General features: G+C 35.7%; 1 pseudogene; it reads left to right on the forward strand.

Moving 5' to 3' along the window:
* The first annotated feature begins 13,767 nt into the window (after positions 1–13,767).
* On the forward strand, positions 13,768–53,850 carry LOC113934109 (annotated as a pseudogene).
* The last annotated feature ends 18,239 nt before the right edge of the window (positions 53,851–72,089 follow it).

A 72,089-nucleotide genomic window follows, 5' to 3' on the forward strand; every position in this document is an offset into this window, starting at 1 on the left:
CTCTTTCTCTCTCTCATAAAAAATAATTTTAAAAGGAGAAAAAGAGATAAATAATATGAATGAATGAAAGAAGGAATGAAGCTTTGAGGAAATGTAAGCCCATGCTTACATTTCATTGACATTCAGTCATATGGCCTCATCTAACTTCAGACACTGAGAAATGAAGTCCAGCTGTACGCCCAGAAGGAAATGGAAGCCTGGGCTCTTGAATGTGCAGTGTTATCTCTGTCACAGTGGCTTTTAGAGCTTTGTGCATATCTTCTGTGTAACAGAGAAGAAAAGTACTGAAGAATGATAGACACAACCTTTAAAAAATATCTAAGGGTCTTCTAGATTAAAAAGTTCAATAGTCCAAACAACAGCAACATTTATCTAATAACTGGGATGACATGCTCTTCAGATCCTTGGTGGAGATATGAATGTGTGTTGTGTACACATATACTGAGTGCTCAGCAATGCACAAAAATAAGATGGGGCTTTATCTTTGGAGAAACCAAAATGCATTTAGTGACATGCCGGGAAGCTGCAAAAGAGCCCTTCCCCCACCCCAAAATCTATTATTACACAGTGACTCAACTGCTATTGAGACGTTTTAAATCTCCTAATAGTAACTGCATTATAGAAACATTAGACTGTTCTTCAGTATTACTAACTGATCATTGAATTTGGTTTTACAACTGTAATAAATTTGTTTTAACAAAATAATCTACTCTCCTCATCCAGAATCACAGGAGATATGCATATAATATACTAGATATCCCTACCATGTCTTTATCAAATAAAAAATCATAAAGCAATGAAGGTATTAGTACCCTATAAATTTATCTTTGTCATCCTTTTATATCCTTTTTTAGTCCATTTACATGAGTTAGTCTGAATTATCAAATATGCATCTCCCAAAGTTTAGAATAGTTTACCAAACTGTCTGCCAGTATAATGTGCTAAAAATGGTGTAGCACCAAATTTGATTTGAAATCCATAGGTGTCTGTCTTGGCTCTCCCATTTACTGGCTCTATGTTAAGGAAGTAACTTGGTAAAGACAGCAACTTAATGAAGATAAGTATTATTATTGTTACAGTTATGCTCTTCTTAATGCCTAGTTTAGTTTTAATAATCAGATATGACATTGAAAATATAAGTAACTTCAGCCTAGAATGGTAGCATTATATTAAACACAAAAGGGCCTAATTTCTTAATTTTTTCAACAATTATTTATTAATCCCTACTAAAATATGGAACTTTATATACAGAAGTTCTATGTTAAAATATTAGTTCTATGTTAAAATGTGTAACATAAACTCAATTGTTTCTCATGATGCTTAGCTGGAAAAAAAGCAAGTTAAGAAATATACTTTTAAAACTTTGGATCCTGTCTTTTTCTCCCACATAAACACAATGAATGTACAATAATTTTTAAAAGTTAAGGCATTTATCAAAAGTAAAAGATATGAAAAACTGTCATGAGTTGCTTTTAAAACAACTACAAAGGAATACGTTGTGATATTTATAAATTTCTGGTACAGCCATCCTAAAAACAAGAACTGCTTCTGAATCAAGATATGTTTGAGCTTTATGTACAAATAGTACTAAAGGATGATGGTGGTGGTGGTGGTGGTGGTGGTGGTGGTGGTGGTGGTGGTGGTGGTGGTGATGATGATGATGATAATAATAATTTAACAACCAGGGTGCCTGGGTGGCTCAGTTGGTTAAGCCGACTGCTTTTGGCTCAGGTCATGATCCCGGAATCCTGGGATCGAGTCCCGCATCGGGCTCCCAGCTCAGCGGGGAGCCTGCTTCTCCCTCTGATCCTCTCCCTTCTCATGCTGTTTCTCTCTCTCTCAAATAAATAAAAATCTTTAAAAAAAAAACAAAAAAACAAAACTAAAATGTAATTTAACAACCATTGAGAATGTCTCTATGGCAAGTGCATAAGTGATCTGAGGTCACATAATTGCACTCAATTAACTCTCACCACATCTTGATGTGAGGTCCCCATTTGGGAGATAATAAAGTTGAGGTTCAACATGGGTAATTTCATTGTGCTTGCTTATTTATCTTTAGAGTTCTTAGATAAAATAGCCACATTTGGGGAGACTTTTAGGTATACAATGTTTCCAAGAAAAAAATGCATTTGATTCAAAAGTGTTATTTTATTCATCTGTGTTGAAAAATCAAAGCCTATCATATTAGAAGGTTCTTGATCTTTAGCATCAGAGAGATCTAAAAAATAACCCAGTTCCACTCCTTACTAGCTGTGTCATTTATGGCAAGTGAAAAAATATTTCTGAACCTGTTTTCTCAACTGCAGAATAAGATAATAAAATAATGAATTCTTTTCTGGGGGAATCAAGATATTACATACAAAGAGTAATACTCAAGAAACGGAGGATGGTATTATTTACAACAGCATTGAGGCCAGGTATAATGGAGATAAAGAAGAACTCCTTAATTCCTTGCTCTTCATAATTTTTCCAATCATATGAGATAGACTGATGTACCAAGAATACAGTTAAAATCCACAACTGAAGAAGAAACACTTTTACAGAAGCAGAGTGTACAATGAGAGCACAATACAGGAAAAATTAATTCTGACTTGCTAAGGTTTTTGTTTAATAATTTTGTTGTAGTAAATCAACTAAACTAGTTGGTAAATGATCCAAGTACTTAGTCATAACATTTTATGATGAAAGTCATCTACAGATTTCAATATATACCCATGGTTATTCGACAGAGTTAAAAATAATTTCATATATTCAGAGACATTAGGGCTAAGAGGGAATTACATTTCAATGTGTCCAGTATCCCAATGTTCAGACAGTAAATATGAAGACAGGATAAATAAAGTTTTTTGCAAAAGTTTGCCAAGTGAGTTATAACTCTTTTTATAACTTCTCAAGCCCAGATTGGACAGCATTGAGTCAAATAAGGTTTTCAAAAGAGAGCAAGAGATGAGAAGTTCAGGCACAACTGTCCCACCTGGTTTAAACCAATATAGGCCAAGGAAGGTAACACAAGACTGAAGGCTTAAATATAAATTATTTCTGTAATAGAAATAAAATTCCATGTATCAAAACTGAAATGCACCTATTGTAACAGGCGAATCAATAATTCCTCTTCAATAGCAATTTGCCTTACTTACTTGACTCTACATTCCATAAACCATGGAAACATTTTTCTGTGATTCCATTAGCAATAAATTACATTTGAGCAGGTGAAATCATGTAATTGGGTTTTTGAGATTGTTGAAAAAGCTGATGTTTTATACTTAAAGACTAAACAATAAACAAGAAGAAAATAACACCTTCCTTTCTGTGCACTGCCATTAGGGATCTAGTTTATCCCTAAGGGAGTCAGAGAAAGAAAAAGTCCCCTATCAAGTGACAAACCATGGGCATTTCATAAATTGGAAATAATTCCCATACTGATATGCTGTTTATTTTACTTCCAAATTATTCCACAGTTCCATGCTCTTTTTACATTTATATTAAATTCATTATATAGACAAAGACCATAGGCTAAATTTTTGGCCATTTTTTTCCCAAGGAACTTATCTTCAAGAGCAAATGCATATAATACCCTACTGACTCTTCTTTGAAATTCATAGTTACATGGAAGCATTGTTAAATGGTTTACTGGAACTACAAAATTTTAGCACTTATTTATTTTACCAAAGGAGGATTATTTTATGGAAAGTTTATCATTATTGATTCCATATATTATTATTAGACATGCTAGTGTTTCTCTTTCTAATCTTCCCTTCCTCAAACCCAAATGGTGGTCATATTTGGGGTGTTCTATTAACTGAGTTTTTGTCACCCTATCCACATGTATGCAAGAGTTCAGATGAAGATTTTTAAGTGTTTGTATTTCATTCTGCAAGAATCTATAACTTTATTAACTTTTATAAGTAAATAATCAAGAGGAAAATGTAATAGAATGCTACCATGTTATAGTAAAGTAGTTAAACCACTTTAATCTAAAAGCTGCTATGACTAAAAGTAGATATTAGAGACTTAAAAATGAAGGTAGAACTAAAATACTTGAGATCCTAGTGCTTGCCATTTGTTTCTCCTTTAAATGAACATAAACTCCTTGCCACAGTGAATTACTCTCTTTTCAACATTCGATGAGGTTATGAAAGTTAAAAATTCACCTTCAGATATCACAACTCTACCTTACAAAATGAATAAAGATATTTCATTAACAAAAGAAATAACTTGTTCTCTCAAATTACCATTTGTGTGTATGTGTGTGTATGTGTGTGCACAAACGTGCACGTGCATAAAGGCAATATACAAGAGAGTTTCATATTAAAAATTGAATTTCATAGTTTTCTCCTTTGTGTTTAAAACTCTGTCATAGACTAATGAACTTACTTACTCTAAAATATCTACTCAGCCACTGGAGAATAAGGGGGAAGACAGGGAAATTTTCTTTTCAATATAAATATTTCTAGTTATGGCCAGGAACAGCTAATATTCTTTCTTTAAACTGTTAAAAAATTATTTAATAAAATAATCCCTTATAATATAACTTGTCATCAATAACCAAATTTTAAATGTATAAGATACAATCACAATATTTTGACCCAAATAATTCTGCATAAAATGACTTCCTTGTTAGATTAATGTCAGCATTTCTCAGTAATTGGATTCAAATCCAATTGTTCCCCTCTTTAGTGTCCTTTATTATGCTTAGCATCCTTCTGGGCATGTAGTGGAGAAATAATGCATTGGAAGCCTTTTTCTTTCTGTCTAACACTGCCTCTTGCAATAAGAATTAGTTGACAGCAATGTGAAGATCTCATGGTGTCGGCCATAGCGGGGAAAATGATCCAGGCATCTTGAATGTCTTTAGAAACCGTGTACACTCACATGGATTTGGGCTGTTTTATTCAAACAATTCACTCCAGAACTAAGGAAGTCATATGTTTCTCTGAACCAAAGGATTACATAGGAAGCAATAAGTCAAGAAATAGTTAATGTATTTTTCTACTCTGTGCAAAGGATTGTGGCAGTGTTGGAGGGATAATATGAAGTGTAAAATCTTCTGAGTCAGAAGTATAAGAGCAGAGGGGACAGACACAAGTCCCCTCCACAGCTCTCCTGAGCATTTAGACAAAACACTACATTTCTTTAAGTTTAGGTAAAATTAAAATTCCAGACCTGACTCCCTCTGCCCTCAAGGAATTTACAATCTGGTTAACACAGATGTGATTTCAAATTAATATAATTCAAGGTAAAGCATAATAAGGCTAATATGAGTGCCGTTACTATGTCATTGCACAGGAAGGGCCTAAAATTGTTGGTCATCCTGTGGACACATCCTTTACCTCTATTTTCTGAGGTAGTAACATTCTGTGGTGTAACTACAGATTTTTATTTAACATTATAAAATTATTTATTGAACACCAGCAGGGTGCTAGACAGGTTTCTTGGGGACAGGGTAAAGAATACACACACACACACACACACACACGAGTGTCTGTATACAAAAATCTCTGATTTCATGGAGCATGTAGTCTGTTGAGAGGAATCAATAATCAATAAAGCAATCAAATAATACAGAAATAACTAAGTGAAACAGATAACAAGTTAGATGATGTGATGAAAAGTGCTATGGATAAAAACAATGTATGCAGAGGGAGACGGGGAGTACTGTGGGAAAGCGGAGGTGGCTTTGCTGTGGCCATTTCAAATACCAACACTTTTACTCTCAAGGAAACCGCTGTATTTATATGGAAAGGGTACATGATACAATTCAAAAGCATGATTTTGGCTTGGTCAGCATCAGAGGGACCTGTTTGATGGCTGTTGCAATATTCCAAGTTTATGACAGTAGAGATGTGAGACGTAGTGGGGATATTTTGAAAGTAAAGTCACCAGAATTACTGATAGATTAAATGAGGGGAATAGGGAGAGGGAGGAGTCAAAAATTACTATATGGTCTATTGGAAGCTGCAGTTGCCATTATGACTATAGAGTAGCAGGATTTGAGCATTGAGATCAGAAGCAAGGCTTTGGAAATCTTGAGTGTCAGGTTAGAACATGAAAATCTTCCTGCTCAAGCTATACGTAGCCTCATCCAGTTCTCTTTTCAGCAGTGTTGTTTGAATGAACTGGGAATGTGTCAATGCCCTCAAGAGGGAAGAAGGCCATTCCTCATTCTGCATGTGCATGAGTAGCTTAGGCCTTGTCTCTTTACACCTTGCACTGTGTTTCAATGATAATAAACAACTAGAAAGTCTGTGTGCTCTATGTTACAAGTTCAGTGATCATATAGGACACAATTGTTCAACAATGATTCACTGAGATACCTAATGTGTCCAACAGTGATTTTGACACAGTACTTACATGTCAAATTCCTGCATATCCAAATCTTCAGAATTAGTTTTCTTATAACTCTCTTGACTTAAAAAGCTTCCCTCACACACATAACTACTTATTTATTGTTCTTTATGAAATCTTTTATGAAAATTATATTTTTTAGTGTATACACTCTAATTCTTAATTCCTTAGAATGAATTTGTCATTCTATATTAAATGGATACTAAATCAATGTTATTCATTTGGAGATAATGTTGATTAATACTTAGGGAGCTTTGGGCGCCTGGGTGGCTCAGATGGTTAAGCGTCTGCCTTTGGCTCAGGTCATGATCCCAGGGTCCTGGAATCGAGTCCCGCATCGGGCTCCCTGCTCCTTGGGAGCCTGCTTCTCCCTCTGCCTCTCTCTCTCTCTCTGTCTCTCATGAATAAATAAATAAAATCTTTAAAAAAAAATACTTAGGGAGCTTCATATTATGCAAAATAAATGTCCCTGAGGAGCAGGTTGTTAATGAAATAAATTTGAGGAAACTTGCCAAGTCTGGAACATCATCAGAGTAACCCTAAGATTCCCACATACCTGCCAGCCAGTGCCCAGCTATACCTCCATGAAATTCTGTCACAGTGATTCTAGGATGGTTCCTATGATCTACTCTTCATATACACTTTCCCATATATTCTGATCAGCCAAATACAGGAAATTCTAAGCAAAGAACCGCTTTAATGCCCCTAAAAATAGCCATGGTTGCATGATATGAAATGGACAAGTAAGAAAATTAAATAAAATGTATTCTGTTGAAATCACTATGCTTTGAGAGGCTTAAAAAAACTAGTGTCTTTTGTTCCATATATCAGACTTTATTTGATATGAAAAATCAATATAACTCAATTTATAATCTATATGTAATTAGGTCTCACCATGGATGTTTTTTTAGTCTTTTGTAGGCTATTTTTTAAACCACATATCACTTTTTGGTGGAAAAAGATGATTATTTAGCCTTACATATTTGCACACAAACGTTAATGTTCATAGTGCATCCATTCCCCGAAGCGTGGGAAGGAAAGGATTTGGAATCTGCAACATTGCCTACAGTTCATTTAATTATGATTGCATATTTGGTTAGGGACAAAGTAAATTCTGTGAAGCATTAAAATCAAACATCCCTTTAATTAAACTGGAAAAGAGACTGACTTCGTCTTAAATATTGTTTATTTTTATTAATAGAATGAGAATACTATGTCTCCAAAGAAGGTATCATAATTTCTGTGAACTAAAGATACTTCTATCCAGCTGCATTGTCTGTAAGCTTGAGTTTGACCCAAGTCTCATTCAGTTTAATATTTTCTGAACAATGGCTTTTATAGCAGGAAATGCTTTATTATTTTATTATTATTTATTATTGTTACTGATATTTTATGCAGTAATTTGCACACTTGCAGATGGTACAAATGGACTTTACCCAAATCATGAAGGATTTAGGACAATTCACAACCTTCAAAATGATTGGCCCATTCTTAAGCTCAATAGACTAAACAAGTTCTGCTCATATGAGAGAAACTGTACAGCTGCCTCTCAAATTAATTAAAGCAAAACTCACAAAGCGTTATCTCACTGATAACTTCACTGTGTTTTTAAATTTTTTGGTAATTTATAGTAAGAAATCCATTTCACTCTGAATCACTACTTACATACCTCCCCAATCCTAGCTAACTCTCATAGTGAAAGCACTCATCTGTCCCAGTAAATATTTGAATTGGCTATCCATATGTGATATTTACATTATAAAGAAGCTTTTTACAAAGAAACTTTTTGGGCATAAAGAAATACTTCAATTAGTGTCAAATATACTACATACTTAAGAAAAGTCTAAGTAACTATTAGCAAAAGCATCTCTCTGTAAAATGGCAATTTCCCCCACAAAGCCTATTACAGAGTATGTTATGTATGTAGCATGGTGGGTCATTTTCACTGTGGTAATGAATTACCCCTACAATGTGTTCCATGTGATTGAACTGTTTGAACTCATGTATTTACAGACAAAATTAGACATATCTTTTTGCTGATTCATTGGTACAGATTTGTATGGACTGTAAAGAGGTAATTGTTTCTAGTTAGAGGGTATCTGTGACTACTGGTCATCCTTTATTTTGAAGTTTCTTTTGTTCTTTCACAAAAATAAAAATCTGAAAGAAAAAAGACTAATTAAAACAAAATTTAAATTGTACCCAAATATAAACAGCATAGGCAAATGCAAAGGTAAAGAAGAAAGCATTAAAAAGACTAGTATATGTAGGGTTTGTCCCCAGGTGTCAGTTTTTATTCCCTCAGTTTATTTTATTCCTTACCTCAAGCTTTCTATTCCCCTTCTCCCTTCCCACTTTTCTCCAGATTTCTCTAACATCCTAGAAAAACTACTAGATTCATTTTTTTAAATAAAAGGTTTATCTTGTATCTAAAAAAAAAAAGTTACAGAATTCAAATTTGCAAAGATAAATGAAGATAGAATGAAGTATTCATCATGAGGTCCATTAAAAACAAACTACTTTTAAATGGAGATTTGATTTATATGCAATTTCAAAGCCTACTCCTGATGCATAAAGTGGAATATAACTCTATCTTCATCAAACTGGCACCTGCTGAGGCTAGCTCAGTAAAATAACTAACTAGAAATATCTTGGCAACCCAAAAATACACTCAACTAATTATTTGCTTTCACCTGTTTTCAATACAAGACTCTCAGGTAATCACAATACAGTGCTATCAGTAAGAAAGCCTTGTGGAAGCCAATAATACTCTCTCCCCGTGTGTGTGTGTGTGTGTGTGTGTGTGTGTGTGTGTGTGTGTGTGTGTGTGTGGTGTGTGTTTATATATACAATATATACATATATATTTATACACATATACATGTAAATTAAAATGGTCTCTTTCACTTTAGGCTAAGTCTGAATAAGAGAACAATAAATATATGAATGAGTCATGAGGATTTACTATGCAGTATTCCTACTTTGGTTCCCAGATATTGATTTTTCTGGAATTTACTAGAAGGCTTTGTCCCCATAAAGAATACCTGACCAATGTATTGCTTGAATTGTAAACCATCAAGTTAGCAAAACATAAAACAGAAAGATGGAACTTCTGAAGATTTGAAATGATTCTGTTCACATGATTTCTTGGAACTCCAGTCATTTGGAATCCAGAAAGTCATCTGGTGAAAGTCTTTAATTTTTATTGAAAATTTTGATGTTTCATTGTAAAGTAAGAAGTGTTCAGGTTTTTATTTTAATATATAGTCATTACGCTTTAGTATTTGTCATTAAACCAGTTTTCTATATTTAGAGTAAAATTCCAAGATCTGGACTTACTCCTATCAAAGCATACATTCTTCTAAAATTATCTATATCATTCATGCTTTTCCCCAGCCAGCCTGCAAATATCTTCAGTGCCAGATTATTATTTTCTAGCAGTGTATGTGGAGCACTTAAGATACACAAGCACATAATAATAATTAAAATGGTAGTATATAACATTAAGAGCCTACTATGTGCCACACACCCTTTTAAGTACTTAATGTACCTTAAATCCTACTTATGCTCAGATGTTATTATTATTATTCAATATCAGAAATGAATAAACTAAAACAGAGAGAAATTATGTAACTTGTCCAGAGTTAAACAACTGGAAAAGCTGATATTCTAAACTAGAGAGTCTGCACTCCTCTAAACACTGTTATAGTGCTTTGAATACAAATAAATCCAAAAAAATATTTGCTGATTGCACAAATAAATGCAGCTTTGATATGAATGCAGAATTCAGTCACACAGTAGATCTTGGTTATATAGTAGAAGGGAAAAGAATATGGCTATCTTCTTCTTTTTCTTTTTTCGTAAAATATGTTGCGTTATTTGTTTCAGAAGTACAGATCTGTGATTCAACAGTCTTGCACAATTCACAGCGCTCACCGTAGCACATACCCTCCCCAATGTCTATCACCCAGCCATGATAACAGGAGAGGAAGAAAAGGGGAGTATGTCAGAGGGGCAGACGAACCATGAGAGATGATGGACTCTGAAAAACAAACTGAGGGTTCTAGAGGGGAGGAGGGTGGGGGGATGGGTTAGCCTGGTGATGGGTATTGAGGAGGGCACGTTCTGCATGGAGCACTGGGTGTTATGAACAAACAATGAATCATGGAACACTGCACCAAAAACTAATGATGTAATATATGGTGATTAACATAACAATAAAAAAGAATAAGTTAAAAAAAAAAGAATATGGCTAATAACTAATCCAAAAAATTGATCTTGAGATAGGTGTTTATTATGTATATAATATCTCCTACTTTTTTGGGAGTGTTACATCCACCTTTTGGGGAGTGGAATATTATCCATAGTGATGTATAAAATTTTAAAATCCTATCAGTAATTGAAAGACATACTAGCTCTCAGGAGCTGAAAGCAGTAGGACTTCCTATGATTCTATTGGAGGAATGAGGGTGAGGAATGATAAACAAGGAATTAATTAAATATGTAAATATGGGAAATCAATTAATTAAGTTCCAAGATTGAATATATAAGTCCAGTTAAATAAAGTTTTGTGTTAGAACTATTTGTAAGAGCAATAGCCTCACTAACTTTGGTTGATGTGGACATGTGTCAAAGCATTAAATAAAGCTGTTATAGAAATTTCTCAAGGAGACTCTTACTGTCTACCTGCTAAATATTCATTTAGTGTGACTTCCTTAATACCTTCCAGCATTAGAGAAATGCTGTTATGTTTAATATTTTTTAAAACTGAAGATTCATAATTTTTTAAATGATGCTCAGACCACAATGAAATAATGCTGTTTTCCTTAAGGTGTGGATCTTGCTAACTTCTCTGTCCTGATATGTGTAATGAGTGACCCACAGAACATAACTGCTGCTATAATTTAATTAGTCTTTTCTTTACGTGAACCCTAAGGTCCTTTTCATCTACTTATACCAAGTTCTTCAAATCCTTTGGTAGGCATAATCTCATCCCGTGCATTATATACATTAACAGCCAAAAAATCATATAATATTCAGAAATTTTATGTATGTTTTTAAAAAGCAAGTGCCTGTAGAGGTTATACTCAGAAACCTGAGATCTGTTTGTGCTAACTAGATGCCTGAATATGTTAGAATTTCCAAATAATTGCACCATTTGACATCAAAATAAATAAGATAATGGGCCATGAGGCCATTGCACATGCATATGTAACCAAATGCACGTTTTAAAGAACATGCATTCGAATGTGGATACTTAACAAGTAATTCTGAATTAGAACCCCCAAATCATCCATTTACTAATAATTAGACAGTGTGTGCATGTTTGTTTATGTATGGATAGGGAAGGCCAACAGGCCAGTGAGCTGAAATATGTTGAATTATAAATACATTTCATATTCAGAAAAGCCTCTTAATGATGGTCTTCATTTGTGAGTTTCATATAAAATTGAAATAGTCAAAGCATCCTGGTCAAGTACATGCTTTAAGCTGATGATGCAGCATCTATTATGTCCATGAAGTAAAAGCATCTAGGGTTAAATAAACACATACAAAATATTTTCATGCCCACATATTTCAAATATTGATGAGTTGTGTATTCATTTTATATCTGGTTTAAAATAGGCAGCCAATTTAGAATGTGTCAAGGTGAATGGAGAGCTTGAGACACATTGTTGACCAGATATTCTGGCAGGACCAAATTCTGGCAAACTTAGGAGGCAGATGAAATTTAACCAACATGCTTTCTCTTGCTAACTTTCCATCCTCAAGGCATCCCCTCTAGTTGTCTTCATTGGTTTATTTCCTCCAAGCTTATTTTCTTTACTCTCTCTTGAGGTGATCTTATCCAAAAGCTTGAGTAAATACTGATAATTGTTAAATGTACATCTCCAGCCTTAACCACACCTCTTAGGTCAAATGTGGAAGCCCATTCATTTATCCAACTTATTCAGTCAAATGGCATAAAGAGAGCTAAATTTGTCAGGTCTGAAACACAAGTTTTAATTGCTCTTCATTAAAATGGAATAGACACCCATACCATTGATTGCTCAATCCAAACTTTCCAGTTAGATTTACCAAAGATACGTCTCTTATCCAAAGACCTATTACATTCAATCTACCTGCAAATCCTTTCAGTTATACCGTCCAAATATATTTTTCATGAATTCACTTCTCTTCATCCTTTGACTACCCACCTATTTAATTCCACCATTATCTCTCACTGCATGCTACCAGGTTAACCAACTATTCAGCTCTATTCATATATTATGACCCATTGACCAGTGTCCATTCTGATTGATTGATGACTTTTCTGATTGACAGGTGTAAGAGGCTATAGAAGCTAATTAGTGTTTTGAATCTCATTCCTGTCTAATTGTTTTCCCTGATTCCTCTCTTGTTACTGCAAACTATTTTTCTACATCACTGATGAAAGCATCATCTATTTAAATCAAATAATGGCTCATATCACTCTTCTGCTTAAAACCCCACAAAGGCTTCCCCTTGCTTATAGAATAAAACCCCAGCTCCTAGCTTTGGTTTAAGAGCTCTTTGTAATTTTGTACTGCTTATATTGCAGATCTCATCTCTTACTATTCCCTCATTTGCAGTGCTCCAGACACAATAGCCTTCTTTCTATGCCTGGAACACTTCAAAGTCTTATCTTACACCAACTTTCCCTTCTGCCATGGCCATTCTCTCCTTTCTGGTCACTTTACTAACTCCCTCATTCTTCAGGTCTCAGCTTAAATGTCACCTCCTCAGAGAAGCTTCTACAACAGCCTTCCCCAGTCAACCTTTATTTGATTATTTTCTTTATGTTTTATTGCTGTTAAAACAGTTTATTTGTTCTTCACTATTTGTATCATCCCTTGAGGATGCATGTTCTACAAAGACATGCCACTTTGTTTCTGCAGTATACCTGTGTCTACTGCTTAGAATGTACTACAGGCTCAGTAAATATTTGTTGACTATTTGTCAGGAATTCTCAACTGGGGAGTATGTTTTCTAATGAATTTATTTACCAAGTATTTCCTGAGCACTCACTGTGTGCACAGTATTTTGCTAGGTGTTGGGAAACTGAAATGAAAGAAAAATTCCTGCCCTAAGGGCTCTCAAAGACTAATGGGGAGATAGCTTGTTCACCAAACAATGACAGCACTGTGATGGAAATCCTAGTTAGACATAAGCGCAGGTGTTGTGGGAAGAAAGTTCAACTACACCTGAATACTACAGTGGGATAGCAGGTATGAGAAAGGAATGCATGAGGCAATTCCTGCTGTGAGCCTTGATGGCCAAATAGGAATGGCCCTAATGGTATGATTCCTCCCCTGGCAGCAAGGTGCTCTCACAATAGGCAGTTTGATTGGAGAATCTAAAGTCAGGCAGGGATTTGTGACACCCTCTGACCGTGCGATCATGCTGCTTAGAAGCAGCCCACTTTGTCAAAGTAAGAAGCCAGTTCTGCTAATGATAGCTGCCACACTGTGGAGAAATCCAGATTTGGGTACGTCATTGGCCAGTATTGGTTTATGTGTCTCTTTTCCTGTTAGACTGTGGGAGGCTTAAGGGAGCCTGGCACACAGAAGGAAGTAGAGGAAGTGCTGAATGGGTAGACAGGAGGGAAGGAAGAAGGAAGGGAGGAAGAGAGGGCTGAAGCCAGGAAGCAGGGAAACAAGGAAAGAGGAGAAACCAGTACAACAATTTGTTGTTGTAAGGAGTTAACAAAATAGTGACAGAGATTTTTCAGGGTTTGGATTATTTTCTGCTATCAAGTATGTCCAGTGCTTGGCAACTTTACAACATTTTTAAAATCTGTGTAAAACAGGGAAAATTGCCCAGATTTCTGACTTCTTTTGGTTTTTCTCCTATAACATTTTTGATGCAAACATAAAGCCTTATAAACTGGCAGATAATGCAACAAGGCTGAATGGAAACTGGCTGGCTTCAACTTTATTATTTGAGGTCAGAAAGAAATGAGGCTTGAAATAGCAGCCAGCAGGTCTGAACTCACCAGGAATCAAATGAATCAGATTTGGTATGAGCTGAATTGTTTGGTTTTGTTAGTTCTTTTTACTAAATACAACAACAACAAAAAAACAGTTTTAGAGCAGAGATTCTATAATTGCTTTTTTTTTCAGTCTTATAATTGTCTTGAAAACAGTTATGGCCATTTTGTCATTCTGCTCTGGGCTAAATTTCAGTCTGCATTTGACCAACCATATTAGAAATGCATCAATAAATATATTGATTATATGTGGTATTTCCTGCATCAGTCTTAGGAGTGTCATTTAGAGAAAGCCAGAGATTCTTATTTTAGCACATGTGTATATACATACAATCTTTTTTTAAAGATTTTATTTTTTATTTGAGAGCGAGAGAACCCAAGTTGGGGGGAGGGGCAGAGGAAGAGGGAGAAACAGACTCCTTGCTAAGCAGGGAACCCCACATGGGGTTCAATCCCAGGACCCTGGGATCATGACCTCAGCCAAAGGCAGACACTTAACCAACTGAGCCATCCAAGCACCCCAACATACGATCTTATTACCATGTGTATATAACATTTAATGAGGATTAATTAAAAAGCCTACCTCTTTTTTCCAGAAATTCTCAAAGTATCTGTTGCTATCTAATGCCTCTCCCAAGAAAATGTCTACTGTTGAATCAAAGGCATCTATGCCATAGTGCATCATGTAGGATGCACACTGAAGTTGATATGGCCCAATGGCTTTGCTTCCTAAGTATAGATATGCAGGTAGGATCTTATTTTCTCCCTGTTTGCCACATGCTTTGTTTACTAGCCATAGTTCCCTAGGCAATTTTGGTAGTTCCCTCCCCCAACCCCGCCTTTTAGACAAAATGCCTACATAAGCCAATAGCTGTCTATTGGTCAATTTACTTTTTCCAAGGTGTGCTTTAGCTTAGATATATTCCATTTCTTCTACTTGACTCATTTTACATCACTATGCCCCACATCACCACCACCCATTCAGTGTGGTTGACTATGATTCATGATTCATTGTCCTGATTCATTGATTACTGTTGAACCCTTGTCAGAATGATGTTTGTTTTGTCCTAAATTTGCATTTGATAACTTTTAGAGTATACACTTCAAAAATATTATATTCCTTTTATTCTGGAAATATTCCATAGGATAATTTGAGATAAAGCAAGCTGTAGCCTTTTGTTGTGAAGCAACCTAGGTTTTACTCTAGAAACCGTAATTGCTTTCGAAACTCATTTTGTTAAGAAACGATGTGTTCCATTTTTATCAGTCTATAGAGTGGTTACTTAACTAACAACATGTGGCTCTCCTGACGTCTCTGGAAAAAAATTTGTCCTTCAGGACTTCTTTGATTCTATGTAACTGAGGCAGCAGAGTTCCATGTTGGCTTTCTAATCTGGACTACAATAAGGCTCATGACTTTATACAGCATGTAGCCAGCAGTCTCCTTCAAATTGGTAGTCAATAAATGACTTTACTGAGTAGTTAAATGAATGATACTATTTATGCCATGCTACATAGTACAGACAGCGTGAAACCATGTCTGCATAATTGCCCCTAAATCTTACTATAAATGAAAATATTAGTGTCTCAGTTTTTTTTAAATGTCAGAATCTTTTTCACTAAAAATGGAGGATTCTCCTGCATGAACAGAGCAGTCTTGCTTTGACTCTCATCTCTCCTTCTTTCCATGGATCTCAGCCTTGCTAAACAAAAAAACAGTGAATTGAAGTGTCTTAGAGAGCAGACACTATATAATGCCACTGTCCACATGTTGCCTCCTCTGAAGGTCTGTTTCTTTTAAAATAAATGGCAGTAACTATATTAATAGTGTTATGCTATCCTTTCTATACAAAGATTATTTTTATCACCATCAAGAATGAGGTTGAGTTTGTGTTGTTTATCCAGGTAAGGGAGATGAGTTTTTTCCAGAGTTGTTAATAATCTTGTACATTATCCTCTGCACTGGCAGAAACATTGTTTGGGAGTATGGGAGCAGCCTATGTCTGTGAAACAGAATGTAGCTAAACAGGAAACACAGAATTTTAATCCCCAGTTCTCTGGACAGCTGAGCCAAATAACCATATGTTCTCTTGACGTACACTCTAGCAAGTATCATAGTATTTCAAGATGGGAAAGAACTTAGAATCCATCAAGCTTAAAATCCTTTTAAACATGTAGTTAAAACTAGGTTTGCTGTGCAGAAGAGTCCCAAATAAAACCCAGCATAGAGATATGACTAAAAGGGAAATAACAGGATAGTGCCTCTTGATGGTTTAAGCTTTCAACTAACTCAGTTCATAAATTTACTATATTTACTTAATAATTTTTGTTAAGTATGAAGAGTCTTCAATAAAACACTTATCATTGATTTTTGTAATTATGTAGATAAAAGTGAAAAAATAAAAAAGTCTTATAATTGTAAAAGGCTAATGTAACCTCATAAAGACTTATCTTTCCAAAGGAGTAGACTCTGTATAGTGTTGCCTTTCTTTATCAACAAAGCTAGAAATAATATCTGACAGGTAATGATACTCCTCTGTAACATATCATTTCTTTGTAAGAGCTCAGAAAACCAAATGTCACTGAGTGACATATGAAATCTGTAAGTGTTAATAGTGAAGGCACTTTTCAAGCATCTATTTTTTTTTTCTGAAAGACATGATTAGTATAAGTTCTGTGGTAGACTGGAAATAGGTGTCTCCCTTAACAAACTTCTGGGAACATTAAATAAGTGCCAATAGTGACTATTTTGTTATTCATCAAACATCTCTTGAGTTTATAGACTTCAAGAATCTTTAGCATAATTTATGGGTTGGATAATAAATATTGTTCTGTATGTGAATCAAAAAATATCTGGCTAAATTCTTTATTTGGATAGAAATTTTCAAATAAGTAAAAATATCGATCACATTTTCATACATCTTTGCTGTACAGGGTCTGTGCCATTTTATTTGTATTTGATTTACCACAAGAAAAATAATCCTGACTTCTTAATAAATGTTTGAACTTAAAATTTGATTCCTAAAGGTGTTATATAACTTCCATAAGGTTTGTTTTCCTCATCGATAGAAGCAAATAATAATAGCATCTACCTCACAGCATTATTATGACAACTAAATGAAATAATTCATAGAGGTGCTTAATATAGTGTGTGACACTTAATAAACAACCAGCAAGTACTAGCTTTTAGTTATATTTTAGATTCAAGCAAGAGAGAATTTTTAACAATGACACAAACCATCTTGGAAGTATTTAGGCTTAGAAGTCACTATTTATTGAAACATTGTAGATGGGATCCTTGGAAAGTTTGGCCTAGATCAGTATGTCCCAAATCTGTTTCAGAAGAGAATTGTTGAAGGCAATTTTAAGCTACAAATATGAGTGCTATTCTAAGCCTAGTCTATCAGACGCTCCAGAACTGAGGCCTGAGAATCTGGATTTTTACCACCCTCTCCAAATGGTTTGCTTTCATGATTGAGAACTACTTGTCTAGATAACTTCTAAAATACTACACTATTTAGATATTCTGCAAATCAATGTCTAAATCTAAAGAGACAGTTTTTATAATAAATGGAACATGCACAGCTTTCATATTTGACAGCTTTTTATACTGCCCCAAATCTCAGACATGTATATATAAATGAATAATAATTTATGCTAATGAGACACATTGCCTGAGTGCTGCTGAGTTCATTGGAGGATGGTTGTTAGAGCTTTCTAAAGTACCACAGGTACCTGATGTATATCATCGTGGTCTCCTTGCAATTACTGATTCAGCACTTCCTAAGCTGATGGTCCCTGGAACACTGTTCTGCAAAACGTTTTTAAGAAGCCACATAAATGACATTTTTCTTCAAATAAATTTGGAGAACAGTTTTCTTCAGTCTAGTACTTCTCTATCCCATGACTTCTCAAAGCCTTCAATATGTCATTGTGGATTGTAACTCTCTAGAAGAGGGGTATAATCCGGCACATCACAAGCTATTTAGATCATGGGTTCTTTATGGGCTGTCTACGTATTGGCATTCTTAAAAACTGTTTTACAGAACAATTTGGAAAATGCTATGACTTCAACCAATATGTGCCAAACACAAATTTAAAATGTTGAATAGTTTGAGGTAGAAAACATGACAGAGACTGATTCAGTAGTCATTTAATCTTGAAAAGGAAATATGTTACAGGGAATATTTTTTGAGATTCTGAACCTATATTGGATTTTAGTATGAAGATCTTCAACTTTGTTCTGAAATAGAGCTTCTTATAAATAAATTATAATCCAAAGAGTTATCACTTCACTATATTTACTCAAATTTCTGAGACATTGGTGGAGAAACTAGTCTTTGGTATTGTTAAAAGGCAGCACGTGGAGACTATACCAGTTAGTTTTAGAAAGACAATTAATTAATTGGTTTACGCAGTAATTTATAGTCCAACAACAAGCTCAGTAAACCCATAAAGTAATAAACAGGCATAATAAGATAAACTAAAAAATGTTGAACCAATCCATTTCACTTCTACAGAGAATCCAGGATGCCATACTAAAGAGCAATACTGGTTTGGCGGGGTATTTTTTTGTGTTAATAAAGAAAAGATTACAGATCTATCCATTAACTTGAGTGTCTTGGTCTTTCCATGTGACATAGAAATATGTGAACCTTAGGGTGCCTGGGTGGCTCAGTTGGTTAAGCGACTGCCTTCGGCTCAGGTCATGATCCTGGAGTCCCGGGATCGAGTCCCGCATCGGGCTCCCTGCTCAGCGGGGAGTCTGCTTCTCCCTCTGACCCTCTTCCCTCTCGTGCTCTCTATCTCTCATTCTCTCTCTCTCAAATAAATAAATAAAATCTTTAAAAAAAAAAAGAAATATGTGAACCTTAATATCTTTTTAGATGAATCCATGACCACAGTTTTAGGCCCACTAACTTTCTTTTGTAGTCATGGGATTAAAAAAAAAAGTGTCATTTCATGTGCATAACGTTTGTCACAAGTAATGGGAGTGTTGGGTTTGTATTTTATAAAAAAATAAAGTGCTCTCATAATTTACTTTATGGTAGAATGAGCCTGTCATCCTTCACTGATCATATGGAATTATGAAAAAAAAAGTATAAAGGGCACAGTATATTGAGCTCACACTTTACTAATCACCTTACTTGTTCAATCATCAGCTGCTCATGCTTGCAGATAACTTCTAGGCCATGAGCACAACCCTGTCATTTCAACAGAGGGAGGCTGTGTCTATATGCATTTATGAACTTTTTTCTCAATCTTTTTCAAAAGGTGGGACAGGATGGGCAGAGCTTGAAGATTCTAGTCCCTTTGCATCGCACAGGCTAGTAGAGATAGTTGTTTAGATTCTTGACATAAAGAATAAAAACGGACATTTCTAGAAGATAGATAGGAAGCCATGGCATAACTAAAAAGTTGCTGGGTACTAAATCACTGTGTGGACAGTGTGAAATTGGGCAGGATTTTTCTATTCCAACTTTAACTTCTGCAGAAAATGGTCAGTCAAGTGGGGCTAAATGGATTATAGCTGTTCACTCAACCTGTGAATCCTTGTAGTTTGGGGATCAAGCTCATCATGTATTCTCAGGAAGTCACTCGGTCATGCTAATAAATGAGGAAGTATTTTTATTATCATATAATTTCTGCTAAAAACCTACTTAAATACTTTCATGATGCCATTCAGCTTTCAAATCCTGCAAAGTCGCTGTTGAAGGCTGTAACAATTATTGTTTGGGTTCTGCAATGACCAGCAGACCCAAGTGTGGATGATTCTATAGTCTAAGCACCAGAAGCAGATTTGGCCTGAGGCTCATAAGCTTTGTACTTCAGCCCTTGTCTTGTGTGGTCCTATCTAAGGGCTTGCACCTAAAGTTGTGATTTTAAAAAATTATTTTTCTGACAAAAGGGATCCCCGACATTGTATAAAGTTCAGATGTTACAAAACCTGGATCCACCCTTTCTTGTTCCTTTCTTTTCTTTATCTCTACCATTACATATATTCAAGGTAATCCATCAGTCTAGATGTTCAGGGGACAAATGGACAATGGGACAAATGACAGCCTTATAATTTCTGAAAATACTATAACCCATGACATTACAATTAGTATCAAGCTGTAAAAGTTTTTTTTCTGACATATTAATTAAGAAAAAGCTTCTCAAGTTCACTTTATTCTAGGAAAGTGTAGGGATCCATTCTTTTATTTATTTATCTATTTATTCAGGACACTTTTATTCAGTAACTGTGTTGTAACATGATTTTAGGTAGATACAGAGATAAAGTGTAATTGAATAAGAAGATACTTGCTCCTCAATTTGTTCACCAGCTCTGCCCTGGGGATGAGCAAGGAAAGTACTTAGTGAAATTCTCAAGTATAACGTATTTAAAAATAGCTTATGTGCAAGTATTTTGTGGGGTGTTGCCAATTTATGTTCATATCTCATTTGGATCACTTTATTATGCTTAAGTACAATACATATTATAAGTTATTAAAAATGGCAAATTATTAAGTATAACAAGATGTTAATGAAAGGAGTAAGGCACAATGGAGCTACGTTTTACAAATCTGACACTCCTTTTATACTCAAGAATTAAATACTTGAATATAAGTTGTGTGCACCCTGAAAAAAATTTCCTGAACTCTCATTTGAAAATACATACTCAATTTAGATCAGATTCCACTTGCTTAAAACATACTAAAACTTCACAAAGAACAAAAAGTGCTTCCAAGTTTCTATTCGGTGCCCAGGCATTGTCTTTCTCCAAGAGTCACCTTCCTTTAATATATCTGGGAAGGAGAAATTTAAGCCCATGTCCATCCACTTGCTCCCATGTCGGGCTCTTCTCCACCACTCTGATCACCCCTCAGGGACGCTACTTTATCTGACATACATGTAATGAATTCTTGCCATGGATCAGGCATTGCACGAAGTGCTGGAGAACCAATAGTGAGCAAACTATGCTTCTGGGTTAATTATATAATCACCAACACAGATTACAAACTAGCAAGTGCAAGGTATTAAGATATGATTGAAGAATCTCATCCTCTGGGTATAGGGGAGCATTTTCTGTGCAAATAACATTTAAAGTGAAATCAGAAAGGTGACTTGAATATAATCACCCGTTAAAATAAATAAGAAAAAGCGTTTTAGTTGCATCAGACCTTGCTAAAATGTGTTCAAATATGCAAATAGTTATTCTCAAAATATAGGATTGTTTCCTAGACCAAAGAGGAAAATCTCCCAAATGAAACCCTCTACACATACCCCAATTTCTTACTTGCTTCCCTCCCTGAGGACATTCTTTTTCAATCCTCACTACCAGCATATCTTCTCCCTTCAGGGAGTCAGCAAAACAGAATAACGACCAGCAATGCATTTACCAAAGTCTAAAAGTTATTTAGCCTGAAGTAGTATTACAGACTACAAGTAAGGGAGGTGATGTTTCTATACCCCAGCCTAAGACATCAACTTGAGCTCGGTTTGGTCACTCTAAATCTGGCAGTCTGTAAAGTTTACCCACTGGCATGAGACAGAGATATACCATTTCATAAATACATAGTCTCCTAAGAATAACGCTGACCCTTGAGCTCAGTAGAGTTTCAATTCAAATTCAGGGAGAATATGTTTCCCTAAAAGTCCCATAATAGGCATAGGGGCCTCCACTCAGAGTAGAGGCAGTGTTTTATGTAGTCATTCACCTTTTAGATTGTGCCCAAGGCATAAAAACTGGGACTCATGTTAAAGCCATCCCCCACACACCAATGCCAACCATCTACCTAGCCATAGAAAAATGAAGCAAAAACTTTACATTGATTTTCCTTTATAGTTTGGAGCAGGTAAAATTCTTAATCAGGGGATGCCTTGCTATCTTTGTAGTTGGAAAGAAGGCAGGTGAAGCCTCTTTTACCCCCAGCAATGAATGATTAGGAGTTGCTCTTACACCCTACACTTATATTGTGGATTGGGGTTTGCCAATTATATCAATATTCCCACTGATGATGTGGTTAAGAAAAATATTTAGCCAAGATGAAATTGACTTATTCTTCTCCCTTTAGTCAAATATTTTGGGATGGTGCCTACCTATAGGACCAAATGTTCCCATTGAGGTTTTCTATCTCCCACAAGCCCTGAATAGGATTCTCCCTGTGTAAAAGGCCTTTCCCAGGCTGAGTGTTATAGATGATCCTTATCATTTTACAACTCAGCACATTCATTGTTTCATTATGGAGCCATCAAGTAACAGGGCCCACAAGCAAACACAAATGCACTCATCTCAACTGTTTGACCATCAATACCCATCCCTGTGGGCACCCAAAGCACTCTGTAGAAACTGAGTGAACGGCATGAAACCTTACAGGCAACACGATTGGCCTATGGTCTGCTTGTTTGGTTTGCACTGACTAAGCTTAGAATGATAGTTTTTGTGTTTGACAATAGAGTATGGTTTACAGCTCTCCTGTTTGCTTTTTTACAACAATCCTCACCATTTTACTCTACTTGCCTGAAACAGCCCATTCATGAAATACATTGTGAACCTGGGAAAGAAATCTGCTAGCTCCTACCCTGAATGGTCCTTTCTTCTCACATCCTCTTGCTCTAAATATCAGACCCTCTTTTGGTGAATGCTAAGTCAGTTGATACCTAATCATAGCATATGGCCATCTGTAAAGAAAACAGGCTTTTTAAAAATTTTCCTCTCTTGGATAGAATTCTTCAAAGTGAAAGATTTGCTACATTGCTTTTTAATATGTTTGGAAAATACTGGCTATTTCCTGGTGGTATCCTGGCAGCGACAATAAGAATTTTGTAGTATCATTTTACATGTCATCCCTAACACTGTTAGAGATCATGAGTCATAATTTACAACACTTTAAAATCACATATCTTATAGGTAGTCTCAGAAATCTATTCAACTATTAATTCCATAAATTTGGGACTGGAGTTCTAGATGTCACTGCTTCAAAAACATCCTTCCCCCCCCCCCACTACATTTTCTTTCTTTTAGTGCTATAGGAAGCTTCTCAGCTTCCCCTGGTTTTCTGGCCTTAGAACAACTCCATCAAGCCTTACTGTAATACTGGAAGTTCCCTCAGGACAAGATTTCCCTCTTTTACTGTAGTTATTGTATATTTGTTAGTACCTTGTGTGTGGTCACTGCGCATTAAATATCCAATGACTATGATTTAGGCATCAAATGGAGAGACAGTGCAATGAGAATTCCACATACATAAAGGGAAGTAACAGGAGTCCAGACAGGGGGAGTTTGTCTTCCGGTAGGTAATCTTATCAGAGAGAAAAAATACATTTATTTTTTCCTCATCGAAAGTTTGTGATCCAAACACTGCTGAAGCAATTCAAGAGGTACAAAACATATTTGCTATGGTCTCATGGATTTTATCGGATTTTAAGTTTTCTCATTGGGAAGAAGATTCAGAATGCTGATTTCCTCATAATTTCTTTCACAATTTTATTAAGACTAAAATTCTATGTGATTTTAAGCCTGTGCATTTATTCTCTTTCTTAAAAGCTTTTCATTTTGCCATCTGATGAATATTGGAAGCGAGTGGATTATCTGGATAAAGAGAATTAGTTGAGGTTTGCATCAGTCAAGAGAGTAAAGCCACGAGAGGCTTTGAAGGGAGTGCCTTACAATATAAATGGTCTTAATCTCCCGCAAGCATTGACTTTCCAGAAAGAGAATTTTCTCAAGACTAGTGTTTTTAATCAGCTAGATCTGCAACAAGATTGAAAGTAATGCTGGTGATAATGGGAGCAGCTTGTGCAGGAGAAAAAGCAGCAAGCAGTCAATGATCTGATTCATGAGGAATGTTACAAGTTGGAGAGGAGGGGGAAATTAAGAAGTCTCTCAGATCCCCTAACTACTTCTACCTCTAAAACAGCCATCTGAAGACATCCCCACCTGAAGTGAAAATGTACCATTTGGAGAGGAACGAGTTATTAGCTGGAGGAGGGTGCCCAGAGAGATGTTGGAAATGTAGACAGAGCTTTAACAGTCCCAGTGTTTCCATTTTTCATGCCAAAAAGGATCAGTGCCAGATACAAAACAGGTGGAATTATTCTAGCATGGCTTTGAAGGCAGAAGGGAAAATGGCATATGTGTTTTACCTGAGATAGTAGGATAGCAGTCAAAGCAGATAAGGTTACAGCAATATGAGAAGAGAAATGGCTCTGGCCACAAATTGTTGGAGTCTCAGCAACGGTGGTCTGGGCCCCTGTCCTTATACTTTTTTTTTTTTTTTTTTCCCCCAGAAGAGAGAGGAAAGTGCTTCTGAAGTGCTTGTCTCCAGGGAGGGGAGGGAGGTGGGTTTTTTGGTTTGTTTTCATCTTTAGTAGCATGCAATTAAAGAAGGAGAAAAAGTAAAGGAAACAAATGCCTCTAAAATTATTTCAGTTATATTTTCTTGAGTTTCTGTGATTTTTCAAATGTTTTCCTCAAGTGTTTCTACAAAGAGGAAAATAATTTTCAGTGGGAAAGAGGAACACATAACCAAAATCATTTCACCTCCTACATGCAATTTGCCTTGAAAAATTTGTGGTGCATACATACACATTTTGCCACACACCCTGGGGCAAAATTGTTACACCAATACTATTCTACCCAGGGCACTTGTTAACAGATGTAAAGTGTGATCTGATAGTCACTACTTTTGGCAACATGCAAAGCATAAGTTGAGCTTTCAGGAAGAAATTGGTTTAGCATCTCAATATGGAGTGCCTTACGTGCTCAAAGGATGTGTTCCCACCACTGCCTTGTGTCACATCTATAATCACTTCTAGAACTAGGACTTTACTGTACAACCTGGACTCCCACCGGGAAGGGAGTGACTGGAAGGTCCCTGCTTTAAAAATAGGCTCAAAGGATTTCATGAAATGATTATTAGCCAGCTACACTGAAAACCAGAATGTACTGAGGACTTTACCAAATACTGAGAGAAATTATATTAAATAAAATAAATAAGTTATTTCCTCTGAGTGTAGTACTTTTCTCCTTTTCTCTTTGTCTGATGAATTTCTACATTGCCTTTGAAACTCTTGACCTGGATAACTGGGTAACACACTTTATCTTCTGATTTTCCCTGCTGGACTGTAAGTTCCATGAGGATATGACATCTCTGTCTCCATGTATGCCCAGTACCTAGCATGGGGTTGGGTGGAGCTTTTCAATATAGGGCCACCTAGTAAATATTTTGGACTTTGTGAATCATACAGTCTCTGTTACAACTACTAACTTGGTCATAGCAAACGAGAAGTCAAAGACAATATTTTTAAAAATGAGTGTAGCTATATTTTAATAAAAACTTGCTTACAAAAGCAAGCCATGACCTGGATATACTCTGCAGTCTCTAGTTTGCTGACTGGCCTAATACAAAATCTGGCACAAAATAGTGGCTCAGCAAGAAGGTCTTTCAATAGTGCAGACTGAGTTGATGGTGGTCTGTGAGGGTGGAGAGGAGGATGGATTGGAGCTACTTGGTGATTGGATGAGTGGTGATTTGATATGAGGGGTGGGCAAGGAGAAGATGATAAATTTAAGTTTCTGTCTTATAAAGTTGGCATTAAAGAGAAGACATTTAAGTTATAAATAGTGGAACTGGGTATGTTAGCTGAAGTGGGGAGGGAGGGATGAGTTATATTTGGAGATACTGAATAGGAAAAATAATGTAATATATTCTATAACAATGGCTCTTAGACTTTAGTGTGCATCAGAATCAGCCAGAATGCTTATAGAAAACAAATTCCTGGGTTTACCTCCAGAGTTTCTGATTTGGTGGGGGGACAATAATTTGCATTTCTATAATGTTTCCAGATGATGTTGTAGATGCTATAGAGGCCACCTTTTGAGAACAACTGTACTAAAGAGATGTGCCAGGGTATGTTTTGCATGTCATCACTATTGAGAGTGAATGAAATAGAGAAAGGGTCAGGGACAGGATTTAAGGATATCATAGATGTAAAAATTTAGAGCCCTTTGAGACTAGAGAAAAATTTGTTTCATCTTCCCATGCCAGACACCTTTCTGTAATGAGGAGTCATGATGTCATCCCTGCCCTCATCCCAACCTTCAATCCCATAGTGTCTCCTTGGATCTCCTGATATGGTACCAAGCTCATTTGGTCCAGTCCTATCAGACCCAGATCATATTGCTTTTCCTCTGTTTCTATGGCCTCCATAAAAATGGCCCTCTCATCTTCAATCTACTTAGCAATTTTCAACATTTGAGCCTTCTTTCCCTCTTGCTTAATGTTCCTGGCACATTCCTAGACTTTCCTACTAGATTGGGAAGGCCACCATCTCTAGTCAGAATCAAAAAAAAGAGACATTGCTATTAAACAATCCAATTCCCACTGATTAGCAAAAAAGATAAAGAAAAATATTGGAAAGATGGCAAGCAAGAGGAATATCAGAGGAGGCCTCAAATCTCTGGAACTTCAATCTTTGGTTAATATTAATTAATATTAATAAAATATTAATATTGTTGAGAAACCTCTTGTAAACCTTTCAACTACTAAAATTAGAGAGATTTCTGGGGTGTAGACTTTCTCTGTTTTCTTTTTTTGTAGCTCTTCCTCTTTTCTCTGTATTGTTACTATTTTGGTTATAAGTTAACAATTAAAACAATAGCCAGTATCCATTGAATGCTTACTTCTAAGTGCAAGTACTATTAATGTACATTTTCTTATTTTATTTTCACAACCACCACTGAGGTAAGTGTTTGTATCTCCATTTCAGAGAGATTTAGAGAGGCTAATTAACTCACTTATGATCAAATGGTTAATAGGCAACTATAAGAGAATTTAAGCCAGGACCTGAATGACACCAAGCCTAGTCTCTTGACCAATCTTCAGCTTCCCAGATTTCCTTTCTCCATCCTGCATGCATCAAAAAAAAAAAAAAGTACAGTTGCTGCATTTTTAAGGACTTCACTGCTAATCTGTACATGGATGTAGATAAGGTATAAAAAGCTTAGCAAAGGGGTGCCTGGGTGGCTCAGTCAGTTGAGCCACTGCCTTCCGCTCAGGTCATGATCTTGGGGTCCTGGGATCAGGCCCCACATCGGGCTCCCTGCTCCACGGGAAGACTGCTTCTCCCTCTTCCACTCCCCCTGCTTGTGTTCCCTCTCTCACTCTCTCCCTCTTTGTCAAATAAATAAATAGAATCTTAAAAAATAGAAGCTTAGCAAGGTTTCAAAGTTGAAAAGCTATTTTAACATTTTCAAGATATTGATCCACAACTGGATACAATCTTATAGATATAGACATCCAGTTGAAAGACTTCCCTCATCATTTATTGCCAAGGAAGGAGTCACCAAACCTTCCCCATCTTACTCCAACATCATTATTGTTCTTGCCTTCAAGAGAGGAACAGGCTGACTACTGCATAAAAGAAGAGTCCCTTTTTTAATACTTTGCAAGGACAAGCAGGTGGTAAAGGAGAAACTTACTTTGGTTTGATGAGATGCCAGTCACACATATCTCTAAGTGGAGATGCCAGTTACAAGGATAACTTTGAACACTTAGATGCATGCTCACCCTTAAATATTTATTAGCATTCCAGTGGTGTGAGTAATATTCATACCAGAGGGCCTCAGCAATCATATAACTCTTCCTCTATGAGAACACTAAGCAGAGACCGTCACAGCTCCCCTGGTTTTTGTAGTCCCCTTACAGTTAAGCAATGTGATATAAGGAGAAATAGTATGTGTCACTTATGAGCAAAGCACTTAAGATCCAATAGACGGCCTTCTAACTGTCTTTTACATGGACTTGGAAAACACATAGGCCAAGTATTGCAAATGGCATAACCATAAGATAAAAGCAGCCTGGATTCCTGAGTCACCACATGGAAGAGAGCTATCCTGGACTGTCCCTTAGCCTTGGGTGGACTCCATATGAGTGAGAAATAATATTGTTGTTGTTTTTACTGTGGATTATTTGTTACTGGACCACAGCATTATTTATCTAAACTATTGCCAGTGATTTTATTTGTACTAATTTATTTACTCTGGACTGGATCAAATGAAGGGTTCTGTTGGTTCCACAATATATCTTCACTCTTAGTTGAAAAAAAACCATGGCTAAGTCCAGAGCAGAAAATAAAAACAAAAAGTAAGAAGGAAAAAAAATCAAGAAATACCATTCAGAGTAGAGAATGCTTAATTCATATAGACAAATGCAAAGAACATAGATTTTAAATGAACACCTATAATTCAAGAAAACCATGATTCTAACAGCTTAAAAACAGTATTGGATAATATAAGTCCTAAGGGCTTAGAGAAGTGTTTTTACATTGCTTACTAAATGGTTTTCTTAATTTAAAGACATGAGGAAGAAGCATGGCAACATTAGAATAAAGGAAAAAAGCAATAATGTTGGAAATTTTGAGGGAGAAAAGTGGTTTGAACATTTGTCACACATAAAATGTAAAAGGAAGAGCATTTAAACTAGATTTTTCTCTGAAATATACACAGCTTAGGCTTTCAAAGAACAAATAAAGGCATGTAAGCTGAAGAGGGTAGACTAAAGTAGAGTGCATTTTAACCATCAATCTTGGGGGTGACAGAGATCTGAACAACTGTAGTTAAGTGTGGATCATAAATAACGTGTTACCATCTCTGCAGCCAAAGACAAATAGCTTGCTCACCAGTAAGAAATTTAGGAGAATTTGTGGATGAAAACTTTCCAACCTAAGGGACAAGGACAAATAAGCTCATATATAAATAGCTGGCAGCCCCATTCTGTCTCCTATTCGACTCCTCCTATTTTACCATTCTCCTATAGGTGTATCTGTACGTGTGTGCATGCAAACATGCACTCATGTATGTGCTCACACGCACAAGCTCCTGCTGCCTACTGGTCTAAAGCAATTGGTCATTTATAATTAGTAGGTGTTTTATGGTAAATAAATGTTCTTAACCAACTGAGCCACCCAGGCTCCCTATGGTAATAAAAGTTCTAAGTGTAGAGGCAAGTAAGAGTTTTAGGTCTCCTCCTATAACTAGGTTACATGAAAATGAGGCTTTAACAGAAGGAATTTGGTCACACATACTAACATTTACTGGTAAAAAAGTGCAACTTATTCTGTAAGTTCCTTTTAGTGGTTTGACCCTACCTATGTGAAAGATTTGCTTGAGGAAAATGCAAAAATCTGTTATCAGTAGGATTCAGCATGGTGACAAATATGCTCAGAATCACTGGGTATACCCTAGACCAGTTCAGATTCTGGCCACTTCCAAAAGGTATAGGTAACCTGGTCTCTAGATTCTTACACCCCATTCCTGCAAGGGCAAGAAAGTCTGCCTAATATTTCTTGCACCCTTATCAATAACAAAAAATAATTCATAATACACATTATGCTAATCTGATGCTAATCAGACATAAGAATATTAGCAATAAAGATAGCTGGAGTGCATATCTTTGGAATGTGGGCTTCTGATTAGAAGATTTAAAATGCTAGCTATCCCTGGAGTATGTTCTCTCAATTAGGCCAACTGACCTCCCATAGGGTGTAGATTAAATTAATACAAGATGCACATGTATATCACACTGCCTATGAAGAAATATTGTCAAGGATAAAAGAAGCACTACATAAACATTTCAATCCATGGGGATGGATAAGCCATAGATTTCAGGACAAATAAGGAGAACAATTATCACATACTGATATAAATATATTATATATATATACATATACGTGTGTGTATAAGTATTTAAACCACCTACTAAAGAGTTTGCTCAATTACTTGAATTATTTTGGTAAATGACAAATCTATTAAAGAGGTAGGACTCTGCAAATAACACTTTTTTTCCTTGTTATTGTCAATGGAAGATAGGTTGAGTGAAGATAAATACCCTCATTGACTATCTTTTATGAGAGCTTTTTGTGGTGTCGTGGTTAGGCATGTGACCTCCAGAGTCAGATGGTCTGGTTGAAACCTTTGTTCTTCCGTCTATTAATTGTGACATTAAACATATTATGTAATGATGATTTATAGTCTCAAAATGGGGATGATAACTCTTATGGATGGTGTGAAGATTAAATAAATAAGATTAAAGATAAATAAATAAATAAGAAAGATTAAATAGCATGCTTAAAGTACTTAGAAGAATCTCTAAGATAGTAAGTAGTGCATACCTGTTGTTATTTTTATAACTGATATTTTTATTATAACTTTAGCATCCAAATTCTGTATACTTTCCTGCACTACAGATGTGATTTGAGAAATATCAAGATAATAATAACTATTTCATAAGATTTTGTGTAGATTAAGTGACATAATGTGTTTGAAGCCCTGGAATACATCAGTGACCCACTAAGCAATAACAGTCATGATGTTCAGTAATGTTTCACACAGAACTGAGTTTTTGCAGTTGCTATGTTCAATCCCTGGAAATTCTTCTGGGCATCCCAGCCTTTTCTGAAGGGCAATGTCCTAGAGGAAAGCACAAAAACTCTAGACCCTGAAGATCTACAGAGACTCTGCCTTAGGAACCTGCATGCCTTCCCCTGTTTCCCCTATCCTTCATGTACCAGAAAGAACACTGGGTGGAGAGAGGGATTATGCATCCATCATTGGGGTGGGGGGGGGTGAGGCAAAAGTGCAGATCCTGTTCTTCAGCATTGAAAATGGTGAAAGTCTTAAATACTGAAAGTCAGAGATGTAAAATTTAAACTCTAAAATAGTACTGATACTTAAGCAGAGCCACATCAATTTCACTTTAGTTGAATGGATTTGAAAAGCTAAACTGATAATCCTGTGAACATTTTCAATGTGTAGCTCTCTCATTTAGTATGTTTAATCCACTCTCCTAGGTCATTATACAAGTGTTTTGTTTTATGCCATGGGAAATTCTGATCTTAGCTGATGAGGTACTCAGTCACCTATAATCTTGTGAGAGCCACAAATGATGATAATTACAATTTATGAAGTAACCTAGAACAAAAAACACAATATGCTGAGTTTGAGCTGAGGTAATTGTATTTTTACTTCAGATCAGCAGAAAATTCAAAAAAAGGTAACACCATTTGAGCACTATTTCCAATTTCATCTTCTCAATTTTATTAACTACAATCATTAAGGAATTGCTGAAGAAAAGATAAGAGCTCTGCAAGTTGACTTAGAGCATCTGCATAGAAAAGAGAGAATAAACAACGTACAATCAGTAAAAAGCTATGGAAGAGGCAAAGAAGGTTTAGTGTGTTGGAAACAATATTGAATTGCTACTGAAGAACTTTGAAATTTAACAAGGTCACCTCTAAAGATCTGGGTGACCTTGAACTTCCCACTTCTCCTCTCTGGGCCTCTTTTTCCTCATTGGTTAAATCTGAGAATCCAAATGGTAACCCACTAAAATGTCTATCATTCTTGAAATTCTGTGAGTATAGAATATGTAAGCTATTATTACTTTAGTATGAATAAATATTACATGTATTATCTGAGGCTACAGGCAATGAGTGATTTTTTCTTTAAATGTCTTAAACAGATTAGTTTCTCTGAAGTCTTCATTGTACTTTCTGTCTTACCAAGGCATCTTTCATCTTCCATGGTGTCCTGGGATTCCCTTCTGGTATCTCACACATATTACAGGGAGTCCGCTATTAGTTTTTTTGTCCCACAGCTATTATAAGTATTTGCTGTTCAGGAATCATGTCTAATTTGCCTATTTCTTCTGTGCTTAAGAAAGGCATGGCCTTTAATGTGGAATGACAGAATAAACAAAGGAATGACTAAGTGAATAAATGACTGAGTGAATGGTTTGATATCAATGAGACAGAAAGTAAGTAAAGAGACCTCAAGTACCAAACCGTTCAATGCAATTCACCATTAGAATGTGTCTTCAAGCTCCTATTTCATGAGGTCCTCACAAGATACTCCCCAAAATGGTTCTTACAGCACTTGTTTCGGCTGACAGTAGTCACATTCCATGAAAATGACAGTGGGCTTGAGTATCTTTAGAAATAACTGTTTTGCAAAACTAATTACCATCAAACAGCCATCACAAAACACCTACCTGAGTAGGAATGGAGTAAATATATAAACCAAAACTTCCTCATTTATCTTGGGGGTTGGTAGGCTATGGGCCATTGGCCCAATGTGCTTCACCACCTGTTTTTGTAGAGCCTGTGAGCTAAGAATGGTCTTTACAGTGGCCACAATAGCCAAACTATGGAAAGAGCCAAGATGTCCATGGACAGATGAATGGATAAAGAAGATGTGGTATATATATATACATACATATACAAACACACACACACACACACACACACACATACACACACTGGAATATTATGCAGCCATCAAAAGGAATGAAATCTTGCCATTTGCAATGATGTGGTTGGAACTGAAGGGTATTATGCTGAGTGAAATAAGTCAATCAGAGAAAGACATGTGTCAGATGATCTCACTGATATAAGGAATTCTTAATCTCAGGAAACAAACTGAGGGTGGCTGGAGTGGTGGAATGTGGGAGGGATGGGGTGGCTGAGTGATAGACATTGGGGAGGGTATGTGCTATGGTGAGCACTGTGAATTGTGTAAGACTGTTGAATCACAGACCTGTACCTCTGAAACAAATAATACATTATATGTTAAAAAAAAAAAAAAAGAAGATAGTAGGAAGGGAAAGATGAAGGGGGAAATCGGAGGGGGAGAGGAACTATGAGAGACTATGGACTCTGAGAAACAAACAAAGGGTTCTAAAGGGGAAGGTGGTGGGGGGATGGGTTAGCCTGGTGATGGCTATTAAAGAGGGCACATTCTGCATGGAGCACTGGGTGTTATAGGCAAACAATGAATCATGGAACATTACATCAAAAACTAATGATGTAAGGTATGGTGATTAACATAACATAATAACATTTAAAAAAGTAAAAAAAAAAAGAATGGTTTTTACATTTTTTTAATGTTTGGGGGAAATTTTTTAAAGAATAATATTCATGGCACATGAAAACTATATGAATTTCAACCTTCATTGCCCATAAATTCAGTTTTATCAGAACACAGACATGCTCATTCATTTGTTATTGTCTGGCTGGCTTGATGTCACAACAGCAGAGTAGGAACTTATGACAGAGACTGTATGACCTGCAAGCCTGAAATATTTACTGTTTATCCCTTTACAAAAAAATTGCTAAGTTTTATTCTATCTGATGTTCAAAGTTCCTTTTGTCCTATCAAAACCAAATTGCAGTGATGGCTTTGTGTTTAGGAGAGCTGCTTCATCTTCAAATGGAAAGTTTCAGTACCTGCAAAACTTGGAGAAGGTTTATATTGTCATTTCTTTGTTTCTTTATTTCTTTTTTTATGGAAATAGGATACTTTAAAGAAGAGATTTAGTATAATCAAAGTTTTTTTTCACATTATTTTTATGAAATTTAAACCAAGAACTATTGTGAGCAATTAACTTCTTTAAAATAATACATTTTCATTTAACTTAAATTCATCACAAATTTATTTATTTATTCCACATTTTCTCTTAACCCAAATGACTTATCAATATTTTTTCATTCGATTTCAAGCAGGGGTCTGATAAATCTTTTTTTTTAAGCTTTTATTTATTTATTTGACAGAGAGAGACACAGCGAGAGAGGGAACACAAGCAGAGGGAGTGGGAGAGGGAGAAGCAGGCTTCCCGCTGAGCAGGGAGCCTGATGCAGGGCTCGATCCCAGCACCCTGGGATCATAACCTGAGCCAAAGGCAGACGCTTAATGACTGATCCATCCAGGCGCCCCTGATAAATCTTTTTCAAAAGACATTTGCTTGAAAGAATTTATAAAGTATCATTGAGCTGTCCATAAAGTTAGTATGGTGAAGCACAAAAAAAAAACTCTTCTTCAATGAAATTAAATGATAAAAAGACTTCCCTTAAGCCCTTTCTCTCAAATTGTGTCTGAGGGTTAATTGTTAGAAAATAATAATGACTAGGGCGCCTGGGTGGCTCAGTTGGTTAAGCGACTGCCTTCAGCTCAGGTCATGATCCTGGAGTCCCAGGATCGAGTCCCATATCGGGCTCCCCGCTCAGCGGGGAGTCTGCTTCTCCCTCTGACCCGCCCCCCTCTCATGCTCTCTCTCATTCTCTCTCTCAAATAAATAAATAAAATCTTTTAAAAAAAATAAAAAATAAAAAATAATAATGACTAGCTGAGATTAGAAAATTATCTAACCCCACCAAATAAAAAGTCTAGAAAATCACAAATTTTGTTTTTGTAGCTATTTCATTTGTGACATTTTTACTTTTTATCAAAATACTGTTCCCCAAATTGAGAAAAAGTCTCCACCAGATTGATTTACTAAATATGCTAATTTGTTCCATGGGAGCAAATCATTTCTAACTAACTTCCATATATGATCACATTGTAAAACTGCTGTACTCAGTATATTTAAGAAAATGTTTTTCCACATAGGCTAAATTATTTATGTAATAAGTAACCATGGTGGGAAAGCAAATCTTTCAGTTCCAAATCAATGAGAGGATGAGTTGTTATCTTGCTGATTGATGGTGATTAGGCTCTTGGAGCAGATCTGGCCTACATGCTGGTGAATGCCAAATGGCTGAAGGCCACCTCCTTCTATACTCCTTTGCTGGCAGTTATCTTTCAATGAATTGGAAGAAGCCACAGTTCCAGCAGCATGATTTTGGTTCAGTTGCTCAAATTGGCCATTTTCTTCTGCTTAGATCATTGCCCCTACCAGGTACTACCTGTTGGTGGTCGTATTATATAATGTTATATATCAATTTTACTTCATTAAAAAAATAGAAGCACATCATGACTTCCTCTTTCTTGCTTTTTTATCTGGGTGACAGTAAATATTCTATCATAAGACTCTCTTAAAAATAAAAAGCTATTAAAAATAGAGTAGCAGCTCTACCCTAGATATTTGTAAAACATATGCAATAAAACCCCAGCTGTGATCTTCAATAATTTTGTATAAGACTAGGAAAATATTTAAATATAAAAGGAGGTTCTATATGCTTGCCTTTTAGACATGGATAAGTATATTGTCTTGGCAGATGGTTATGATAAGTATTAAATCAAATCGACCCCCAAACGGTTGTGGGCTTTGTTGTTGTTTGCTTGTTTGTCTTTCAAATACCATGCAAGTCAATGCAAGTCATAGCCTTGTCATGCCAGGGAGTGTCAGTATTTAGCTCATATCAAATTACTCAGAATAGGAGCCTTAGGAAAAAATATTGAAAAATTTCCTAATCTTAGAATTCTGGAATAATTGAAACTGGAGTTTCTATATGTACAGTCAAGGAATAATTTCTTCCCACATTAAAGATTTAAAGTAAAAAACATTCTCACTTACTGTATATGTGGGTTAATCATATGGTTGTTTAGGAATAACTGAGTAGAGTAACATGCATAAGTGACAGATGCATATCATGTCTTTAGCTTCTCAAGTTGTTTGTGGATAATAGCATGGTTTTAATGCTTCAGAAATTTTTTTAATCAGGTGCTACAAAAGATAATAATTCCTATATTAATTTCCCTAATTTATAAATGTCAGTCATGACAATCTTGTGCAGACACTTTGGTTTCATCATCACACCCTGCTCTGCTGCCCCTTTAATGCATCAAGAATATCTTAAGAATCTTCTTCCATCCTTATTCTTAATTTCATGGGAGGGGGGATACTAATAATATGTGCACAGGTGTATTTTTATAGAGCTGCCAGCAAATCCTTCTGCTCATTCAAGAACATCATCTGTCTGTAATTAATGTTCTATCTGTCTTCTTGAAATAAAGAAATAAGGACCTACCTACTATCCCAAATTTCACCCAGCAGTTGAATTCACTAGGATCAATTTAAGCTCAGGTCTTTCTGATACTTCATAAGATACTTCATTATGACTACAATACTAGTTGTTTATTTGCTGAACACAATTATTGTTTATTTGTTGAAGCTCTTGCTGTCTTGCTCTCTCTATCTCTCTTTTTCTCCCTCTTTCTCTCTCTCTTCTTTATATTGGTCAATTAGTTCAAATTCCATATTAACTTCCTGTATGCTCTATGATTTTTAAACATTGCCTATTTTAGTCTTTTTAGATAACCAAGTATAATAAAAATTAACAAAATAAACATGTATTCATATCAAGGAGTCTATATGTATGTGAAATCAAATTAATGAATTGTAAATTCTTAATGAAATTACTGTGGGTGATTATACACACAGTGCAAATAAGAATTTGGAAATCCAAATTGGAAATATGAGATTAGGAACTATACATTATGTCACTGTGAGTTAACTATGGATTCTTATATCTAAGACTGACAAAACATAATATGAAAGAGGGAATGGACCTGGATGCAGGTCTCTGGATGCAGAACAGAAACATTCCCTTCAGAATGTGGCTGCCATTTTCCCTGGACTTTTTACTTTATCTGTAAAGATGCTAATAGTATCCATTTTTGCTGTCAAATTTTCCTTTGTTCTGCTCATTTCATTTATTTGGTACAAACAAATAAATGTGGTGATCATCCGTCTAAGCAATGTTCTGTTTATCTGCTTATTCTAATAGGATCCTAAATTTTCTGGGTCATGTCATCCCATCCCAACATAAAAAAAAGGAGTTGTGAAAATGGTATTGCTTCTCTAAAAACAGTGGTGGTTGAAGTAAACCCAGCTATTTACAAAACTCTGTGTCACTAGGGATACATTTTCAAGGCTCTTTTCAGAAATCAGTATATCTTAGGACATCATGCTCTTCCCCATAAATTCGGGTGCCAAAATGGAAGAGCTACAGGGTTGCAGGCATATTTGGGAGCAGATGGTAATATCTACTGCTGTGTCCAAATAGGCTGGTGGGCATATTTATCTGATATGTTTTTGAGCTATGATAAGAAGCCAACCATCTCTCTTTATTCACCACCAAGGAATACACTTTCAAGTAAAGATAACCCTTTCTGTAGAGCCTGCTTGCCAGTTAAAAATAAATACACCTGCTGAATTTTTGTGTTTCTTCAATTACAGTCATCACAAAAAAAATAATTTTTATGGCTTGTTTAATGTTTTCTTTTAAAAGTATTTCTTTAAAGTACTTGTGTATAAATAAGACCATTGCTTATTAACATTATATGCTAATTGGAACACATTTTACCCTGAGTTGCTTAAAATATAGACTTTTTCAAATTTGCAGTGCGTCCTAACCCTTCAGTATAGCTCTCTCCAACTCTAATTAATTCGCATTGCAAAAGAAATGAGTTTGATCTCAGCTGTAGAAGTCACAGTGACTTATCCTTTCAATGAGGTGATAATTGGTGTCTGGTTAATTCTATTCATAGAAACCATGGGCCATAAAAAAATAATCTTCTCTTTTATTACACAGCATGAAGCTTCCAGTAGCACCTATGCTGTTTCCTGGTATGAAATAGTTTTATTCTTAAACCATAATTCACAACTGTGGAAATGCATCTTTTAAGCAAATACCTATCTCCCGCTTAATAGTTACTCAAGAAGACATTGTCATGTTGCTTTGCATGTGGTCACATGGGCTTTAACACAGAAGAAGATTATGTTATTTACCTCCATAAACACAAGGCCTAACAGGGCAGAAGTTAAGGTATCTCCTTACAAAAACAAAAACATATACTATCCATTGACATTTTTTCAACATAAAGATGATTGGTGATATGCAAGGTATTTTTACATGGGTGTGTAACATTTTGAAACTATGAAAGACTGTACATACTCCTGCTGTATATATTTGTAAATTATGAAGAAAAGAAGAAAATTATTAATCGTGAACCAGCACCAAAGTGAAGAGCTAAAATATCACCACTATGATTGCATTTATTTGGGTGTTACTCCTTACCTCTTCTATCACCTGCCCCCAACAAATATGTGCATGACCTGCTTTGTGTTTATCATTGTTTTGGCTTTTATGAAGTTTTATCACATGTTTACACACACAAAGACATACACAACTCCTTTTCATTAAAATATCATCATACCCAGTATATCTCTCACTTTCTTTTTCCTCTCAATATATGGTTCTGAGAATTACCCACACCTTTTTATGAAACCACAGTTTGTTCTTTTTCACTATTACATAAATCCTCTGTACTATGAATATTTGTATCCATTATTTTGTCTATACACATCTCAGCTGTTTCCAGCTTTTTAATAACATAGACAATAACACCATAAACATATTTGTATATTTCTCCTGGAGAACATGTTTAAAAGTCTCAGTAGGAGTGGAATTGGTGACTTGTAAGATGTTCAAATTATTAACTCTATGAAATATGTCTAAATTTATTTCCAAAAATTTATCAATTTATATTTTCTCTCATGATATGTAGGATCCACATACTTGCAAAGAGGTTATAAATCATTGGGCTATCATAAACATAGTTGTTAGGATAATTATTTTATCATTAGTAACTTTGCTGATGTTATTACAAGTATACAGAATTATAATAATAAATGTAAATAATAACTAAAATAAATTATGATGACACTGATAATAATAAATACATTTATGGGGCAAAAGAACAGAAATCAGGAACAGTAAACAAGAGAGGACGTCACCATTTGGAGGAAAAGAAAGAAATGCAATGTGCAGACAAAAAAATCACCCTGATGAGTGCCTTTGGGACATAAATGGATAAAGAGTATTTGTTAATTTTTTAATAATTGCATAACATCTACATAAATACATTTTCTTTGAGTTATGTAAATATATTGATATCTGTTAAAATGATTAAATCATTTAATCATTTCTGATAAATTAAACCCCTTGACCACTGGAGAGTCACTTCCCAACTGCAGTTCTCTCTCTAGTTAGATATTAAGACTTTAGTAGGCAACTCTCAGAACTTATATATGTATGTATATATATAATATATAATTATATTGTATGTATATTGCATATAATTATAAATATATACACACAGAATATTGTGGATGTTTTTATAAACATGGTTTTACACCAGAAGTTTGCATTTCTTGAATTTGCTTTCTTTCCTCAAATAAATGTCCAGAAAATCTTCCCTCCTAAGTATGTATAGCTTGACTTAATTTCATATAAACAATGGATGTCCTATAATTTAGCCATTATAGTTACATGATTATATTATAAGACATTAAATAGTCATTCCATATAAATGATAGATGTTGTATAATTTAGCCAGAATAGTTATCCTATGTGTGTATTTAGGTTGAAACAATGTTACAATAAATATCCTAGTGTGCCTTTATGCCTTTGAGAGAAGATGGTTCTAAATTAGATATTTAGAAATAAAATGTCCTGACCCAATTGCATATACATTTGAATGTTAATAGTTACAGCCAAATGTTTCTTTAAAAAGCTAGAACTGTGAAGGTCTGACATTTTACTCTACATTCAAGCTATTAATTGAGCCTGCCACAATTTCATAGATGCTGGCAGAAGATACAACACTCTTGGGTCAGAGACAAAAGACTTTATTAATCACAGTAGTAGCAGTAGCCATTTTCTTAGGCAGATTTCCCAAATCCAAATTCCCACAGGGACATGTGAAGAGGGTCTGGTGATACCTGAACATGTAGTGTGTTATGTGAGAGAAACATTGACCTTAGGGAACCTGACTCTTTTATGGTGGTCAGTAAGCATGCCTGTCCTGTGATCCAGAGGAAAAGATTGCCTTTATTGGGGTGAATACTATGGAAACATTATCTTTACTTGTTAAGGAGGTACAATATCTATCTTCCAAAGATAGATCCAAAGCTTTTCAGTATATAAACACCCTTGAAAAGATAGTTTGTAACCCAGTCATGGCTGCTACTTACAAGATATACAGAAACACAAAATATCATTTCCCAACAATTTCCTTCAGAGAGGCTTTGCACTTGCTTCCATTAGGAACCATGGTGGTTACTAACCTGTGAGTATTTTAAATCCTTTCCAGGTTAATTCAGGAGTATCAAGTTCAGTACTCCTTAACTTTTGCTGCAGGATCCAATCCGAATCTCCTAATTACAGTGCTGATACAGCATTTGCTTTTAGAATAAATATTTTCTTTCCCAAATACATAGCCACCATGGCAGGAATCAAGAAAATATAACACCTGTTTTCTGCAAATCTCAGAGAACATATCTTTTATGTATAAGGATCAGCTACCACTCATACCCAGCTAATTTTTGCCCTGTATATGTGCAAACCAGGTGTTGCCTTATATTCTGATGTTTCAAGAGAAGGGAGAAATCTATATTTTGATGGGAAAACACCCAATTTTCAAATGCTGGTGAATTAATTGTAATTGATTAATAATATTTTCAGTAATGTGTGATGCAACAGAGAAACTATAGGGGATAATTATATATTTTATATTTAGGAGCTCATTGGTAACATGCCAATTATGGCCCCATTCACAAAGATTTCATGGCATTTTATATACCTCCCCTACTATATAACACATCACATTGATTCATGATTGTTTTTTCAATTTAGATAAAATTTATTTATTGTCTTGGAGGAAATTAAACTGAAGCCTTTGGGAGTAATCTTTTGTACTAAACAACTGAACCCCAGTGGCTCAGTCAGTTAAGCGTCTGCCTTCAGCTCAGGTCATGGTCCTAGGGTCCTGGGATCAAGCCCCACATCAGGCTCCCTGTTCAGGGGTGGGGATCTGCTCCCTCTGCCCCTCCTCTCTGCTTGTGTTCTCTCTCTCTCAAATAAATAAATAAATAAAAACCTTTTAAAAAAATAAAACTAAAAATAAACAGAAATCATTATTTCGTCATCTGACAAGTACAATTTATATGTTATGTAGTTTTCTACCAGCTAACATCCTCAAAAACATCAGGGTAAGTGAAAAAAAGGCAAACATCAAGGAACATACAGTGTATGGTTATGTTTATATGCAATAGATAAATGAAGTACCGTAGTGGTTACCTAGACAAGAGGCGGAATTCCTTATACTAATAATCATATTAATATAAATATACTAATACCCACCTTAAAAAAAACAAAGTTGACATCCAGGTGAGACTTGCAGAAAGCCTCATGGCACACAAGAATGTCTAATCAGTGTTTGAAAATCATTGTCGAAACTTTTATTTTAACCATTATGTCACATTCCATAGTTCAAAAAGGTCCATAATTGTCTCTCGGGAGTTCTAAAGACTTTCCCCTGCAGGAGGTCACATGGAGAAGGATCTCGGAATCTTCTGGTTGTCTGTACTAGCACCGTTCTTAACCACAAAGAAACACAGGAGACTTCCTTGGGTCTTGCTTATGACCAGATATATATTTTTTTATTATATTACAAAGTGTGTTGATTTTATAGATAAGTTTGGGGAGAATCAACATCTTAAAAATAGAAATATCTCTCAGTTTTGTATGTCAACCTTGTATTTTACAGCCATAAACTTATTCAACACTTATTCAACTAGCTTTTTTTTTTTAAATATAGATTTCTTCAGATTTTCTATGTAGACAGTCATGCTGTCTGTGAATAAAGATCAGTTTATTTCTTCCTTTCTATCTGGGGGCCTCTTTTTTAAATTTTATTATTACACAAAATAAGACTTAAATAGAAGTGGTAAGAACAGACATCCTTACCTTGTTTCTAATTAGAGGAAGAAGGCCTTCAGTCTTTGAACATTAAGTGTGAAGTTAGCTACAGGCTTTTGGTAAATTCCATCTATTGGCAAAGATATTACTTTCTATGCCTAGTTTGCTGCAGGTGTTTTTATACTATGAATGAATGTTGATATCAATTTCTGGCTTATTTTCAAATCTTGAACCACTCTTGCATTCTTCAGAAAATCCCCATTTGGTTAGGATGTGTTTTCACATCAATACATTGCTGGATTTGATTTGCTATTATTTTTTTGAGGATGTTTACATATATGATCATGAGAGATATTGGTTTGTAATTTTCTTTTCCTGTGATATCTTTATCTGATTTTAGTATTAGCATAATGCTAGCCTCATAAAGTAAGCTGGCAAGTATTCCCTATTCTCCTATATTTTGGAAGAATTTGTGTGGAATTGTTTTATTGTTAAGTGATTGAATTTACTGAGGAACACATCTAGACCTGGAGTTTTCTTTGTTGGAAGGTTTTAAATTCTCATTTAATTTCTTTAATTGGCATAGGATTATTCAGGCCATTTGTTTCTCCTGAGTGAGCCTTGATACTTTGTGTCCTAAAAAGAACTAGTTCATTTTATCTAAGCTGTTGAATTTATGGTCATTAGGTTGATATTCCCCTTATTATCCTTTTAATGTATATAAGATTGGAGATCATGTCCCCCTTTTAATTCTTGATTTTGTGCCTTCTTCCCACCTCCTCCTTTGATCAGTCTGGATAGAGGTTTATCAACTTTATTGATCTGTTTTATAAGTGTCTTTTGGTTTTACTGAATTCTTTATTTTTTTCTACTTTCCAAATTATTTATTTCTGCTCTTACCTTTATTATTTTCTTCCTTTTGCTTGTTCTTCTCTTTCTAGGTTCTTAAGATGTAAGCTAAGCTTAGGTAATTAACTTGAGACTTTCTTCATTTCTAATATAATCATTCAATGCTATAAATTTCCCACTACATACTTCTATAACTACATCCCACAAATTTTGATATGTTGTTTTATTTTCATTTTTATTCAGTTCAAAATGCTTCTAATTTCCCTTGTGACTTCTTGTTTATCAATGGCTTGCTTATAACTGTTACAAACAGTTACAAACAACTGTTAACTGTGTTATTTAATTATAAATACTGGGAAATTTTTTGGATTTTTCAAATTACTGATTTCTATTTTTTTATTTAACAATCCTGCTGTCTCCATTCCCCCTTTTTTTAAACTTTATTTTATTATGTTATGTTAATCACCACACATTACATCATCAGTTTTTGATGGGAGTGTTCCAGGATTCATTGTTTGCATAATACCCAGTGCTCCATTCAATACATGCCCTCTTTAATACCCATCACCAGGCTAACCCATCCCCCCACGCCTTCCCCTCTAGAACCCCCCAGTTTGTTTCTCAGAGTCCATAATCTCTCATGGTTCATCCTCCACTCCGATTTCCACCCCTTCATTTTTCCTTTCCTACGATCTTCTTTTTTTTTTTTAACATATAATGTATTATTTGTTTCAGAGGTACAGGTCTGTGATTCAACAGTCTTACACAATTCACAGCACTCACCATAGCACATACCCTCCCCAATGTCTGTCATCCAGCCACTGCATCCCTCCCACACTCCACCACTCCAGTAACTCTCAGTTTGATTCCTGAGATTAAGAATTCCTCATATCAGTGAGATCATATGATACATGTCTGTCTCTGGTTGACTTATTTCACTTAGCATAATAGACTCCAGTTCCATCCATGTCGTTGCAAAAGGCAAGATTTCATTTTTTATGGCTGCATAATATTCCACTGTGTGTGTGTGTGTGTGTGTGTGTGTGTGTGTGTGTGTGTGTGTATATACCATTTCTTCTTAATCCATTCATCTGTTGATGGATATCTTGGCTCTATCCATAGTTTGGCTACTGTGGACATTGCTGCTATAAACATTGGGGCACATGTACCCCTTCAGATCACTTCTTTTACATCTTTGGGGTAAATACCCAGTAGTGCAATTGCTGGGTCATACAGTAGCTCTATTTTCACCTTTTTGAGGAACATCCATACTGTTTTTCAGAGTGGCTAAACCAGCTGACATTCCCACCAACACATAGGAGGATTTCCCTTTCTCCACATCCTCGCCAACATCTGTCATTTCCTGACTTGTTAAATTTAGCCATTCTGACTGGTGTGAGGTGGTATCTCATTGAGGTTTTGATTTGGATTTCCCTGATGCCGAGTGATGTTGAGTACTTTTTCATCTGTCTGTTGATCATTTGAGTGTCTTCTTTGGAAAAATGTCTGTTCATGTCTTCTACACATTTCTTGACTGCATTACTTGTTCTTTGGGTGTTGAGTTTGAGCAGTTTTTATAGATTCTGGATACTAGCCCTTTATCTGATATGTAATTTGCAAATATCTTCTCCCACTCTGTCAGTTGTCTTTTGGTTTTGTTGACTGTTTCCTTTGCTGTGCAAAAGCTTTTTATCTTGATGAGGTCCCAATAGTTCATTTTTGCCCTTGCTTCCCTTGCCTTTGGTGATGTTTCTAGGAAGAAGTTGCTGCGGCAGAGGTCGAAGAGTTTGCTGCCTGTGTTCTTCTATAGGATTTTGATGGATTCCTGTCTCACATTGAGGTCTTTCAACCATTTTGAGTGTTTTTTTGTGTGTGGTGTAAGGAAATGGTGCTGTATCATTCTTCTGCTTGTGGCTGTCCAATTTCCCCACACCATTGGTTGAGGAGACGATCTTTTTTCCATTGGATATTTTTTCCTATCTTGTCAAAAATGAGTGGACCATAGAGTTGAGGATCGATTTCTGGGCTCTCTATTCTGTTCCATTGATCTATGTGTCTATTTTTGTGACAGTACCATACTGTATTGATGATTACAGCTTTGTAATAGAGCTTGAAGTCTGGAATTGTGATGCCCAACGGCTTTGTTTTTCTTTTTAACATTCCTCTGGCTATTCCGGATATTTTCTGGTTCCATACAAATTTTAGGAATATTTGTTCCATTTATTTGAAAAAGTTGATGGTATTTTGATAGAGATGGCTTTAAATGTGTAGATTGCTCTAGAGAGCATTGACATATTCACAGTATTTGTTCTCCCAATCCATGAGCATGGAACATTTTCCCATTTCTTTGTGTCTTCCTCAATGTATTTCATGAATATTTTATAGTTTTCTGAGGACAGATTCTTTGCCTCCTTGGTTAGATTTATTTCAAGATATCTTATGATTTTGGATGCAATTGTAAATGGGATTGACTCCACAATTTATCTTTCTTCTGTCTTGTTGGTGTATAGGAATGCCACTGATTTCTGTGCATTGTGTATCCTGCCAATTTAATGAATTCCTGTATGAGTTCTAGAAGTTTTGGGGTAGAGTCTTTTGGGTTTTCCACATGAAGTATCATATCATCTACAAAGAGTGAGAGTTTGACTTCTTCTGTGCCAATTCGGATGCATTTTATTTCTTTTTGTCGTCTGATTGCTGTGGCTAGGACTTCAAGTACTATGCTGAATAGCAGTGGTGATAGTGGACATTCCTGCTGCGTTCCTGAACTTAGGGGAAAAGCTCTCAGTCTTTCCCCATTGAGAATGATATTCGCTGTGGGTTTTTCATAGATGGCTTTTATGATCTTGAGGTATGTACACTCGATCCCTATACTCTGAAGAGTTTTGATCAAGAAATGATGCTGTACACTGTCAAATGCTTTTTCTGCATCTATTGAGAGGATCATATGGTTCTTGTTCTTTCTTTTATTAATGTATTGTATCACAATGATTGATTTGTTGATGTTGAACCAACCTTGCAGACCAGGGATAAATCCCACTTGGTCGTGGTGAATAATCCTTTTAATGTACTGTGGGATCCTATTGGCTAGTATTTTGGTGAGATTTTTGCATCCATGTTCATCAAAGATATTGGTCGGTAATTTTCCTTTTTGATGGGGTGTTTGTCTGGTTTGGGAATCAGGTAGTGGTGGCCTCATGAGTTTGGAAGTTTTCCTCCCATTTCTATTTTTTGGAACAGTTTCAGAAGAATAGGTATTGATTCTTCTTGAAATGTTTTGTAGAATTCCCCTGAGAAGCCATCTGGCCCTGGGCTTTTGTTTGTTGGGAGATTTTGGATGACTGCTTCAATTTCCTTAGTGGTTATAGGTCTATTCAGGTTTTCTATTACTTTCTGGTTCAGTTTTGGTAGTTGATACATCTCTAGGAATGCATCCATTTCTTCCAGATTACCTAATTTGCTGGCATAGAGTTGCCAATAATATGTCCTTATAATTATTTGTATTTCTTTATTGTTGGTTGTGATCTCTCCTCTTTCATTCATGATTTCACTTATTTAGGTCATTTCTCTTTTCTTTTTGAGAAGTCTGGCCAGGGGTTTATCAATTTTGTTAATTCCTTCAAAGAACCAGCTCCTAGTTTCGTTGATCTGTTCTACTGTACTTTTGGTTTCTATTTCATTGATTTCTGCTCTGATCTTTATTATTTCTCATTTCCTGTTGCGTTTAGGCTTTATTTGCTGTTCTTTCTCCAGGTCCTTTAGGTGTAGGGTTAGGTTGTGTATTTGAGACCTTTCTTGTTTCTTGAGAAAGGCTTGTATTGCTATATATTTTCCTCTTAGGCCTGCATTTGCTGCATCCCAAAGATTTTGGACACTTGTGTTCTCATTTTCATTTGTTTCCATGATTTTTTCTAAATTCTTCTTTAATTTCCTGGTTGACCCATTCATTCTTTAGTAGGATGCTCTTTAGCCTCCATGTAATTGAGTTCTTTCCTCCTTTGCTCTTATTATTGAGTGCTAGTTTCAAAGCATTGTGGTCTGAAAATATGCAGGGAATGATCCCAATCTTTTGGTACCAGTTGAGACCTGATTTGTGACCTAGGATGTGAACAATTCTGGAGAATGTTCCATGGCCACTCGAGAAGAATGTGTATACTGTTGCTTTGGGATGGAATGTTCTGAATATATCTGTGAAGTCCATTTGGCCCAGTGTGTCATTTAAAGTCTTTATCTCCTTGTTGATCTTTTGCTGAGATGATCTGTCCATTTCAGTGAGGGGGGTGTTAAAGTCCCCTACTATTATTGTATTGTTGTTGGTGTGTTTCTTTGCTTTTGTTATTAATTGGCTTATATAATTGGCTGCTCCCATATTAGAGGCATAGATATTTATAATTGTTAGATCTTCTTGCTGGATAGACCCTTTAAGTAGGATATAGTGTCCTTCCTCATCTCCTATTATAGTCTTTGGTTTAAAATCAAATTTGTGAAATCAAATTTTAAAATCAAATATCACCCCAGCTTTCTTTTGGTGTTCATCAGCATGGTAAATTGTTTTCCACCCCCTCACTTTCAATCTGGGGGTATCCTTGGGTCTAAAATGAGTCGTTTGCAGACAGCATATCAATGGGTCTTGTTTTTTTATCCAATCTGATACCCTGTGTCTTTTGATTGGGGAATTTAGCCCATTTACATTCTGGGTAACTGTTAAAAGATATAAATTTAGTGCCATTGTATTGCCTGTAAGGTTACTGCTATTGTGTATTGTCTGTGTTCATTTCTGGTCTGTTACTTTTAGGCTCTCTCTTTGCTTGGAGGACCCCTTTCAGTATTTTTGTAGTGCTGGTTTCATGTTTGCAATTTCCATTAGTTTGTGTTTGTCCTGGAAGCTTTTTATCTCTCCTTCTATTTTCAATGACAGCCTACCTGGATATAGTATTCTGGCTGCATATTTTTCTCATTTAGTGCTCCGAATATATCATGACAGTCCTTTCTGGCCTGCCATGTCTCTGTGGATAGGTCTGTTGCCAATCTAATGTTTCTACCATTATAGGTTACAGAACTCTTTTTCTGAGCTGCTTTCAGGATTTTCTCTTTGTCTGTGAGAATTGTAAGTTTTACTATTAGATGTCGGTTTGTTGACCTATTTTTATTGATATTGAGGGGGGTTCTCTGTGCCTCCTGGATTTTGATGCCTGTTTCTTTCCCCAAATTAGGGAAATTCTCTGCTATAATTTGCTCCAATATACCTTCTGCCCCTCTCTCTCTTTCTTCTTTTCCTGGGATCTCAATTATTCTAATGTTGTTTCATCTTATGGTATCACTTATCTCTCAAATTCTACCCTCGTGATCCAATAGTTGTTTATCTCTCTTTTTCTCAGCTTCTTCATTTTCCATCATTTGGTCTTCTATATCACTAATCATCTCTTCTGCCTCATTTATCCTAGCACTTAGAGCCTCCATTTTTTATTGCACCTCATTAATAGCCTTTTTGATTTCAACTTGGTTAGATTTTAGTTCTTTTCTTTCTCCAGAAAGGGTTTCTCTAATACCTTCCATGCTTTTTTTCAAGCCCAGCTAGTATCTTTGAAATCATCATTCTGAACTCTAGTTCCAACTTCATACTAATGTCAGTATTGATTAGGTCCCTGACATTTGGTACTGCCTCTTGTTCTTTTTTTTTTTGAGGTGATTTTTTCCATTTTGTCATTTTGTCCAGAGGAGAATAGATGAATGAGAGAACAAAATGCTAACAGGGTAACAATGACCCCAGAAAATTATACACTAAACAAATCAGAAGAGACCTGAAACTGGGGGAAAAGAAAGGGAAAGAAAGAAAGAAAAGAAAAAGAAAAAGATAAAAAAACAAACAAACCAACAAGAAACAGAATATGATCAGATATGATCAGACTGGTGCATAGATCTGTGCCACACACTAGATTTTGGGTGTATTTTGGTCTGTTAGAAGAAAGTGCCTCCCAAAATTTTAAAGAAAGAAAAGTTTATATATGTACAAAAATAAGGGTAAATACAGTGAAGGGATGGAATATGACTGTGAAGATGAAAATTATAAAAGATTTTATAAAAGGAATTGATAAGATAAGAAGCTGGTTGAAAAAAGAAAGAAGAGGATTTAACAAAAAACAAAACAAGGGAGAGAATGTGATCAGGTAGGAGACTAGAACAAAGCCATACACTAGAGATTTAGGATATATTTTGGTCTGGTAGAAGAAACTGTATCCCAAAATTTTAAAGAGAGAACAACTTATATATATATACCAAAATTAAGGTTAACTACTATGAAGGGATAGAATATGACTCTGAAAATGAAAAATAAAAAAGATTTTTTTAAAAAAGGGATTGATAAGTTGTTGGTTGAAAAAGGGAAAAAGAAAAAAATCAAAGAAAGAAAAAGAAAAAGAAAAAAATGAAAAAAATTAACTGTGAAAGACTAAAGAATCATGGGGAAAAAAGCCATGAATTCAATGTGCAGTATTTCCCTAGTGCTGGAGTTCTGCTGTTCTCATTGATCATGATCGGTAAACTTGGTCTTAGCTGGCTGTTCTTGTTGATCTTCTGGGGGAAGGGCCTGTTGCAGTGGTTCTCAAATGTCTTTGCTGGAGGTGGAATTGCCCTGCCCTTTCCGGGTCCAGGCTAGGTAATCTGCTGGGGTTTGCTCTTGGGAGCTTTTGTTCCCTGCAAGCTTTCCATACATCTTTGGAGGACGAAAGAGAAAATGTTGGCCTCCCAATCTCCGCCACAGAGGAGCCAAGAACTCAGGGCCCCACTCCTCAGTGAGACCCCAGAGAAAAGGAGTCAATCTTTCCTGTTCCCTGGTCTCCAGCCGCACTCCGTGCTCACCTGGCCTATGACTGAGCATTTTTATCTCTGACACACAGCCCTGTTTGGAGTCTCCAAAACCAACAGATTCCTGTGGTGTGCTCCCGCGCCACTTCTCCCAGGGAGAAAAGGGAGTCTCCCCAGATCTGCTGCTTGTTGGGTCCCTGCTGTAAGTGCAGTGGCCTGACTATGCCGCAGATCAGGGTTTATGGCAACCCCAAGCTGAGAGCCCTCTCCTTGGCTCCCTCTCTGCAGCCCGCTTCCCTGCTCTGATACCTGGGAACTCTGCTGTACTAAGGCGCCCTGGTCTTCCTGTGACCCCTACGGTCCTGAGACCACACTGTCCAGTGAAGTTTCCACCCCCCGCTTGGCCACTAGAGCAACGTCCCTCAGCAGAGCTGAATTCTAAAAGTTTTGATTTTGTGCTCTGCTGCTCTATCACTTGCCCATAGCTGGCTGATGGAGGCTCCCTCCCCCTGAGGTCTATCTTCCCGAATATTGCCTCGGGTTCACTTCCCCACACATTCTACCTTCCAGAAAGTGGTCGTTTTTCTGTTCAGATTTGCTGCTATTCTTTTCTTCAATCTCCTGTTGAGTTTGTAGGTGTTCAGAATGATTTGATCCCTTTCCAGCTGAATTCCTGGGACCAGACAAAATTTAGGTCTCCTAATCCTCCGCCATCTTGTTCTTCCCCCTGATGTCTACTTTAATAAGTTATGGAAAGAAAACATTATTTATGTAATTTCTTTTATTTTACATTTTTCAGGTTTATTTTATGGCCCATGATATAGTCTATTATGGTGAATATTCTTTATGCAATTAAAAATAATAGGTGTTTTGTGCTTGTTGGATGGAGTGTTTTATTTGTACCAATTAAGTCAAGTTAGTTAATAGTGTTACTCAGACCTCCTACAACTTACTGATTTTCTACCTCATTTTTCTATCATTTGTTAAGCAAAGAACATCAAAGTTTTCAGTTAAGATTGCAGATTTATTTATCTTATCTCCTTTCAGTTCCACTAGTTTTTGCTGCATGTATTTTGAAGCTCTGGTGTTAGGTGCTTACACATGTAAGATTGTTATGTCTTTCTGGTGATTTGACCCACTTTTCACTGTGGAATGTTTCTCTTCATCCCTGTTCAGAAACATACATTGTCTGATACCAAAATAGCCCACTTCAACTTTCTTTTGGTTTGTACTTACAGAAAATACCTTTTCTTACACTTTTACTTGTAACCTAGCTATGTCCTTTTATTTACAGTGGGCTTCTTTTCAATAGCATTTTAACCCAATCTGAAAATTTTTGTATTTTAATTGGTGTGTTTAGAACATTTATATTTGATGAAATAATTGATATGGTTGGAGATCATCATAATTTTTAATTTGTGTCTCTAAATTCTTAAGTATTAACCATCTTTATATTTAAAGCACACTGCACACAATGCAAACTCAGTGGATGTTTATTAAGTTCATATTTCTTTCAGATCCATTGTCTTTTTCCCTGTACTATAGATTTGTTCTAAATATCATATCTCTAATATTTCCAAATCATAGCTTTCTTCATATAAGTTATAAGTGAAGAAAATAGCTATTATGCTTAGTTTCTAAATCACATTTTCTTATGACTATATTTCACATACCCATGCAGATTAAAAGTAATATAGTAGCTGCTGAATATCAATCAGTGAATATTAGATCACTTATCATTCATCTACTTATTACATGCTGTACTTTTGATAATTATGAGTCCATTGAAACAGGAAGAAAAAAAGGAATAAATTTATACATGCCTTGCTGCAGAAATCAGTAGCAGCATATGGTCATGAATAAAGTATCACCATTTCAGTATCTGTGTCTGCTTTAGTTCTCAGTAGTATTATCTGTAGAGAAGACCTTTGCTTTACAACAGAGAATACTCTTAGCATTTGAAAAAGCATTATTTCTGAGAAGTAGAAGTACATGATAGTGGTTTAACATTAGCATGTTTATAACAATAGTGAGCTTCGTGTTTTGTTTTCATTCAAAACACTATTAACCTTCCCCCCTGGAAAATAAAAGTTTAATTTAGGAGCAAATGTTCTACAGAGGCATTACTTTCTCACTGGAGGAGAATCCCAAAGGTGAACAGAGAGATAAGAAGGTTGCAGAGATAATCAGTAACCAGTGTATAATCCTGGCAGATAGACTGTGACATTAGAGAGATAAGGGGGAAAAATAATATTTTAATTTAGTGATCTTGGTGTGTCTTATTCCCACACCCCACACAACAACCAATTGATTCTTAAGCATGACGGTAAATAATATATAGACTAATCCCGAAAGTAAGCAATATCTGATTTGCCCCAAACCTCAGGAAGCTCAGTGTTCCAGGGTATCATACACTACGCCATTAGCTTGTTCTATTAGGTTTTGTTTAGTTTTTTTTGTGAATGAGAATTTGCGCAGTGTTTGTTACTGTTTGCTTTATATTTAAGTCACTCTCCATGACTACTCATTTACTTACTCCCCAATGGCGTATTTGGAACTGTCCTAGGTGCTGATAGGACTCTTGGTCTGCAAAAGCAGCTTTGGTTGGGGCGCCTGGGTGGCTCAGTTGGTTAAGCGACTGCCTTCGGCTCGGGTCATGATCCTGGAGTCCCGGGATCGAGTCCCACATCGGGCTCCCTGCTCAGCAGGGAGTCTGCTTCTCCCTCTGACCCTCTTCCCTCTCGTGCTCCTATCTCTCGTTCTCTCTCTCTCAAATAAATAAATAAAATTTAAAAAAAAAAGCAGTTTTGGTTTTTTTTTTTAAGATTTTATTTGTTTGACAGAGAGAGATACAGCGAGAGAGGGAACACAAGCGGGGGAGTGGGAGAGGGAGAAGCAGGCTTCCCACCAAGCAGAGAGCCCGATGTGGGGCCCGATCCCGGGACCCCGGGACCATGACCTGAGCCAAAGGCAGACGCATAATGACTGAGCCACCCAGGTGCCCCGAGAACCATTTTTAATTATAGTGGGACAATTGCCCATATTAAAGTTACCAAGAATGCTTCCAAGACTATTGAAGTCTAGGAAATAATTTGCAATAGTAAAAATGTATTTTTTTATTAATAAAACTTTAATCAGAATCAGAATCTTACCATGATTGGAGATCTACCAGAAATGCAGAACTCCAGAAAGATGTGCCAATATTAGTAAGAAAAAAATTTTTGATTTCTCAGTGTTGTCAATGGAATAAGATATCATCCAAAACTCATTAAGAGTTATTTCAAATGTGCAGTAACTCAATTGGAAGGATGCAACTTTAAATTAGTGATGTTTTGAGCAAAGGTATAGCCTTGTTCAAGAGCCATCATTAGTATTACCCCACTTCAGAATACTGAAATGTTTTTCAAGTTTGTATAAAAGTGCCAGGCTGCCCAATATTATTGTTTTATCTGAAGCTGCTGTCTGTCAACCAAAACTCAGGCTTAAAAAAATCACAATTACATCCAGTCCAGACTTAAGTAATATTGACATCTTCACTAATCTACCTGGGCATGATTAGAAATGTGTGATATTTAACAAGCCATTATCAAGAAGAAGGAGGAGGAGGAGAAGAAGAAAAAGAAGAAGAAGAAGAAGAAGAAGAAGAAGAAGAAGAAGAAGAAGAAGAAGAAGAAGCAGCCACCATTATTCATGTGGTCCAGTCCCAGAATGATTTTGTGACTAAAGACATACAGTTCATAATCGAAAACAATTTGAGGATCCTGACACTGGGCAGCGCCCAGTGAAGTGGTTGCAGCTGCCTTGGGTAATGGCAGGGGCAGTGGCTTTGGGTCTTAAGTCATAGATGGATGGATAGTTCCAGGTGCTGGGAGTGGACTGAGCCATTTAGGGCTCCTACATCTTGGTGTCCCGCAGGAGGAGGAGGAAGAAGAGAAGCGGGACTCTACAGGGTATCCTCCTTACCTTCTTGGAAGAAGATTCTCTTCTTAACAACTGCAAGGATATTGTGGAACTATGGTTGGAAAGTCAGAATGTTCTTACCAAAGTGAAAAAAAAAAAAGATGAGATACAGGCCATTGCCACCTAAATTTAGAAGCAGGCACAGATTGTGGTGAAGCCCAGGATGGGGAGAAGCAGAGAAAAGCTGCACTCCTGGCTTAGTATGCTGGTGTGACAGATGCAGAAGATGAGAAGAATGAGAAGGATGATTCAGGTGCCACCACAATGAAACTTGGTTCTGATAAATCTCTATTCTGAAACACCAATGTGGAAGATGTCCTCAATGCCAGAAAACTGGAGTAAGACCCGCTTTGGGATGAGTCCCAAAGAAGGAAGGAACAGGACAGGCTGCAGAGGGAGAGAGACAAACTATCTAAGCAGGAATGCAAGGAAAAGGAAAAAGAAAAGGGCACAAAGAGGGAAGTGGAAGCGATAACTTTGGTCCACTGTTTTTTTTCTCTTCATGGAGTTGATCAAAGGGAGAACTGATTGTGCACAAGTATATTTAAGAGAAATGAGGGAACAAACAAAATTATTTCCCAAGGCATTTCCCTCTGTTTACATGGTCCAAAGGAAAATCACAAACACTTCTAATTACAAAATGTGCCATGTCTCTGTGGTGTGGATAGTCAGATTATTGTAGTTGATGTCTGTACCAAAGATCTGGAATGGGGGCAATTTTTGTATTTTAACTGAAGTCCTGGCTCCTTTTGGCTACTTCAAAAGATAAATAGCAGAAATATTCAGAAAGGTGGCAGTTACAGTTTTCATCTTGAAGGAGCAGAATCATGACCACTCCTTTCCTGAGTTGAAATGTGGGAGTATAAAGTACTTTGAAAGTAGTATTCACCCCTTAATGTATTGTTTTATGGATGAAATAGAAAGTTTATGAAGAGCCTACCTGGATCCAGATACTATGTTAACATGGCAATGAACTATGAAAATGGAAGAAACTATGTGGTAGATGTTCTAGATTTGAGAATTTTTTTGTTGTTGTTAAGTTTCAGCCCATGGGAGGAAAAGAAGTATCTTTTTAAGTAGAAATAGTTAAATATTTTTCCTCATCTAGGCTATGATTTTGAAGAATGATGTGTATTGGGTGGAAGGATATCATTGTTAGCTAGATCCATTTTTATAACCATGAGTTCTTTTGACTGTTAGTAGAGATTTTATTCCTGATCTGCCCTTAAACATGAATATAAAGAACTGATAATTACAGGTTGAGAGAAACTGCAGGAACCATGTGTTTAAGAAAGAAACACTGGAAATCTCTGCGAACACAAAGATATTTAAGAGTGTACAGTGTGGGTGCTCAACAAATTTATTTAATGAGTGAATGGAAAATGAACAGGAAAAATGAGCAGGAACTCTCTCCATTTCTACTTTTGTCACACGCCACATTCATTTGTAAATAAGGCCTTTCTCTACTTCAGGCAGCAGACTGTCAAAAAGCCTGAAGGGAGCAATCTCCCAGACAAGTCAGAAAATAGGTATTTTATCCCTGAGGTTGGCAAACTACTGCAGGCAAGCAAATTTGGCCCCATCTGTTTTTGTATGGTGCAAGTCAACAATGGATTTTGCATTTTTAAAAGGTTGTAAAAGAACAGCTATGTGACAGGGTGCCTTGGTGGCTCAGTTGGTTAAGTGACTGCCTTCAGCTCAGGTCATGATCCTGGAGTCCCGGGATCGAGTCCCGCGTCAGGCCGCCTGCTCGGCGGGGAGTCTGCTTCTCCCTCTGACCTTCCCCCCTTTCATGTGCTCTCTGTCTCTCTCATTCTCTCTCTCTCTTTCAAATAAATAAATAAATCTAAAAAAAAAAAAGAACAGTTATGTGACAGAGATCTTTTGTGACCTGTGAAACCTAAAATATTTACTATCTGGCCCTTTGGAGAAAAAGTTTGCTGACATCTTTTCACATCATTAACTATGAGGTTAGCAAACATTTTTACCTTTGTGCAGAAGATAAAAAAAAGCATGGTTAAGGAAAAGATATGTCACCTCTATACACTCCTATAACCGTGGTATTACATTTTTAAAAAGTAACCACCTTTTAAAAGATAAAATATTTAAATCACAAAAATAAACCAAAAGCAAAAAAATCAAACTTTTCTCTTTGCAATTTTCAGACACATTGAAAAGAATAAATATGTTACAACATCACTGTTCCCCTTCTGCTATTCTTTCTATTCTATTCTATTCTATTCTATTCTATTCTATTCTATTCTATTCTATTCTAATTATTCTATTCTATTTTATTCTGTTATGTTATAGATATTGCCTCATTTCTCACTTTGGAACCTTTCACAAAAATATTTTATTCATCCCTGGCAAGTATGTCCATCTTATCCTCCTACCTCCACCCTTTTCTATTTACTCCATATTATAAAATCTCAAAATCATCAATCAAGCAAGGTTGGGGAAGAGAACTTAAGTAGGCAAAGCAGGATTCCTGTTAGAAGGAGAGGAGGGGAAATTCTAGTAATCTTAATAGAAGAGTAATTTTGGTTTTGCTACATGGGATTTCTAGGCCTTTGCATACTAAAAGTCAGTAGAGACTTAATCTGAAAGGATCTCCATGAAGCATTTGTTCCAACTCACAAATGAGAAACTTTGGTCATATAGTTTAAGTGATCTGCCCCTGATGACAGTAATATTCAAGATGTATCTGGGAAACAGTTGTCCCAGCTATGTACTTATTATCTGAACACTGCACTGCCTGTCTTTATCTCTAGCAGAAGTCAGGAAACTATGACCCTTGGGCCAAATTTGGCCCACTGCCTGTTTTTGTCGATAAAGTTTTATTGGAACACAGTCACACTCATTTGTTTACCTATTTTCTGTGGCTGTTTTTTTTAAGATTTTATTTATTTATTCATGAGAGACAGAGAGAGAGAGAGAGAGAAGCAGGCTCCCAAGGAGCAGGGAGCCCGATGCGGGACTCGATCCCAGGACCCTGGGACCATGACCTGAGCCGAAGGCAGACACTTAACCATCTGAGCCACCCAGGCACCCTTCTGTGACTGTTTTTACGGTATAACAGCAGAATTGAGAAGTTGTGACAGAGACTATAAGGCTCACAAAGTCTAAAATATTTATTATTTGATCATTTACAGAAGGTTCCTTTTCAAAAAAGATATCTATTAACTTGTGTCAGGTCCTTCAAGACAGAGATAACCCTCATCCTTCCCCCCTTCACACACACAGACACATGAATACAGCCACATTGTAAGGTTCTGCTGACTCCTCTGGTAAGTCACAACTGATCTGGGAAAGGCCTGCCCTTTACTAAGGGGTAAAAATAAGAGTAATATTGAATGAAAACTGTTGGAGGTCTTTTGAAATAGCTCAAATTTATTGATTGCTTATCTTTTTCTTGGCACTGTTTTAAATATTTCACAGTATTAACTCATGTAATATTCACACAAAACATATATCATTATCTGCTATTAACTCATTATAGTTGAGAAAACTGAGACTAGAAAGACTAAATAACATGCTTAAAGCAACACACCTATGAAGTGGCAGTCAAGTTTTAAATACAGAGACTGTCTCTAGAGCCCACAGGCTTAAATTTTAAGTGGGTTGGGGCGCCTGGGTGACTCAGTTGGTTAAGCGACTTCCTTCGGCTCAGGTCATGATCCTGGAGTCCCCGCAACGAGACCCTGCTTGGCGGGGGGTCTGCTTCTCCCTCTGACCCTCTGACCCTCTTCCCTCTCATGCTCTCTGTCTTTCATTCTGTCTCTCAAATAAATAAATAAAATCTTAAAAAAAAATTTAAGTGGGTTAGCATCTCCAGAAATAGTAAGAAAATCTGCCTTTTTGCAACTGCAGTAAGTGAAGCAAAACTGCATGTGGATAGCCAGTGTTGATTTAGGATAATCTGAGATAATGTTTGTAAAGCATAAATGTCCATTTAAGCATTTGTTCAACATATATTTCTTGGCCACCGACTGCATGCCCAGAACCCATTTTATTAAGTGAAGATAGTCCCTTCTTTGACAGCACTTACAATTTGGCAGGGATTTGCTTTCTAGAAGGTTCAAGATAAAAGTAAAGGCAACAACAATCAAGAGTCAAGTGGGCATGAGGACTTTATGTTCTGACAGTAGACAATTATGGTAAATAAAGAGCAGGTGTTTTGGTTAAATGAAAGGAATGAGAGCATTATAGCCAGAAAGCAATGAATTTCACTTGCAAGCTTGACCTTGTAGAAGTTACTGCAAACTCCCTGAGCCTCACCTTTTAAAAATTACTTATTTATTTATTTATCTATTTATTTATTTATTTATTTATTTATTTATTTATTTAATCTATTTTTTTGATGTAATGTTCCATGATTCATTGTTTGCGTATAACATCCAGTGCTCCATTCAATACGTGCCCTCTTTAATACCACATCACCAGGCTAACCCAGCCCCCTACCCCCTTCCCCTCTAGAACCCTCAGTTTGTTCCTCAGAGTCCACAGTCTCTCATGGTTCATCTCCCCCTCCAATTTCCCTCCTTCATTTTTCCCTTCCTACTATCTTTTTTTTTTAACACGTAACGTATTATCAGAGAAAGACAGGTATCATATAATCTCACTGATATGAGGACTTCTTAATCTCAGGAAACAAACTGAGGGTTGCTGGAGTGGTGAGGGGTGGGAGGGATGGGGTGGCTGTGTGATAGACATTGGGGAGGGTATGTGTTATGGCAAGCGCTATGAATTGTGTAAGACTGATGAATCACAGACCTGTATCTCTGAAACAAATAATACATTTTTAGTTAATTTTTATAGTTTAGAATATTTACTTCCCAGAGTTTTTCATAAGGAATAAGTGAGATCATATATGTGATGAATTCTAGGGTAATGGCAGCAACTTAGCTAGCATTCAACCTTTTATTAAGTTTCTCTAATCTTTCTTTAAAACATTTTTCTATAATTTCTCATATTTCAGTCCTGGCTCTGAATTCTTCCTCTTTGAAATGCCATGCACATTTCTTCATGGGAAGACATTCTCCCTGACCACACAGGGTTACAGCAGGTGCATTCAGGAATATATCACAATTATCCTCATTCTTGGATATGTCTAAAGATTATTGAAAAATTATTAATCACGGACTGTCTGTACCTACATATATATTCATTATTTGTGATTTATCTTCTCCTTTATGCACATTCTATTTCTGACAATATATTGCAAACCCTTCAGGGCCAAGCACCTTGCTTTGGTACTCATTAGGGCATTTTGTAGATATTTTTCATGTTTGTGGTAATGAAATATTTTAGACTATTTCAGAAAGAGACAGAAACTCACTAAGCTCATGTTAAATAATGGATATTAGAAGACTATAATGGAGAAGTAACAGAGAGATAAATCCAAGGAGTAGATGCATGGCCAATTCAGAGATCATGGAAGTCAGGGTTTTAGCTTTTCCAGGAATTTGCAGCTCTGATATAATTAGAAAAATAAGCCTGCCATTCTCTCTGTATATCCCTTCAGCCACAATGACTGTATTTCATTATTTCTCTTTTCTGTGTCATGGTGTTTATTCAGAGCTTTTGCTGCCCCATTGTTCCTACATATTATCTTTCCTCTATATCTCTTCTTGCTTCAGCTTGCTACCGTAAACTTTCTGTTTGTTTCACTGGGTCAAATCCCCCAAAGAAAGTTTGTAACTAGCTTAACCAATCACTTTTGTTCATAGCTGGATAAGCCTTTTCCCAAAGCCACATAGGGTGTCATTGTTTAGCTCACAAATTGTCAATCATGGAATAGTTTGCCTATCCTTAGTCATTTCATCTGTGGTCAAGGGTTGGGGTTCTATTGATATACAGAATTTCGCCACTTACTTTTTTTTTTAAGAACAGTGTAAAACCACATTCCATAACTGGGGTAGGAGGTGAGGACAGAGGGACTATGGCTTAAATATAACATACCCTTGGAAAGGCAGTTAAGGATTTAGTATGCATTTTGGTGCTTATAATGATTTATGAAGGTCATAATAATCTAATGGGAGAGACAAAAAGCAAATCATATACAGAGAGCCATGTGGCACAGAAATCAGTCTTTAGGCTCCTAGACTTTCTTGAGGAAAAACAACTTTTTCCTGTTTCCCTTGTAACTTGCCAAATATGTGGGACATAAAATACTATTGATATGTATTTGCTGAATGAATAATGAATGGCATGGATTCTTGATTGAGCTGAGAATTTCAATGTTAAAACAACCATTACATGATGTTTTCATTCTCTATTGTTCTGAGTGGCTGGTATGAGCCAGCAAGATGTTCAATGCCAATAGATTTAGAATATTTTTTTAAGACTTCTTAAGTGGACAGTGTGTGGAGGCACACTTTAGTTCACTTGGCTCCACTCTGGAAGTGATCCTGATTTAAAAAGAAAATTTAAATACCAGTTATTAGTGTCAGTCAGTTAATCATTAACAACATCACCTTGACAATGTAATCAATTTCTTATATAACAGCACACAACTATGTGTAGGCTGCATTCATATTTGCTTTTGCAAAACTAGCCCAAATTGTTTCCACTGGTCTAGAAAAACAAACCCCAAGCATCTGCCAAAAAGTAAGCAGCTTGTAGTTGGAATCAAGTAACTGACAATCCTTTCTGGGGGCAATTTTGGTCTGAGCAGATTACCTCCCTATATTCAAAAGGTTGAAACTAGTATAGAATTTGGGAAAGTCTGGTAGCCCACAATATATGAAATATTTAAAACTTTTGGACACTCTGTCTTATGGCAATGCAGGAAAGAGATGTGTTTGACCTTAAATCCCTGTATATAGCAATGAGGCAACAAACAGACAATTAAGAAGAAAAATCTGAAGGCTAAATGTCAAAAATGAGAGTGTTAACCCTGAGTTGTGACATTTTAAAAATGTCCTTGACTCACATTGAAGTGCAATTGCTAATGTAGCCATTTATTTGTCTATTTATAAAGACAAAAAAGCCCTGAGATTTCTAAAATGTTTAGAAGTGGATCTTATTCTCTCTGAAAATAACAACAAGCTGTTATTTCCAACCTAAGGGTCAAAGCTAGGAAGAGGTGTCCATTAGTACCCATCAAAGTTTACACATGCATAGTGCATGTCTTAAAGCAAGAATTAGGACACTATTTTTTTTAACCTTAACTAATACTAAAAAACTCTGAGACATAGGAAATAATCAGTATAAAATATTTGTTCTTAGTGGCAAGAGTATTTATTCTTGCAATCCTACCTATGTGCCTGTAAAATAATTTAAAAGATATGTTTATGTTTCATCTCTCTTCTCAGTTTTGATCATTAGCACAATGCCATTATAATAGGAGAAAGTCCTTTTATCTAAGTGTTGATCAAAAACTCACAAGTACTTCTCAGACTTCTAAATAGCCACAGTAATTTTGTTTTTTAATTAAATAACTATAATATTACTACTGACTCATACACTTTAATCAATACCTCCTTTTTAATGTTTGATGCATTAGGAAGCCGAGGAACTTTAAAAAAACAATATTTTTGGAGAAAAAAAATCATCTTGCCCCGTATATGCTCGAGATGTCTCATTAAATGTGTCTTCCATCCTTTATTCTTAAAACACACACACACACACACACATACACACACACACACACACACACGTGAGATAGTGTCTAAAAAATAAATAAGAGAAAGTACAATGTTGATATTTTGATGTAGAGATCTTTTTGGATGGCTCTTTTGATGAGAGATCAAAACAACAGTCCTTGAACTATGATTCTAACTAACTTTCCTCTTTTGTAGAGTGGCCTACTTCAAAATCTTGCCCACATTTTGCTATACATGTGTCATTTGGAGTATACTTTTATTACTACCATTGTGAAGGACAAAGGCCAAAGCATTACCTATGCTTAAAAATAACACTCTCAGAGTCTGTTCATTTTTAGTCCTTGAAAATTTCTAGATATTATACACGTTGACTTTGGCTCCCAGAAATGTGTGTCAATAGAAACACTTTTCTTTTGTAAAGAAAGAAATGTGGTATACCAGCACTTAAATCATAAAACATCAACACTTAACCCAAAGAGGCACAGAGCTTTGTGATTAAGTGGGAGTATCTGGAGTCACACTGCAAGAGTCTAATGCCAAGTCTTCTACTTAAAGCTGTATAACCTTGGGAACTCACCTATCCCTGTCCATACCTTATTTTACCAATCTCTAAAAAGGGGATAATAACATGATAGTATATCCCTTTTAGAGTTGTGAAGAGTCTATTCAAGGGAAGTAATTCAAACAACATGTGGTACATAGTAGCAAGCTATATTTACAGTGAAATTAGTATTCACGTATAGCTTTTCTTCACTTTACTAGGCATAATTTTACATTATTTTTGCATATATTTTAAAATATTTTTAACAACTTATTCTGGACTAGAGTGGAAACATGGTAAATTGGGGAGGAAAATCTGGACTTCAGAGTCAAAGAGATTGGGAATAATTCTGTCAATCATGTCTTACACCTTGTGTGAATTCTGACAAGTTACATCAACTCTCTAGACATGAATTTCCTATTCTTTAAAGTTGGATTCATATATTGAAAAATAAGTAATATAACGAATTCAGGAGTCTAGCCTAGTAATAAATGCTCAAAAGATAAACTAATGAACTGGATGAAATCCCACCTCCCCCCCAAAGTATACCTTTGTCTACAACTGCAACATAAGGACTGAATTTTGGTGGAAGGTAATCTAATACTCCCTAGAGTGTATACATACTGTGATGTTCCATCTCCAGATTTTGTCACTAATGGGTTTCCCTCAGCTGTCTAGAGCTGCTTGCCAAAGGTTAGGTCCCCTCCCAGGGAAGATGTGACCTATAACTTGCTGACTGGAGGGATTTGAAGGCCTTGCTCCCTGACATAATTTGGGGCAGCTCTGAAGAGCCATCCTGGCTCCAGAGCTCAGTGTAATCAGCTGAGCCCTCTCTTACAACCACAGTGCAGACAGCTTCTCCCTCTGCCCGGTTTGCCTTCCACCCTTCCTTAAAGGTGTATCTTCTGAGAATACTCCACAATAACCCTTCTACTCAACTCTGCCCAGAGACTGCTTCCAGAGAACACAGTCTAAGATCCTCACTAGTTTGAAAGGTTTTAAAGCAAGGAAACATGAACCAAATATGTCTTTCTTTTCTATCATGCCACAGCAATGGATGAATTAAAAGTGAAGCTGCTTTAAGAACTTGGTCAGCCCTTTTGGAAGGCACAGCATGCATAATCGTAAACATATGAAAGCACACTCACATTCAACACTAATTATTTACTATAAAATTTAGGGAAAGAAATGTCATGAATTTGCTTTTGAAATTATTTGGCTATGTGTTATTGACATAATTTATGATTGGCTCTGTTTTTTGACATTTTGTGGACTTAGAAATTCTTGAAAAGTGAAAAAATTTATCCACTAAACTGTTTTCAAATGTAATAAATCTTTTATGAATACTAAACTTAATAATTAATGAAGTGACCTAATGTTATGCAGATGTTAATTAAACATTTATTCATTTTGATAATGTGGTTTCCTTTTTTGGGTTCTAGAACCAGTGAGTTTGATTTTAAAGACTCATATTTTACATGGAAATCTTTGAAAATCTCATAGGCTATTGAAAACTTCAAGTCCTTGAATATATTTGAGCAGAAATCCAGTATATTTTTTATAGAAAGAAAAACATAAATTTTTCTCTTTTCTTACTAATTCTCTCTAGATTAAAGCCAGATGGACACATCCTCCACAGTTTGCACCAGAGTTCACTCAAGCTTGAGAGAAAGGAGTAAAGGAGAGAGAGCTGGGGGGAAGAGGGTGGTGGGTATACTATGAGAACACAAAATTAACTCAGGTTAAGCATGGGTCATTTCTTCTCACTTTTCCAAAGAATTTTCCATTTTCTTCAGCTTTATCGTATATGTGTAGTCATATCTATGTCTGTAACTGTGACCAGTCACACATGGTTAGTCCAATAAAGTGATGTTTCACATAGCTCCCTAACCATGGCTTGTTAAAAGTAGGGCATAGATATGCACGTATACTCACAAAACTTTGTGTGACACTGTCCTCTACTAGTCTCAGAAAGCTGGCTCTTTAAACCAGTTTTTAACCCCTAAGTTACACATAAAGAATAATCGACTCATGTACATACGTGTGTATGCTTTAATCAAGAGCAGCCAACCACATTTTATATTCAGTTTGCTCAATCATAATATCACCAGTCAGAAATGGAAAAGACTTACTGCATTAGGAAATTAAGACCATCAAGTTTATTCAAGATCATGTCAGCCATTTGATTCAGTCCTACTCTGTTTCTAGAAATCATGGAGAGATATGCACCCATAATATTTTTTCCTTAACAAGACAACCTTTGTTCTATATTATCAATATATTTAGAAGGTATGTAATAGGACAATATAATATTTTAACCCAAAATTGCCCTAAACTAAATTTCACTATTAATTCCTCAAAATTCACTCTAAATTTGACCTAAAATTGATTATTTTAGATATATTTATTTATATGTTAATATTAAATAAAATATTAACCAGATTAAATATATATAATCATTCATGTCTTCATGTAATCAACTCTATTGATCTATATTTCAGTCAACACTAATTCTACCAGATGTACATAAAACATATGGACAAATGGAAAGAACCAATTAAACCTCAATTTATGATCACTTTGTGGAATTCTACAAGAACCCCTTTATCAATCCAAAAAACTGCTGCATGTTGAAAGTGAGTATTCCACCAAAATGTCCTCTTATGTGAATCGGTCCTGAAGTGTTTTCAGTATTAATGACCATTTTTACACATTATTTCTTACTCTTCTTATATCTTGTGCTGGTCTTCCTCTTTTTTCAGTTTTTCTTTATGTAAATTTAGTATTTCAGCTATCAGCAGGTTTATAATACTGAAAGAATAACAAAACCCAGGAAGAAGAAGCTGTGTTAGGAAATGTAGCCATCATTTCACAATCAAAGAAATTATGTTAATGTCTTAAGAGTTACTTAACCTCTCTCAGCTTCAGTTTCCTTATTTATAAATTATGTATATTTCCAGGGTGATTTTAAGGGTATAAATGGTTCATATGTAAGGAGGTCTTAGGTGTGTCAGGCACTGTGCAAGACATCATAGATTATCTCACTTAATTCTCACAAATTCTCTGGAAGGCAGTACTATAATCAGTCCTCATTTTACAAGTGAGGAATTGATGATATTAAGATTACACAGCTAGGGTACCTACTGTTATATTCAGTAAATTATATGTTAAGTATGGGCTATCATGCCCAAAATGACCAATGAGGTTTTCTTAATGGATTTTGAAGAATTAGAACTGACTTTTAGCTTACTTGGTATATGTGTTAGTTGCAGTTCTCCAGAGAAATAGAACCAATAGGATATACATAGAATGAGAGGCAGAGATTTATTTTAAGGAATTGACACACATTTCAGTGAGTTTCTGGGAGCTGGCATATCTAAAATCCACAGGACAAGTCAGCAGCCTGGAGATTCAGATAAGAGTTGCTGTTGTAAATCTTGAGCCTGAAACTGAAAAGTCAGGCAGAATTTCTATGTTGCAATCTGGAAGCAGAATTCCTTCTTTGGGAGATTCTGTTTTTGCTCTTAAGGCCTTCGAATAAGTGGATGAGGTCCATCCACATTATGGAGGACAAACTGTTTTACTTAAATTCAACTGGTGGTACATGTTAATCTCCTTTAAAAAATACCTTTCCAATAACATCAAGACTAGTGTTTGACCAAACAACTGGACACTGTAGTCAAGCCAAGTGGGCACATAAAATTAAAAATCACAGTGTATTTTATTTAAAAAGTACTATAGTGTCCTATACATACAGTCTCAGAGATATTATTCAAAGATATCTGACTGAAGAGTCTATAAGTGTATGACTGTTAAATAATTAGAACACATGTGAAAATGTCTTGCACAGTTTTTGGCACAAAATGGGAAGTAAATAAATCTTGCTTGAATCTGAATCCAATATATATATACATAAATATATATTCAGCTAGCTAGCTAGCTAGCTACTTAGTTAGATCCACACTGACACATCATAATGACCCAAAGTCCATAAGTCCATAGTTTACCTTTGGGTTAACTTTTGGTGTTACACACTGTATGGGTTTGGACAAATGTATAATGACATATCCATCATAATAATATCATATAGAGTATTTTCACTGCCCTAAAATCCTCTGTGATCTCCTGTTCATTCCCCACATATTCACTCCTGGCAATCACTGATCTTTGTATTGTCTCTATGCTATAGTTGGAATCATAAACTATGCAGTTTTCTCAGATTGACTTTTTTTTACCTAATAACATGTATCTGAGGTTTGCTCAAGTCTTTTCTTGGCTTCATGCTAATTTATTTTCAGTGTTAAATAATATTCCATTATCTAGATGTACCACAGTTGATGTATTCATTCACTTACTGAAGGATATCTTGGTTGCTTCTAAGATGTTGCAATTACAAATAAAGCTGCTATAAACATCTATGTCTAGGTTTTGTGTATGCATGTATTTTAAACTCCTTTGGATAAATACCAAGGAGCACAATTGCTGGATCATATGGTAAGAGTATGTGTAGTGTTGTAGGAAACTGACAAACACTTTTCAAAAGTAACTGTACCATTTTGCATTCTGAGTTCTTGTTGTTCCACATCCTCACCAGGATTTGGTATTGTCAGTGTTTCAGATTTGGCCCATTCTTAAAGGTGTATAATGGTATCTCACTGTTTCAATTCACATTTCCTTGTAGACATGTCATGTAGAGCATTTCTTCATGTGCTCATTTGCCATCTGTATATCTTCTTTGGTGAGGTATCTGTTAGAGTTTTTGACCCATTTTTAAATAAGATTTTCTTATTAATTTTAAAATTTATTTTTATATTTTGGAATAAATTCCTTTATCACATGTGTGTCTTTTGCAAATACTTTCTCCCAGTTTGTGGCTTGCCTTCTAATTCTCTTGATCTTGTGTTTAGCAGGGGATAAGCTTATAATTTTGATAAAGCCCAGTTCATTGATTATTTTTTTCCTGGTTCATACTTTGGTATTATATTGAAAAAGGTGATCATCTAGATTTTCTCCTATGTTATCTTCTAAGAGTTTTGTAGTTTTACATTCTATATTCAGTTCTATGATCCATTCTGAGTTAATTTTTGTAAATGATATAAGGTCTATATCTAGATTCTTTTCTTTTTTTGTATGCAGGTATTCAGTTCTTCTAGCACCATTTATTGATGAGACTATCTTTGCCCTGTTGCATAACTGTCTTATGCCTTCTTTTCCACCAAATGTCCATCTATATTTTGCTTCAGTTTTTGTGTGAATCAATATGGAAAAGAAAGTAAAATCCAAAGTAAAATCCAACTCCATATAGTAATATAATATAGTGTTTCAAAGTGTGGGCTCAGTAACTTAAGATCACTTTGGAAAATTATGTAAGCCCTCATAGCCTAAAATCCCTCCTCTGTAAAATGGAGATAATCATATTAACACAAATCATTGGACTGTAATGAAGATTCAATGATATAATCCACACTGAGTATAGAGAATTGTGTCTAGTGAATAGGTGCTACCTTGTAAATGAAGAGTTTTTTTTTTTAAAGAATATAATTAATTAATAGGGAATGAAAAGACAACATATATTTCCAGTTCACTCCTTAAGAAAAACATCTTAATCCAGAAAGGCAATAAGCAGCCTGAAAGAAATAGCAAAGAATGTCAATGCTCTTTACAATGGTTTTTAAAACTTCTACCTACAAGAATAGCTTTCAAATGACAGTATATAGTTTGGTATGAGTCTGTGACAATGTTTTGTCTGTTGTAGTTGAAAGCAAATGGGAAAATTAAAGAGTTAGTGAGTGAGTGTGTATGTGTATATGTAAGTTTCAAACACTTCTTTCTTGAGAAAGATTCTTTTTTATTCTGAAATAATGCCCATACTATACCTTTTGGTGTTATACTGTTTTTTTTTAATGATAAAATTATTAGATACTAGTTGATGGTTTTGAAATGTTATTATGTTATAAAATCAAAGGTTGATACTACTATGTCTGTCTGCAAAATATATTTTAAAATTATTTTGGTTTGTGAAATCAGATGTCAGGGAACCACTGCCTTAGGACATAATCACTTATTTAGTCTATCCAAAGCTCTGAGATAAAGGTGCAGCAATGTTGAGAAATGAATGCAATACAGGAAACAAGACTACAAAGGAGTGGACCATTTCTATGTGTTATACCCAAATAGGTTAAAAACATTTTTCTTTCAGTAGAAATGAAAGACTCTAACTTCAAGCACAATAGGTGTTTCGTTTGTCCGTCTATCTGTAAATGGCAGAATAACAAATTGCCACACAATTAGCAGCTTCAAACAACACATACTAATATCTCAGAGTTTCTGTGAGTCACAAGTTGAGGTTTGTCTTAGTTGGGTTCTGTCTTCAAGATCTTACAAGGTTACAATTAGAACATTGTTTGGGATCTGTTTTCAACCGTAGGTTTGCCTTGGGGAGAATTTATTTCCAATCTCATTCCGGTTGTCAAAATTCTGTGTGTGTGTGTGTGCATGCGTGTGTGTGTGTGTGTGTGTGTGTGTGTGTGTGTGTGTGTGTGTGTGAGACTGAGGGCCCCTGCTTTTTGCTGTTGGTTGTAGGCTGGAGACCAACCACAGGTGCAAGAGACCATCCATAGTTTCCAGGGGCCACCTGCAGCGTCTTGCCACTTGTGCTTCCTTAGTGTGGCTGCTTACTTCATCAAGCCAGCCAGGAAAATCTCTCCTGTTTGTAGTCTGACCTCAGAGTGGGGCCTAGTCCTTCTTTTAAGGGTTTTTGCCAGATTAAGTCAGGCCTCTCAGGAGGTCTTTTGATTAACTCAAAACCAATACATTTAGAACATAAATTGCACTGCAATATCTCTTCATCTTTGCCATATTCTATTTTTCAAAAACAAGTCACATGTCTTCACTCAAAAGGTAGAGGATTGATTATACAAAGCATGAACATTAGTGATGCAGAGAGATGGGAAATGGCCATCAGGGTCACCCTAGGTTCTGTCTACTACAGAAAGGATTAAATGTGTTTTCCCAAACCCTTTACAGGCAGCACTATTTGTGTAGGGAAACAAGCATATAAGCACTAAGTACTACAAGTACTAAGGTAGTTTGATTATTAGCTTTATCTCTTTCACTTATTAGTGCTTAAACTGCACTGGTTGCTAAGGACATTAAGTATCTCACCTACAAAATAAAGATAAATACAAACCTTGAACTAAACAATTTTTGAAGTTTCCATACAGCATAAAAATGCAGTGATTGTAGGATCTTCACCTGAGTGAAGTAGTAAGAGCAGACAATGTTTCCCTATGACTGAAATTCCCAAAGATTAGGTAAAAATTATATTTTCTGTTAAGAATACAACTAATCGAGGAAAAATTATACAGAACATGATGGGTTTCATTTCCTTTGTTAAACATGCAAAATAAAAGGGAATTTACCCTCAACTTTCTTTTTTTATTTATTTATTTTTTATTATGTTATGTTAATCACCATACATCATTAGTTTTTTTTTTATGTTATATTAATCACCATACATTACTTCATTAGTTTTTGATGTAGTGTTCCATGATTCATTGTTTGCGTGTAACACCCAGTGCTCCATTTAGCACGTGCCCTCCTTAATACCCATCACCAGGCTAACCCATTCCCCCACCTCCCTCCCCTCCAGAACCCTCTGTCTGTTTCTCGGAGTCCATAGTCTCTCATGGTTCGTCTTTCCCACCAATTTCCCCTCAACTTTCAACTTCTTGTATATTAGTGCCTCTAGAACTTTGATAAAGTTGACGGGATCACCTGGAAATTTTTGAATCATTTGAATCAATATAGATACCTATATTCAAAGAGAAATAACAATAAGAATGTGTAATAATTTATCTCAATATTTCCGTACCTCTACAAAGGAATGAGAGGAAAACAGCATAATATTTCTTGTAAAAGTACAAGACCCCTTATGTAAAATGGGCTTTATGAAAATCACCTTGTTTACACTTTGACAAGTTGGCATCTTTGAATTGCATAAATTGCTTCTCCAACCTCTGTGTAAATCTAGATAATCAAGGGAAGCCGAGGCAGAATGTAGCTAATTTAAGTCAAGATTTCCTTGTGAATAAATAAAATGCTGAGAGTTATGTAGCTCAGCTGGTCTCCTAAGTTCTGCTTATACTTGAAATATATGACTGATTCCTCAAGGACTTTGTTCAATGAAGGAACAAGTAGGGAAATATTTTACAATAAAGTGTTGATTTACTTTAAACTGTAATCTCTGGCAGACAATTGGGCAAAAGACTCTCTCTCTCTCTCTCTCTCTCTCTCTCTCTCTCTATATATATATATATATATATATATATATATATATATATATATTCTTTTGCTCCTACGTGAAATAATATGCAATAGATGATCCTCAAACTGACATTACACAATGGCTGGGTGATTGAATCTGGCACTTGCTGGAGTGAACTCATTCTTATATTGCTCCTTTTTCAATGCTTCCAGGATAGTTTGTGGAGAATCCCTGTGCTTTCCGTATTAAATTAAGAGGTATACATATTTCTTTCATCTTCACATTCTAGCCCTATTTTTGTAAACTCAATTCAGGACAACCAAGTTTAGGAGAGCTGAGTCAGGCACTACACTGATCACTCCAAGAAACTAAATAATTGACATTTAATAAAAGAGTTCATAATTTTGCTGGCTTGAAGTTCTCAAAAAGAGGCTATAACCAGGTATCTGGGGTTGTAATTTAACCGCTAAGGTAGCACCATGATAACTTTTCATGCTTTGAGTTTGTGACCTTTACATTATATCAATAAAATTTTGAAATGAAACATATTTCTTCCACTTAAATCCCATATCCTAAAATTAACCACTTTTCTCTTAGTCCAAAATAACTCATTCTAGTCACAAAGATCTTTAAGTAGTGAATGTATGAAAGCCAAATTTCTATGAATATTATTATGGATAATTTTATTTTCTTTTTTTATACTTTTCTATATTTTTTGCTGTTTTACTAAGCATTTGTTTATAAATAAAAGTAATTCTGCTTCCATTTTGAAAAAATAGAAAAGTTTGAAGTCATTTTTACTTAGCAATAATGTTTAAATATCTTTTTATTTCACTCAAATTAATTATCATCTTAGAAATTTAGAATTTCACCTTGGAAAAGATTTACTTAAGTATAGCAATTTTTTTACCTTCCTTTAGGTTTTCAAATGCACTACACTCTTGTTTATTATAGAATAAAAACACATCCTTAATCATTTTTTCTTAAGAGGGTGGTTCCTATTTTCCTTTGTGTATTTGAAATCCAGTTACAAAACTAGACATAACAAAGCTATTTTCTTATCACTTAAAACTATTTAAAAACACCTAAACAGATTCTTATAAAGAAATTTGATGAAAATATAAATTTCAAGATAAAGATGAAAAAGAGCTTAACTGGGTATCCTGGGAATAAAATGTAAAAAGTGATACCAAATCAGTTATTAAAGTCCTGGATGATAGTGAATGTTAGAAGTTTTAAAACAAACTCAAGGCTCACTCATACATTGCTGGTGGGAATGCAAAATGGCACAGCCTCTCAAGAAAACAGCAATTTCTTTAAAAAAAAAAAAAAACATGCAATTACAACATAGTCCAACAATTGCACTCTTAGGCATTTATCTATGGGAAATGAAACTTATGGCTCAAATAAAAACCTGTAAATGAATGCTCATAGCAGGTTTATTCATACTATTTTCAAACTAGAAGCAACCTAGATGTCCTTCAACAACTGAATGGTAAGCAAACAGTAGTATGTCCATACCATGGACTAGTATTCAGCAATAAAAAGGAACAAATTGTTGATATTCTCAACAACTTGGATAACTCTCAAAGGAATTATGCTAAGTGAAGAAAAACAATCCCAAAAGACTATATACTGTTTGAATCCATTTATATAAGATTCTTGGAATGATAAAATTATAGATGAAAAGCAGAGTAGTGGTTGCCAGAGATAGGTGGTTAAAGAGAAAGGAGGTGAGTATGGTTATAAAGGGGCAACATGAAGGATCTTTGAGGTGATGGACCTGTTCTGTATCTTGACTCTAGTCATTGGTACAGAAACCAACACATGATAGAATTGCATAAAATTAAATACACACAAATACACAAAGAATAAAAGGAAAACTGGGAAAATCTAAATAAGAACAGTAGATTGTATCAATGTCAGTATTCTGGTTGTACTATTGTACTACAAGTCTGCAAGATGTTACCACTGAGGGAAACTGGGAAAGGTTACAAAGAATCTCTCTGTATTATTTTTTGCATTTGCATGTTAATATACATTTTTATAAAATAAAAGCATTTAATTAAAAAATATAATTACTTTTAATAACCAAGGGATTAATTGAAAATGTTCTTGAAAAACTTGGAATACAAAAATATGAAAGATAAGTACCCACTAAGGAGGGAAAGAGGCAAGAAGCAT

This window comes from Zalophus californianus, chromosome 13, assembly GCF_009762305.2.
Source record: "Zalophus californianus isolate mZalCal1 chromosome 13, mZalCal1.pri.v2, whole genome shotgun sequence".
Classification (NCBI taxonomy): Eukaryota; Metazoa; Chordata; class Mammalia; order Carnivora; family Otariidae; genus Zalophus; species Zalophus californianus.